The sequence below is a fragment of the Carcharodon carcharias genome, assembly GCF_017639515.1.
Source record: "Carcharodon carcharias isolate sCarCar2 chromosome 36 unlocalized genomic scaffold, sCarCar2.pri SUPER_36_unloc_1, whole genome shotgun sequence".
NCBI classification, from domain to species: domain Eukaryota; kingdom Metazoa; phylum Chordata; class Chondrichthyes; order Lamniformes; family Lamnidae; genus Carcharodon; species Carcharodon carcharias.
Genome location: NW_024470726.1, coordinates 400,337 through 471,542, shown reverse-complemented (window position 1 = coordinate 471,542; position 71,206 = coordinate 400,337). Strand labels below are relative to the sequence as shown.

Genomic DNA, 71,206 nt, shown 5'->3' with positions numbered 1-71,206 from the left:
TCCTCTTTGATCTTTTTACCGTCCCTCTCCAATTTTTTAGTTCCCTGATTTTCCTTTTCCTCCAGTTATCTGATTACACCCCTCTCTGATTCTTTTTTTCTACCCCACCTTTTCTCTCTGATTCTCTTTTCTTCCCCCCTCTCCCTTATTCTCTTTTCTCTCTCCGTCTTTGAATCTTTTTCCTTCTCTCTCCACTTTTTCATTCCTTATAATTTTTTTTCATCTTCTCTCCATCTCCTTTTCTCTCTTCGTTATCATTTTTTCCTCCCATTCTCTATTTTTTCTTTCATCCCCCCCCTCTGATTTTTGCTTTCTTTCTCTCTCCCTCTGATTTTTTTCCCTTCACCCCCACCCCTATTTTTTTATCACTCTTGATCTTTCTGTTCCCCTTTCTTTCAATCTTTTCCTTTCTCCCTCTTGCTCTGATTTGCTTTCCCCCCCTCTCAGAATTGCTGCCCCCAACCCCCCATTTGCTACCTCACCAGTCTTGTCTGATCCTCTTGCACCCTGACTGATGAGCAGAGAATTAATTGTTGCCTTGAAAGACCGGGACGGGGTGGGGGTAGAATATTATTTTTGTATGAAATTGTCATGGAATTCTGTTTTATTTAAACAAAAATGCTCAAGTTATAGCACGTTTCTGGCAACCGAAATCGAAGTAGGTTTACTGATTGTATGTTTGAGGGGGTGTGGGGAGAAGGTTTGCTGGGCTTTGCTGAAAGTGACACTCACTCATGGTGAACCACATGGCCGCCTCCTGTGCTGTATGTGGAAATAGTAGTACGTCTTTACAAGACTGTGAATGTTGACAGGCCCTTTGACTGTGGGTGGCATCGCAGGTGAGCCTGATGCCGTTCCCCCAATCCTCCTCGCGCTCTTGGAACTGGAGCTGAGGCATGCATATTTAAAATAACTAGCCTTTTGCTATTTTCCTTCTCGCTGTGAGGATTGTCCCCAGGTTACTAACCTGTTTTTTAAAAAAGAAACTGGAGTAGAATGGCAAGAGGCGGTCACTACTACTGCTGTGACTCAGATGAACTGATAGCTTGCAGACTGCTTATGAAACTTGGGGCCTTGCTAATTGTGATGGATCAGTGCAATATGGTGCGGAGGGAGGTACTGACTGTGTTCTTTAATCCGGGAGTGTTGCTGTTGTGAACAGTGCTTGCCTGTGCCACTTTCCTTTTTGTAAAAGTGAACTACTTTGGCATCTTTCATGCTGTCCTTATGGCTCTTTTGAAATATGAATGTCTTGAGGACATGAGCCAAGGTTTGGATCTGTGTGACTCAGCATACCACCAGACATTCGTGAGAAACCCCACCCCCTGCACGCATGCACACACCACACACACATTTTTGCTCATTTGATTGAATAAGCGCTATTCATTGGGAAGAAACCTGGTGCTGATTTCAAAGGCTCTGCAGTTTTAAACAGGAAGACCGAGTGGCGACTTTTGTTCCATTCGCAAAGGACCAGTGTGTTTCTGTATCTGGTGTGTTGCTGTACTGGAATCCTGAGCATTTTATATTTTTGGATTGCAGTGCCAAGAGACCTGAAAAAAGTTGTCCAGAAAGTGATGTTGCACTTGCAGGTTGGCACTGATCCTGCTGTTAGTGCTCCAAAGTTATGTTAACCTGCCCGCTCCTTCCGTCTTCCAGAAGGATCTTCAAACCGAGGCCCAGGCAGTCCTCTCAGGTGAATGCGAAGGATCCCACAGCCTTTTGGAAAGAGAGTTGCCGGGGGGTGGTGGGGGGGAGTTCTCCCCAGTGTCCCGAGGCTGACATTTATCCCTCAGTCGGTGCCCCAAAGGAAATGGATGATCTGGGCCATTATCGTGTGGCTGTGGGAGCTTGCTGTGCACTAATTGGCTTCAACGTTTGCTACAACAGTGACTACACTTCAAGAAGCTGTGGAGAGCTTGGAGATGTCCTGTGGTCATAAAAAGTTCCATACAAACAAATTTATTTTTGTTACTTCATTTTTAGAAGTAATCATATGTTGCTGTTCTTTATTTCACTGCAGTCAGGCAATGGCGGTTACTGACCGCTCACTAGTGGTTACCAAAAAGCCAATTCCTTTGAATAAAAGAAGTACCATTGCCCAGGGTTACATGATAGTATTCTAGTTCATGAGTGCAGGTGACCTGTTGAGTGCTGGGTGCCATTTCATGTGAAAAAATGTAAAACTGCTCAAGGTTGTACTTGTCCTTGCCAGATGGTGTGAATTTGGTAAAAATGGAGTAAGATTTGTATGCAAACGGCTGTGCTGTCTGAAGATATGGGGCAAAAGTTAAATGCCTTCATCCCAGTGAGATCAAATTGAATTAGAATCGGATAACAACTTGAAGGGGAAAGGTCAGGGAGTGGGGACGAATTGGATAGCCCTTTCAAAGACCCGTCCCAAGCACAATAGACCAAATAGCCGCCTCCTGTGCAGTGTCGTTCTACAAATTTAACAAGGTGGTTCTTGTCCAGGTAGCATCCTCGGTTATTCAAGGGTTGCCGAATCAAGGCCTATGTCACGATTTCACTATGGGGTAGGGTGAGGAGGCAGGCCCCGAGTCTACCTTGTGCCAGAACGTGGGTTGAACCCTGCGCTGTCGGCGTTTTCTGAACCACACGCTTAGCCGTCTAGCCAAATGAGCTTAGAGGCACTCTGAGCAAGATTAACCAAGTCTAATTGCATCTGAAAAGCATTTGATCATGTCGAAGGAGGAGAATTCATCGATTATAGAGGCATTGGTGGTTTGAATAGTATTCAAATAAAGCTGCTGTTGATGATCCCAGGACTCCTGAGAAATTGTAAGGATTGATTGCCTTCCTCCAACAAGACCAGCTTAGTCAGACTTCTTGGCAATTTTCTCCCGGGTGGGTGGGGGGGTGACTTTTGCTAGGTGCTACCCCCATAGGTGCCCCTTTATTCTCCTGCCAGGAAACAATTCCTAATGTGTGAACCAGTGGATGTTGCACACTCTTTGTTTGCAAGAGAATATCTTTTAAAGAGTTAGTTTAGTATTTTTTTTTGCTCTCGTCAAAGGGAAATCCAGTGTAGCTTGCGGACCTATGTTGTGTCGTGGTCAAGCAATGCCTTGATTTTAACATTCTCTTATCCTTGTTTTCAAATCCCTCCATAGCCTCACCCCTCTTTACCTCTGTCATCCCCTTCAGCCCCACAACCCTCTGAGATCTCTGCGCTCTTCAAATTCTGGCTTCTTGAACATCCCTGATTTTAGTCACTCCATCAGATAGCTTTCAGCTAAATCGCTGCCTAAATCTTTGCCTCCCCATTGTCCTCTCCATTAAAATGCTCCTTAAATCCGACCTGTTTGACCAAGTTTCTGGTCATTGCTCTAATAGTAGCTTGGTGTCTAATTCTGCTTTATGACGCTGCCGTGAAGTGTTTTGGCTGGTTTTGTACTGTTAAGGATATTATTGTTGGGTGAAAGTCTGAGACATCCAGGGCAGGATCAAAATCAGACGCTTCATACAGAACCAGAGAGGATTATTAAAATCTGAAAAACAGACATAAGAAGTGAAATTATGTGGGAGGCTTGCAGACAGAGAGAGATAGAGAGAGAAAAGGGGTGATGGAAAGAATTATATGAGCAGAATGGCACAAATTACAAATCTATTTGGTACTTATTTCCATTTTAATGAGGAAATGAACTCGTGCTAGTTACCCAAAACTATAACTACACGAGTACAGGATGTGAGTACAGAATTGACCTGGCTTAACCAAGGTAGATATTACGAGAACTCTGAAGCTTGTCTTTTGCTAGCTCCATATTGATCAGCTTCTTTAATCCATGCCAGCAGCTCCGGGTAGCTTTTACTACATTTTCAGCTCGCACATGGTGATGCTGGGAGAGACCATTTAAATTTTGGTTTTGCAGCCTTAAGAGAGCGAGAGCTGTTAGGGGATTTTATATTTAAGGCCGTCGTTGGTTATAGAAATGACAAATTCAGAACAGTGTTTCAAGTTGAAACTGAACAGTGCAGGTTCAACTGGGAGATATAAGAATGTACTTCCAGCTAGAATAGCGGAGGTTAATGGCTTATATTTCACCTCTCTTCTATTTTTACTTAGTTCTGTTGAAGAGTCATACGGACTCGAAACGTTAACTGTGTTCCTCTCCGCAGATGCTGCCAGACTTGCTGAGTTTTTCCAGGTATTTTTATTTTGGATTTCCAGCATCTGCAGTTTTTTGCTTTTATCTAGAGGTTAAAACCATTGGCTTACTTAAGACAGCAGGTTGAATTTTTTGAGTTCTGACTGCCTTCTGAAACTTTCCATGCTCACTAACTGCTAAAAATGATTTTTCTTTCTGTGACCAGGCCTTTGTGGATTGGGGACCTAAGATGAGCTGGAAAACCTTGCTGATTGTACAGAGTCCTGCCGTATAATACCAGTCCAACTGCAGTTGTTACTAAGGTTAAGGCCATTTGTTCAGCCTCTGCCACTCTCCACCCATCCCCTTAACCCACCCAGTCAAACTTCCTTTCAGGTTTTTGCCCCCTTTCCCAAGCTCTGAGCTTGCATCTCCCTCTCGCTTCTCTCCTCTCTCTCCCCTCATGCCCTCTCTGAGCGCACCTTGTCCATGAGACTCACCTCTTGCCTTGACCCTCTCCTCACTAAATCACTGACAACTCGCTGTTTGCTTCCTGCCTTTCATGTTAGCTGGTATTGTTAACAGTTCTCCTCAGGTTACTGCCCCTGCCCTCACACCCCTTGAAACCTACAGTCATCACCCTTCTCCTCAATACACCAATCCTTGACCCTCTCCACCCTTGCCAGCCTCACATTGCTCTCCAAAGTCTTTGAATATATTGAAGAGTCATACGGACTCGAAATGTCAACCCTGTTTCTCTCCCTGCAGATGCTTGTCAGACCTGCTGAGTTTTTCCAGCATTTTTCTGTTTTTGTGTCTTTGAATGTATTGGCACCTCCCGAATCTGTGCCCCTTTTTCCTGGGAAGCTGTGTTTGAATCCCCTAACTGGGTTTCTGTCCCCACCGCAGTACTGAAATGGTTCTTATTAATGTCGCAAAGGGCAACCTATGTGACAAAGGTAAACTATTGCTTCACACGTCATTCTCGGCCTGTCTGCAGGTCTTTGACGTGGTTAATCACATCAGTCTCTTCCACCATTGTTCAGCTCTTGGATTCCCTCCCTGAGCCCCTCTGACTCCCTCTTTTCATTTAAAACATTCCTTAAAACCAAGCTTTTGGTCACTTGCCCCTCATATAACCTATGTTTCTTGGTGTCAGGTTTTGTTTTATAACGCTCCTGTGAAGCACCTTTTAAGATGTTTTACTCTTTGAAAGGTGCTATATAAATGCACGTTGTTGTTGAGTAGTTTTATGACTTTAACGTGCAATTAAAACACCTGGAGAAATTTTATTGAAGAAAAGCAAACTTCTGGACTATTTCCCCCCAATTTTCCTCAAGTCTGCGGTTTCACGGTTTTTCCGATTTACCAGAATCTGTTGCTTTTTTTCGCTTTTAACTATACCATCACTTTTACACTGAACAACTTCACTGATGCGCTGAGGGCCCCACCATTCATTTTAGTGGTTGGCCCCTTGGTTTGCTGATTGGCTGAAAGCCAACCCTGAAAGATGAGTTTTCCAGCCAGCTGAGGACCAGAAATGTAGAGCTTTTTAGTGAAACGTTAGGGAGATGGTGTAGAGTCATCCTGGCTTTGGCCCAGGAGCCTGCTCGCATTCCCTCTGACAAGAGCTTGGTCCGTTCTCCTGTTTGCAATGGCCAGATAAGTAAAGAGGAGACGTGGCTGCCTAATCTTTTGAAAGAGCACTGCCCAAGATCTGGCGAAAATTGTGGGGATTAGCCTGCGTTGAATAATACGAGTTATTTAAGTTTGACCTCCTCAAGTATTTACCTCGGAGAAAAAAGTTACCAACTAGGTGCTAATGATGCTTCAGATTGTACACAGTCTGCTGGGAGGGGTCAGTTAAATGAGGCACGCCCTTGTGCTCTTAAACATCAATATCTGAATTCCTTAAAATATAAAAAAAATAGTTATAAACACTGGAATTGCACAGAAGTGAATTTGTATCCAGAGTAAAGACAGGCTGGTTGATTCTATCCCTTCCCTCTTATTCTCACTGAGTTTTATTGGTGACCTGACTAAAGTGCCTGTCCATCTTTCAAACCTTCAGTCCTGATGAAGGATAATTGACCTGCTGTGTAGTTCCAGCCTGTTCTGGTTTCATTCTGACACTATGCAGTCGCCTTGCAGTTGATTCCTGGGAATGTTGCTCAGTTTGTGTTGTGAAACCATTTGTTGAATGACTTCTGTATCCTGGATAGGCCAGATCCCTTCAGTGCTGTTTATTGACATTTGCAGCCTGGTTGCAAAAATGTTCCTTGCCTGCTGGGACCTGGCAGATGGTCTAAGATACTTCTTTCTGGCATGATGCCTTCTTAATATCTGCATATTGTTTTAAAACACTGACAGACTTGCATCTATATGGCTCCTTTCACAACTTGGGTTGTCCAGAAGCACTTCATACCTTGGAATCTTTGTCACTGTGTTGTAATGTAGGAAACTGGTAGCCAGTAATATGATAATGATGAGATCATCTGTTTGAGTGAATTTGATTGAGGGATAAATATTGGTCCCAGGGCACTGGGTAGAACTTTCCTGTTCTTCCAGCTGTGGCAAAGGATCTTTCACATCCAACCTGAAAGAGCAGACGGGCCTGCTGTTGAATGTTTCATCCATGATGGTGTTTCCAACAAGACTGCACTCCCTCATTATTGCACTGAAACATTGCCTAAGATCACAGGGCTTGGGTCTCTGGAGAGGGACTTGAGTCTAGATCCTCCTGACTCGGAAGTGAAAGTGCTACACACCCACCTACACACGGCTAGTACACCTAGTACATCTCTGGTGGGGACTGTAACCCCGCCTCACAAACACGCAAGCTGCACTCAGGATGTTGACAAAGACCCTCACTATAGAGTTTTTGAGATGGAGGGATAAAAACACACATGTTCCTCACAAGCTACTGAGTTTCATCGCTTTTCAGATCAGCAAACAATTTCCAACCAATCTGACGGGTGCACAAATACCAAAGATTACCAACTGGCAACCAGACACATTGGATGGATTTTAATTACTCCAACACTTGGTGGCTGTGACTTCAGCTGCTTCAGCCCTAAGCTCTGGAACCCATCCCGAAACCTGTCTGCCTCTCACTGCATACCTCTTAAAGCCTACTTCATCTTTCCTAATATCTCCTCCTGCGCCTTAGTGCCAAATTTCGTTAACGCTGCTGTGAAGTGCCACAGGATGTTTTGCTACATCAAAGACACTGTGGATATGCAAGTTGTCGTTGGTGACCGGTTGTAGTAAGTCTTGAGCGGAGTGTGATTGTGCCGTCAGAGCCCTGGTGCAGACCCTCCTCGTCTGGGACATTTCTGTTTCTCTCTGCTGAATTCTTGCCATGTTCCCCTGTTTCGCTTTGCCTGATTACTCTCTGTGCTTCTGCCCCATGTGTTTAAGCCGCCCCCCTCACCTCGCTTTCAGCTGCCACTTTGAAATGGCAAATCAATTGGCAGCCGTTCATGTTGCTGCAAGCTGGACGTATAAAAGCTGATAACACTTCCCCTGGAAGGAAGCGTTATCACTAGAATGTCACTAAAGGGTAAAATGTGGGTGTTCTTAGATACATCCAGCAGGGCAATTTCTGTGCTTCCAAATCTGGCTTGTGTTACAGGCCTATCACTGGTAGTGACAGGAGCATGTTGTGATGATTAAATCAGAGTACTGCGTCACATAAGAATAGAAAAGTATGATTTCCTCCCCCTTGTGAGTATACAGTAGATTTGGTTCATGACATTATTGACTTTAATATTTGTGGTCCAGTTGGACTACAGTTAAAAATTGTATTTAGCCCTTCACTAGGACTGGTCAAGGGTATTGAAGGTTTCAGAACTAAGGTGGGTAGATGGAGTTAAGATACACGTCAGCCTAATTGAAGGCTAATTGAATGAGAGAATGTACTTGAGGGACCCATGTTCCTATGGTCACTCATTAGCCAGCAGATCCCGAAACACATGTTGGAAATGATTAGTTTGCTAGGTTGAGACACGTTCCAGCATGTACTGATAACCCATGTGAAATTGGAACAGTAATCTGCTTTTAGTACAAGTGAAATTCAACATTTGTAGCTTTTTTATTTTGAATCTCTGATTTGAGCCTCTTGACATGTGGGTGAAATCAGTGATAACCAACTACCTGAATCCTTTCTCTGGAGTGTGCTACTTAAAAGGCGGGTCACAGCGTGAATTGCTGACAATGGCCACTCTTCCAGCCTCTGTAACATTACCTCTGATCCGCAATGATCAATCCTTAGCCCCAAAGCCACATCCACCTGCTGCCCTTGGTGATATTGTCTGAAAACGTGGGGGTCAACTTCCATACGTATGCTGACAGCACCCAGCTCCACTTCATCACGCAGTTTTGAGTCAGTTGTTTCACATCCTGTCTATGACAGAAGTAATGTCTTTGGCCCCATCACAAACTCTTTACCCATACCATCAGATCCGGCCCCTCTGCCGCCGCTAAACCAGATTGTTCTCAGCTTTGTGACACCCTGCTCGACAACGAACTGAGCTACCGCTTCCCTTGCGTAGTCTGTCTCTGTACCGCCTTGTCCTATCTGCTGCTGAAACTCTTACCTGTGCCTTTGTTACCTCCAGAGTTGACTATTTCGAAGCTCTTCTGGAGAGCGTCCTATTTCCCTGCTTCCCCCCACCGCCCCCCTTGTAGCTTGCAAGTTGTGAGGAGGACACAGGGTCTGCAAAGGGATATGGATAAGTTAAGTGAACGGTCAGAAATTTAGTCTTCCCACTTTGCCAAGAAGAATAGAAAAGCAGAATATTATTTAAATGGAGAGAGACTGCAGAATGATGTGCAGAGGGATCTGGGTGTCCTTGTACATGAATCACAAAAATATAGTGTGCAGATACAGCAAGTGATTAGGAAGGGAAATGAAATGTTGGCCCTTATCGCAAGAGGGATGGAGTATAAAAGTAGAGAAACCTTACTGAGACTGTTCAGGGCACCTAGAGTACTGTGTACAGTTTTGGTTTCCTTAATTAAGGAGGGACATTCTTGCATTGGAGACAGTTCAGAAAAGATTCCTGTGATGAAGGGGTTGTCTTATGAGGAAAGGTTGTACAGGTAGGGCCTGTATCCATTGGAGTTTAGAAGAATGAAGAGTAATCTTATTGAAACATAGATCCTGAGGGAGCTTGCCAGGGTACCTGCTGAGAGGATGTTTCCACATGTGGGTGAATCTAGAACAAGTGGGCACAACTTCAGAATAAGGGAACTCCATGTAAAACAAGATGAAGAGGATTTTCTTCTCTGTGAGCCATTAGTGTTGGAATTCTCTTCCCGGGAGCAATGGAGGCTGGATCATTGAATATATTCAAGGCTGAGTTGGACAGATTTTTGATTGACTAGGGAGTCCAGGATTATGGAGAGGAGGCAGGAAAGTGGAGTTATGGCCACAATCAGATCAGACATGGAGTGGGGGAGAAGGCTGGATGGGCAAAATGGACTATTCCTTTTATTTCTTACATTCTTATGTAGTTCGTACAGAATTCTGCTACCTGTATTCTAAGCCATATGGAGCCACTTTCACCCATTGCTCCTGCCCCTTCCTATCTCCGCAGCATTGCAAGAAATCTCTGTTCCTGCATTCGCTCCCTCCACCACTGATGCACAGTAGCAGCAGTGTGTACCATCTACAAGATGCACTGCAGCAACTCACCAAGGCTCCTTTGACAGCACCTTCCAAACCCGTGACCTCTGTCACCTAGAAGGACAAGGGCAGCAGACACATGGGGAACACCACTACCTGGAAGTTCCCCTCTGAGCCGCTCACCATCCTGACTTGGAAATATACCGGCCGTTCCTTCACTGTCGCTGGGTCAAAATCCTGGGACTCCCTCCCTAACAGCACCGTGGGTGTACCTGCTAGAGATGGGCAACCATTGCTGGCTTAGCCAGTGAAGCCCATGTCCCATGAAAAAAAAAATTAAAAAACGGAAGCTTTTTGACATATGAACTGCTCCTCATTGAAGGGGCTGGAAATTGGGGAGCTGTAGGTGGCTCATTAGAGAGTGGTGGAGAGAGAAAATAAACTGACGTCAGGCTTCACATCTTCCATCGCGCGCAGCAAGCAAATCGTGTTTATGTGAACCCACCTGCTGTACCTTATGATGGGCTTAGGGACTATTTGCTGTGCTATCCAATCTGCGAACGTGAAGCCTGACATCCTAACCAAAAAAATTTAAACCCAATCCCTTCACTTTTGACGATTGTTCTAATGAATGCTTGTAAACCTTTCGAAAGAATAAATCACTGTCGTGGGGTTTTTTTGGTGTGTTCTTTACAAAATAAGAAATCGTGTGCACTTTTTAAAAAAAAAAATTCTTAGACTTTCTGCCTTAATTTAATATATTGAGCAGTGGTCTTTTTATTATATCAGCCTTTTACAGCGGTTAAGAATTAACTCTGCCTGTTTCCTCTCTGTGAAGGGCCATCTGATGTTTTGTGTATTAAAGATCCTACATCAATGCACCTTGATGTTGGATTTCCAGCTGGGTCACTGCCTAATGATGAAGGCTTTCAGTGCTTCAAACCACAGTTGTACCTTTCTTGAAAATTCCCCCAAAGAAACATCGACTCTCTTTCGTTTTGGCCCTTTCCTCTGTGTGACTCATTGTTTTTGGGTGAGGAGGAAAGGAAGTCCCTGCTCTTGAAGAGCTCCAGTGTGCAGTTGCTGAAGGCTGTGATTTTTTTTTCAAATTTCCCAAGTGCATTCAAAATATCTGAAAAACAAGCCTGCGTTTTACGCAAACAGCATTTCATGATTCCAATTTTCTCATCACATCACAATTACTCTTGGCACAGTTTCCAAAACCACCCTTGACAGGAAATAGTGAGGACTGCTCCTGGTTCTAATTACATTTGCACTCTAGTTTAAAGGCAGCTGACTTAAAATTAACTAGTTTGAGAGTCAGGCACAGGTCCTGCCACAGCAGCAACCCTCTACAGGTGAAAACGAGGCATTTTCGTTTGTCTACTCGCACAGACACTATCATTGTCTTTTGTGTTGGTGTAATTTTCTTCAGTGGGATCTTCTGCAATGTTAATAGCCTCTGGCTGGAGGTAGGGTAGCTAATCTGATCCCACACTCACACCAAGAGCATAAGAAATCAAAACGGGCAGAAGCCACTCGGCCCCTTGAGCCTGTTCTGCCATTCAATGTGATTCTTTCATCTTCTACCTCAACTGCACTATCCTCATATCTCTGTCTTGAGCATACTCATCGACTGTGTGTCCATAGTCCTCTGCGTACAGAATTACAAAGATTCACTCCCCTTTGAGGGAAGAAATTTCTCCTCGTCAATCCTAAATGGCCAATTCCTTTTATATTTCTACTTAGTTCTGTTGAAGGGTCATGAGAACTCAAAACGTCAACTTTGTTCTTCTCCGCCGATGCTGCCAGACCTGCTGAGTTTTTCCAGGTATTTCTGTTTTTGTTTTGGATTTCCAGCATCCGCAGTTTTTTGTTTTTATCCTTTTATATTGAGACTGTGAGCCCCTAGTTATAGACTCTCCAGTCAGGGGAAACGTCCTCCCACCGTGGGTGCTTTTATATGACAGGAGTGAAACCAACAGCAGGCTTCTGGGTCTTCCTCTGTTGGCTAACCTGTCCAGCATAAATGATGCTTTCTTTAGATGGAATTCATGCCTGCAAGTATTGACCTCCTGAATCTTCTGTTGGTTAAAGAAAGAAAAACTTGCATTTATCTAAACACCTTTCATGATCTTGGGACACTTTCAAAGTGTCTCCACTGTTGTACAGTAGGGGACAACCAGTTTGTGCCCAGCGTGATCCCGGAATGATTAATGACCAGGACATGTTTTAGTCACTTTGACTTGACAGAGACCAGTATAACTCTCCTGCTCGTCTTTGAGTAGATTCATGAAGATCTTTTAGGCCTACCTGAGAGAACAGACAGGGCCTCGGTTTAATTGCCTTGTCCAAAAACTGGCATCTCAGCCAGTGCAGTTGTGCACTGAAGTGACAGCCTAGATTACATCTACAAGTCTCTAAAATGGAGCTGAACCTAAACCTTCTGACATTGAGGCAATAGTGCTGTCACTGAGCCAAGACTGAATGCTGTCTATTCCTGCCAACTCCATGTGCCAAGTGCCTCCCTCCTGTTTACATTTTACTAGGGTATCTGCCATGGCTTCCCCATTTTTAAAAAAAAAGTCAGGACAAATCCGATTTCCATCATTGATGTTGGGGGTTGTTATGGGATCTGCAGCTTGGGAACCTCCTCCTAGTGCTGGCGGTGTGCATCTCCATGGGGTGATGCGGAATCAGGAGCGCACGCCACACACTACACATTTTCTACATGCCAGACAATTTCTCATTGCACTTGGCAGTTTTAGTTGCACTTAGTTCGAGTAGGCCTGCATTTTGTCCTGTATTTTTTAATATTTTCATTACAAAATCATTTGTCAGCGTTTACAGTGGCAAGTAGTGCGTAAACTGACCTGTTGTTACCTCATGGCCCTCCACTTTGGTGCCTTCACTAGCTCGAGGGACAGTGTACACAGTTTCCATGCTAAGTATGGACATAATGAGCTTATATTGAAAACACTGTTTGTGCAGACTCGATGTTTAATATATATCAATAAAGTAACGGAGTTATACATTGTGTAGCACTGGTCCATTACCCTCCTGAATGTACACTCTGGGGAGTAGAATACAGAAATCAGCAGCCTTTAGGTATAAAAGCACAGTGAAGATTGAATGTGAATGGAATATGACTCTTGCTCTCTTTTTGCTCTCGTACTGCGCGCCCCCCGCCCACACCCCATGGTGCCTTGTTGAAAGTGTAAATGCAGTGTGGGTGGAGAATGGGAATGCAGCCAGTGTAAGATGGCTGCTCATTCCATTGAGCCAATTAAATCATATTGCAGACAGGGCTGGCTAAAGTTTTCCATACGACTGGAATCAAAAGCAACTCGATGTCTGTCCTTAATTTGGCACGGCTCTCCTTCCTGCACAGCCTTTTTAAAAACCCAGGCATGGAAGAGGCTCAGTAGACCGGGCTGGAGGCTGGTGGCCATGCCCAACATTCCCTCCCTCTCCACACATTTGCATGTTCCAACGTGATTCACTGGGTGAACCAGAAACGGTTCCTGAGCTGTTCTTCTAAATTACTTCTTTTTCTTTTTGCCCTTCCTAATGAAGTCAGATATGTCCCTGTTCTCCTAGCAACTCCCAGGCTCTGGAGTGGATCAGTGAACTCGGCAAAGCATACCAAATGGAAAATACTGATAGTTGTTATGAAGCTGGGGGAGCTTTTGAGGGTGGCTCCTTTTAACGGTACCTTCCTAGTGCTGTAGAACATTTAGATGAACTCACCTACAATATTGTGTTATTTATGAGCTAACTCTAGTCACTGTGAAAAGGTCGGTTGTCGCTGATCTCCACCGCCCCCCCCCCCCCACCCAACTCTCCCGAAGGCTCTTATCTGTGCTGGGGTTAAGGATCCCGAGATGCTGGAAGCTATGTGAGTACCTTACCCAGATGACTGTTCCTTACATGTTCGTTGTTGACATTTGAGTGTGGGGAACTATTTTTGGTTATGTGAAGAACATCATGGATGAACCCCATGCTGCTCTTGCCCTGTATCCTTGCACTTTCCAGGGCGGTGAGGTGGGTTTGGAATGGGTGTGGCTCCTTGGAAAGCTATTAGCGGGAAGCCTGACATATAATTTTCCCTTCCCTAGCCCAGAGGCAGAAAGACTAATTGTAGCACCCTATCTCCCACCCTAGTTCATCAAGGAAGTCAGAACGTGCCACAGCTCAAATCTGGGGACCCTCCTGAATTATGTGGCGCGTTGCACGTCAGCTGGTGCATTCCCCCACCTCCCCCCTGCTTTTCCCCCCCCCCCACAAAACCATTGGGGAAGCTGGTGATTTTTGAACCTCTGGGTAGAGTGCTGGAGACACAAACATGCTGAAAACTTTGAGTTTACAAGACTGAGACCACAATGTTTTGTGATTCATCCCTCGTTGAACCATGCAAACAGTTACTAGTGGATGGCCTGAGCTTCATTTATTGTCCTTGGTGGTACTTGGTAAGCAATAAGTTTTCATTCCCTCAGGCTCTGGCTGTTTTGTTACTGACTGACCTGTTTGCGTTTTTTTTTTTTCTTTTTTTGACCCTTCTGTACCCATCAGATGTCCCTGGTGGATTTGGGGAAGAGGCTGTTGGAGGCGGCTCGAAAAGGACAGGATGATGAGGTGCGAACACTAATGGCAAATGGCGCTCCCTTCACCACGGATTGGGTAAGTGGACTTTGTGGAGGGAATATGGGGGCAATTTTTTTTTTTTAAAAATCAGACAAACAAAAATTGATGTTTTTAAAACAGGAGTTCAGCATTAAAACGAGGTCCGCCCACAGGAAGTGCCAAAAGAGAAAGCGGTGCCTTAAAACCTCAGACCACAACAATCTGGCTGCGGACCAGGAATATTCGAGGACTCTGGGAATACAAGGATAGCAGTGGTGGGGCTTTGGGTGCTAGTAGTTAGGAAGGAGATGTGGATGCAACCAGGAAGACGGGGATATCAGGAGCATAAGAGAGAAATCCGGTTGAGTTAGATGTGATTGTGATCAGGGAGCAGGTGGATATCGAGGGGGTTACTGATAGCAGTGTGCTCCACTGTAGTGTTCTCAAGGGGAAGGTAAAGTGTCAGCGCTAAAGCCTCAGTTTAATCATAGAATCTTTACAGTGCAGAAGGAGGCCATTTCACATCTGTTTTCACACAAGAGAACGAGGATGAAGGTATCGAACTCGGGGAGAGAGACTGCGAGGTTCTAGAGCAAATTGATATAGAGAGTGACAAGGTATTGGAGCTGTTGGCAGGCTTAAAAGTGGACAAATCTCCAGGTCCAGATGATTTGTGTCCCAGACTGCTGAGGGAGGCAAGGGAGGAGATCGTAGGGGCTCTGACCCAAAATTTTAATTCCTCTCTGGCCATGGGGGAGGTGCCAGAGGACTGGAGAACAGCTAATGTAGTTCCGCTATTTAAGAAGAGTTATAGAGAGAAGCCAGGGAACTACAGGTCAGTGAGTCTCATGTCAGTGGTAGTGAAATTATTGGAGAAAATTCTGAAGGAGAGAATCTATCTCCACTTGGAGAGGCAAGGTTTGATCAGGGATAGTCTGCATAGCTTTGTAGGAGGGAGATCATGCCTAACAAATTTGATTGAATGTTTTGAGGGGGTGACCAGGTGTGTAGATGAGGGTAGTGTAGTTGATGTAGTTTATATGGATTTCAGCAAAGCTGTTGACAAGGTCCCACATGGGAGACTTATAAAGAAGGCAAATGCACATGGGATACAGGGTAATTTGATAAGGTGGATTCAAAATTGGCTTAGTTGTAAGAGACAGAGGGACAGAAGGATGCTTTAGTGACTGGAAGCCAGTGTCCAGTGGCGTACCACAGGGATCTGTGCTGGGTCCCCTATTATTTGTCATTTATATAAATGACATAGATGACTACGTGGGGGGTAGGATTAGTAAGTTTGCGGATGACACAAAGATTGGCCGGGTGGTTAAAGTGAGATTGAGTGTCTTGGGCTACAGAAAGATATGGACGGGATGGTCAAATGGGCAGTTAAGTGGCAGATGGAATTTAACCCTGAAAAGTGTGAGGTGATACACTTTGGAAGGAGTAATTTGACAAGGAAGTATTCAGTGAACGTTCTGAGGAACAAAGGGACCTTAGCGTGTATGTCCATAGATCTCTGAAGGCAGCGGGGCATGTTAGTGGGGTGGTGAAAAAGGCATATGGGACACTTGCCTTTATTAATTGAGGCATAGATTACAAAAGTAGGGAGATCACGTTAGAGTTGTATAGAACCTTGTTGAGGCCACAGCTGGAATACTGTGTGCAGTTTTGGTCGCCACATTATAGGAGGGATGTGATTGCACTGGAGGGGGTGCAGAGGAGATTCACCAGGATGTTGCCTGGGATGAAACATTTAAGTTATGAAGAGAGGTTGGATAGACTTGGGTTGTTTTCGCTGGAGCAGAGAAGATTGAGGGACGACCTGATCGAGGTGTACAAGATTGAGGGATATGGACAGGGTGGATAGGGAGCAGCTGTTCCCCTTAGTTGAAGGGTCAGTCACAAGGGGACATAAGTCCAAGGTGAGGGGCAGGAGGTTTAGTGGGGGATGTGAGGAAAAGCTTTTTTACCCAGAGGGTGGTGAGGGTCTGGAATGTGCTGCCTGGGAGGGTAGTGGAGGTAGGTTGCCTCACATCCTTTAAAAAGTACCTGGATGAACACTTGGTATGTCATAACATTCAAGGCTATGGGCCAAGTGCTGGTTAAATGGGATTAGCTAGGTAGGCCAGGTGTTTCTCACGTGTTCATGCAGACTCGATGGGCCTCTTCAGCACTCTGTGATTTGGCCCACTAAGTTTGCACTGGCTCTCTGAAAGAGCATTCTACCTAGTCCCACTCCCCTGCCTTATCCCCATAACCTTGTACATGCTCTCTCTTCAGATGGCAATTCAAATCCCTTTTCAATACCTCGCTTGAACCTGTCTCCACGACCCTCTCAGGAAGTTTGTTCCAGACTCCATCCACCCTCTGGATGAAAAGATTTTTCCTCATCACTTTTACTCATTTTGCCAATTATTTTGAATCTGTGCAGATTTGTAAAATCTGTTGTGTAACACATCCAGTTCTTGATGCTCCCTTGAATGGGAACAGTTTCTCACCATTTACCATGTCCATACCCCTCATGACCTTGAATATCTCTATTATGTCTCCTCTCAGCCTTTTTTCTCCATGAAAAACAGTCCCAGCCTCTCCAATCTATCCGCGTTGCTACAGTTGTTTAACCCTGGAATTGTTCTTCTGAATCTCCTGTGTACTGTCTCCAATGCCTTCACATCCTTCCTCAAGTATGGCACTCAGAACTGGACGCAGTACTCCACATGAGACCTAACTAGTGTCTTATGCAAGTTTAGCGTGACCTCCTTACTCTTATACTTGTAGTATAAAGCCTTAAATACTACAAGCTTTATTTGCTGCTCTCTCAACATGCCCAGCCATCTTCAGTGACTTATATACACATACACCCAGGTCCCTCTGTTCCTGCACCTCTTTTATTTTACATTGCCTCTCCATATTCTTCCTGCCAAAATGAATCACTTCACACTTCTCTGCATTGAACTTTGTCTGCCCAATCCACTAACATGTCTACGTCCTTTTGAAGTTGAAGACTATCCCCATCACGGTTGACAGCGTTTCTAATCTTTGTTTAATCTTCCTGACATAGGTTGGGTCTTAAAACTGGGGACAGTCTGAGTGAATTGTTCATCAAAAGTCTCCTCTTAAACAGTCTGCAAGGGAATCCTCAAGGACAAAGGCTATATTAAACTTGTTCCGAACTAACCACAAACCAGGTTCAAGCGAGGAAATATTTTGGGGGGGTGGGGGTGTGGTTCTGGTGATAAAGTTGTTCATTTTGAAGATCGAATGAAGGCAGAACAAACAGCCAAACTATATTTAAAAAAAAGTTAATTTTAGGAGAGCAGAGTAGATAAAATGCTGCATGAGAGGAATAAGATGGGAAGAATTGTATAAAGGGATGGATGCGGAGGGGAAGACAGGAGCACTCTAAAGATTTTTTATTGCAGAGTCAGTTTATCCCAAAAACACAACAGGGGTGGGGGGAATTTGGGGTAAATTTTAGGACAGAGATGAGGAGAAACTTCTTTACTTAAAGGGTTGTGAATCTTTGGAAAAGACCAATTAAATTTTTGAAGTGTGAGGGACGGAACAGAGTTGGGAGAAACGGAACCAGCCAAGAAACTGCTGAGGGGGACATAGTGGAAACACGGGGAAATTTAAAAAAAAAAGACAAGTAAATAAGGAGCAGACGAAGTATGTGGAAGGAAGCAGGACCATTAATTAGTGGCAACAGTGAAGTTTGAGGACTTAATTCTATGCTTTCTAATTCAGAGTTTGGACTTAGGTTATGTTTCACAACCCATGTTGCTGCTAGATTTTCCAAGTCCACATCTGGGCAGTCGGCAGCGTAGGTAGGGGGCCCAGTCTCGTATTTCTGAGATTTTCCTCGCTGCTGTTGTGGAAGCCCTTGGAGACTTCAGCCTCTTCACACTGCGCAGCCTAGAAGCGAAGGTAGAGGGGCGCTTTTCATTTTGAGGACAGTCGACAAGTCTGGTTTAGGTTGCGGGAGTTTCTGGGCTGCTCATTTCAAAGCTGTTCCATCCTAATTCTGAGCACTGGCTGAAGAGCTTGGATAAAAACCCCACTAGCTGGTATCACACGTCAACTTCACACACCACCACCCGTAAAAGATGGGTTGGTGCCTTTTAACAGTGTTCTTGCGAGTGCAGAAACTTTTTAAAGTGTTGACCAGGCACATCTTCACAAAGGTAAAGGGGGTGGGGCAAGAATTGGAGAGTGAGTAAACCATGCAGACATACTTCCTAGTGGGCACGTATTGGGGTGATAGAAGACTGAGCGTAAGTTGGCTGACAAAGGGTGCAAAATAAGTGGGAAGGTAAAATGTGCAAAGAGCTGACGGGATAGAGGGGCCACTCCTGGGGTAAAGTGGGGAAGAATATTCGGTGGTCCTGTTTCTGCTTTAAAGTGCATGCGCGAACATCGGGGCATGGTAGACTAGAGGTTACAGTGCTGGATTAGCAACCCAGAGGTCACGAGTTCAGAGCCCACCATGAATTCATTAAATCCACTGATTTGTATAAACCCCTAAGAGGGTCATTGATGTCCTGCAGGAAAAGGAATCTGCCACACCTGCACGCACTGGCCTACACCTGGCTCGAGTCTCCCACCTTGTGCTTGACCCATAAGAAATGGGAGCAGGAGTAGACCATTCGGCCTGTGGAGCTTGCCCTGCCATTCAACACCATTGTGGCTGTTTGTTACCTCACTCCACTTTCCTGTCTGCTTCCCATGTCCCTTAATTCCCTGAGAGACTAAAAATCTGCCTATCCCAGCCTTAAATATATTCAACAATGGAGCACCCACGACCTTCTGGGGTGGAGGATTCCAAAGATTGAGCAAAGAAGATTCTCCTCATCTCAGTCCTAAATGTTTTGACCCCTTACCCTGAGATTGTGCCCTCGTGTTCTAGATTACACATACACAGGAAACAACCTCGGTGTCTACCCTCCCAAGCCCCTTCAGCATCTTATGTGTTTCAATGAAATCGCCTCTGTCTTCTAAACTCCAGCGAATATAGGCCCAATTTACCCAGTGCCTCGTCATAGGATAGCCCTCTCATCCCAGGGATCAATCTGGTGAACTTTGACTGAACCATCTCTGATGCGAGTATATCCTTTCTTAACTATAGAGACCAAAACTACACACCTTACCAAAGCCAAGTACAATTGTAGCAAAACTTCCTTATTCTTATACTCCAATCCCCTTGCAATAAAGGCCAACATACCAATTGCTTGCTGTATCTGCTTGCTACCTCCCTGTGCTCCTTGCATTACTACACCCAAGTCTCTCTGAACATCGTTTACAAATTTCATGCCTTTTAATAAATATTCTGCTTTCCTGTTCTTACGACCAAAGTGGATAACCTCACACTTCCCCCTCATTATACTCCATCTGTCACTTTCTTGCCCATTCACTTAATTTGCCTATATCTCTTTGCAGCCTCTGTGTGTCCCCCTCCATAGCTCACCTTCCCACCTCATTTTGTATCATCAGCAAAGTTAGCTACATTACTCTTGGTTCCTTTCTCCAAGTCATTAATGCAGATTGTAATTAGCTGAAGCCCCATCACTGATCCCTACGGCTCTTCACTAGTCACAGCCTGCCAATGTGAACATGCTCTCTTTATCCGTACTCTACTCTTAATGCCTTCAGCGCAAACACAGCTGGGAAATAAATGAGGTCTTGCCAGCATTGTCCATGTCCTAACACACTTCGGTCAGGTGAGGATGAGGGTCACGCATTGCTGTGGTTCCCTCCTTGGGCGAACAGCCTGTTTATGTTCACCTGGGACGGTCACTGTCTGGGTTTATGCATGAAGAATGGACAGTTAGCTGGTTCCCTGCTTCCCAGCAAGAGCTGACAGAGCGGAAGGGAGAAAGTGGGCCTTTTTTTTATAACTTAGCAATTCTCATGTGGCAAAGTATTCTCATCGATCCATTCTAATAACTACTGTTTGAGGCATACCCCACCAGATTGCACCATTTATCTCTGGGCGCGCCTCACTGTAATAGAATTTGATGTATCATTCTCCTTTTCCCCAGCTCGGCACATCTCCTCTTCATCTTGCAGCCCAGTACGGCCACTACTCTACCGCAGAAGTCCTCCTCCGAGCCGGAGTTAGCCGGGACGCCAGAACCAAAGTCGACAGGACACCGCTACACATGGCAGCAGCTGAGGGCCACGCAAACATCGTAGAACTGTTGATCAGGGTAATCTCTTGGTAGAAATCTGTTCATCGAGAGGCCCGTCCTTGCTTTTTTTTCTTAAAAAAAAAACCCCTCAAAACCAGGACCACTGTGTTCCTTAACTAAGAACCAGAGCTGTTGGCATTGCATGGCAGGTCAGTCAGCATCTGGAGGATCCGTTCGCTCCTCCGCAGCTCCTAATTCTCAGTATTAAGCGTGCCAGAACCGAAAGGTTATGCCTATCGGGAAAGATTAACGGACTAGGCTCTTTTCTCTTTATATTAAAAAGACCGAGGAATGACTTAATCGAGGTCTTTAAAACTATTGATCAGGTAGGCGTAGAGAAAATGTTTTCACTAGTTGGGGAAACGAAACCAAGGGCCATCTATATAAGACGGTCACTAATAAATCCAACGGGGAATTCAGGAGAAATTTCTTTACCCAGAGAGGGGGGAGAATGTGGAAGTTGGTCCCATGGGGAGGGGTCGAGGTGAATCGCAGAGATGCATTTAAGGGGGAAGCTGGATAAACACATAAGGGAGAAAGGAATAGGAGGATAAGGCGATAGGAAGAGATGAAGAGGGGGTCGGAGGAGGCTCGTGTGGAGCGTAAACACCATGGAGCAGAGAGGCCAAACAGCCGGTTTCTACGCTGTAAATGCTATGTAGTTTTGAAATGCTGGAAAGCAGCATAGATTGAGAACTGGTTAACAGACCAAAAACAAGAGTATAGAAATAAATAGGTAATTTTCAGGTTGGCAGGCTGTGCCTAGTGGGATGCTGCAAGGAACAGTGCTTGGGCCCCAGCTGTCCACAATCTATATCAATGATTTGGATGTGGGGATTAAATGTCATATTTCCAAATTTGCAGATGAGACAAAATGAAGTGGAAGTTTGGGATGTGAGGAGGGTGCGAAGATGCTTTAAGGGGACTTGGAGAGGCTAAGTGAGTGTGGAAAAATTTGGCAGATGAAATACGACATGAGGTTATCTACTTTGGTAGGAAAAACAGGAATACAGCGTGTTTCTTAAATGGTGAGAGGCTGGGAAGTGTTGAACTTCAAAGGGACTTGGGTGTCTTTGTTTGTGAGTCACTGAAAGCTAACATGCAGGAACAGCAAGCACATGGTATGTTGGCCTTGATTACAAGAGGATTTGAGTAAAGATGTCTTACTGCAATTAAATAGAGCCTTGGTGAGACCACACCTGGAGTATTGTGTGCAGTTTTGGCTTCCTTACCTAAGGAAAGATATACTTGCCATAGAGGGAGTGCCACGAAGATTCACTAAATTAATTCCTGGGATGGCGGGATTGTGCTATGAGGAAAGGTTAAATAGACTGGGACTTTATACTCTGGAGTTTTTGAGAGGTGATCTCATTCAAACAGACAAAACTCTTACAGGGCTTGACAGGGTAGAGATGCAAGAAAGATGTTTCCCTTGGCCGGGTAGTCTCGAACCAAGGGACACAGTCTCAGAATAAGGGGCAGGCTATTTAGGACTGAGATTAGGAGGAATTTCTTCACTCAGAGGATGGTGAATCTGTGGAAATCTCTGCCCCACAGGGCTGTGGAGGCTCAGTTGTTGAGTATATTCAAGACTGAGATTGATCGATTTCTACATATTTAAAAACGTCAAGGGACATGGGGATAATGCAGGAAAATGGTGCTGAAGTAGATCAGCCATGATCTCATTGAATGTTGGAGCAGGCTTGAAGGGCTGAATGGCCTAGTCGTGCTTCTATTTCTTTAGCATCAGAGGAGCTGATAAATGTCTTATTGGTTAGATACATGGAAAGGGAGTAGTGTCAGTTGATTGGGTACCCCATCCTTTCCCACAGCCCGTGTCTGAAACTGTGTTGTACTGCAGTGTGGTTCCATCCGAAAGGAACTATTATGTTTGTGAGGTGGAATTCCAATGTGGGACAGTGTGGGGGTCATGCACTTTAGATCTGAGAAAGGTAAATGTGTGTATGTGCTTACAGGTGAGAGAGTAGGAGCAGGGGAGGAGCAAATGGATTTAGGTGTCCATGTTCACAAAACGCGAAAAGCCAATGCATACGTATAAAAATAAATTTAAAAAGCTAATAGGTTTGTTGCCTTTCACAGCATTAGAAGCTTGGAATTCAAAAGTGATGAAGTTGGTCAGGCACCAGTTGGAGCACTGTGTTCAGTTTTGGGCATTGAATCTGAGGAAAAGTGTATTGTGTGCACTGCAGGTTCACCATGATATACCAGGGCTCAAAAGATTATATTGTGAAAACTGGTTCCATAAACTTGGTTCGTATACCCTTGAGTTTAGAAGGTTGCAGTGTGAACTCATTGAGGTGTTTAAAACAGTAAAATGATTTTGATAGGGTAGACGCAGAGAAACTGTCTCCTCTAGCGGGCGGAATCCAGAACATGTGAGCACAGTCTTAAAATTAGAGCCAATCTGTGCAGAAGTGAAGTTGGGAGGCACTGTTGTACTCAAAGGGTAATGGTGTAAATTTGAAACTGGCTTTCTCAAAAGGCTGTGGATGCTGAGGGAATTAAAATTTTCAAGACTGAGATGGATGGATTTTTGTTGGGTAAGCCAATCGAGGGATGTTGAACAAAGGCATGATGTAAATGAATGGCGGAATAGGCTCAAGGGCCACCTCCCAGTCCCTCTGTCACTAGTTGTCACTTCATTGTGTCTCAGAGATGTTTCCGAATGCAGGCTGCCTCATTGATTGGACTCTTCATTTTTTTTCCTCCTGACCCAGAACAATGCAGATATAAATGCTAAGGACATGCTGAAGATGACTGCTCTGCACTGGGCGGTGGAGCACGACCATCGTGAGGTGGTGGAGATATTGTTAAAATATGGGGCGGACGTTCACGCTTTAAGCAAATTTGATAAAAACGCCTTTGACATCGCCCTTGACAAGCACAACCCTGAACTGGTGGGAATATTGCAGGTATGTCGAGTAGTTTTAATGACTTAAGTTCCAGCATGGTCGTGAGCAATGAGTTGGTGTGTTCTCGTTATTTAGGAAAGCTTTGTTCCAATTTACTGGAAGGGTTCGGAGGGAAAAAAGAGTAAGACTGTGTGAAATTTGGGTGCAGTACGCTCACCATATAATTGTTGGGTCAGAGTAGAAAGAAATAAATTGCGTTTTTATAGTGCCTTTTGATCCTCAAGATGCTCGGAAGCACTTCATAACTTTAGAGGGCATCCCTAAAACACCAGCCGTTGCTCTGTAAGGGTGGGGGTTGGAGCACCATAATGGCCTCCCTGTCCCATGTTGGCGAGGAAGAAAATCAGCCGCGCCTCTTGCTCCTAATTTCTGATGTAGCTGAGCTGGGAGACCACACTAGCTGAGGAATCAAGGTCAGCTTTGATATCCTTGTGGACAGACAGCCTGGTCACTCTCACTGATTAACCTATTCAGGAAGAGTGGATTAGGCACTTTAAGTTATGGGGGCGGGTGGGGGAGCTGCATGTGCCCACAGCACTCTACCCTAGAAAGAAGCAGCTCCTGCGGGAGAAAAGAGAATAAACTGGGGAGAAAACTGGAGGGGAACTAAATGGCGACTTGGGGTGCAAGTCCATTCTTCAGTGGTGAATTCTTTATAATAGGTATCAGCATGTTCTATACTTACTAACTCTTGGTGTTACTCGTGGTCAGTTGATTAACATGTTGTAATCCAGGCAAAAGATGGTGATGTAATGAGACTTCCAAAACTCATTCCACCTGGTGAACTCAGCCTGCAGTTAAATTGTGACAGGCAATTGTTTACACGCAAGGTCTCCTTTTCATGAGCAGGCTGTGCTGTTGTTCAATGTTGGCTTAAAAGCATGACCAGACATTTTGACAACAAGAGGTTGGACAAGCACTGTGCACATTTGCAAGATTTTTAATAGTATAGCTGGGTGAGTGCAATGTCCAAAACAGAAACAAAAATAGCTGGAAAAACTCAGCAGGTCTGACAGCATCGACGGAGAGGAACACAGTTAAGGTTTCCAGTCCATATGACTCTTCACCAGAACTAAGGAAAAGTAGAAATGAGGTGAAATATAAACTGGTTGAGAGGTGGGGGGCAGGTGGGACAGGTAGAGCTGGATAGAGGGTCAGTGATAGGTGGAGATTGCCAAAGATGTCATAGACAAAAGGACAAAGGGGTGTTGACCTTGGTGATATTATCTAAAGGATGTGCTAATGGTTACATTTAAGGGTAGAAAGCAGGATGAGCAAGTGGCAGGTGGCCCGGGTGGGGTGGTGGGGGGAAGGGATTGAAATAGGTGGAGATAAAACAATGAATGGAAATAAATTTAAAAATAATAGAAATAGGTGGGAAGAGAAAAAAAATATAAAAAAAACCTTTAAGAAATTATAAATTTTTGGAAAAGGGGGGATTGGAAAGGGGGTGGGGATGGTGGAGATTTCCAGCTGTTTTTGTTTTTGTTTCAGATTTCCAGCATCCACAGTATTTTGCTTTTATCTAGGTGCAATGTCCACTTTTCCTTCCTTAACGTAACAGTTTCTTACTGGATCAATAATAGAGATATACCTTGCTGCAAGTTTGCCCACTGTCTGTCACAGTGCAACCTTGACCGTCCCATCGTACACGCGTCCTCCATTATCCACCAGGACCCTGGCGGGAATTGGGTCTGTCAGAATTTGTTAAAGAAGTAACCTTATTTAAAATGAATCTGGGAAGTTAATCAAGTTTGTTAAAAAAGGCTGTCTGGTGCGGAGGGAGGGAGGTGGGTGGCGGGGAGGGAGGAGGGCCTCCTCGTGAACCAGCTCCTGGGTCTGGCCATGTTGGCCATCAACAGGGCCAGGCAGTGGGTGATCGAGGGGGTTGTCCGGCCCGACTGCCTGTCCCTCCTCCGCGGCTACTTTCCTGGCCGGATGTCCCTGGAGAGGGAGCATGCGGTGTCCGCTGGCACCGTCGAGGCCTTCCATGCCCAGTGCTGGGGTACTTCATTGATCCTTCTAATCACATTTTGATTTGATGTTGTAAGTTTCCTTTGCGCTTTTGGTTTTCTTTTGCAGTATCATTTTAAGGGGCTGCCCCCTACTTTGCCTGTCGTTTTCTTAATTTAGTTTAATTGGTTGCTCAGAAGAGTAAGAAAGGCTGTGACTTGCGGACTCTCCATTATCTTAAAACAGTTTCCATTATCCACCAGGACCCCCTTCCTAACGCCAGTAACTGAGATGTTACAGTAAGTGTATTTTCAAAAATAATTCCAAGTGAATTCTGTGGCCTCCCATTGCATCTCAACAATTAGACATAATAATTGAGGCAATATTTTAACATCTGCAGCCCAGCTGTGCACTCACTAACGTCACTACCCATATTTCTGTGCCAAGCCAGTAAACTTTGGTAAGCCTGTTAATGACTGTATGGATTTAATGAAATATTGCCACACATGCTCAGTTCAATAATAAAGCGTCTTGAAGTTCAGTTGTCACAAATAATCCTTACCTATCAAGAAAATTGGACTGGGCTGGGGCTCTTCTCTCTAGAAAAGAGATGACTGAGGTGGTGATCTGATTGAGGCCTTTAAAATTCTGATAGGGTTTGTTGGTTAGACAGAGAGATGATGTTTCCACTTGTGGGGAGGGGTGTGGGTGCAGGGAAAGACCAGAACTAGGGGCCATAAATATAAGATGGTCACTGATAAATGCAACAAGAAACTCAGGATGAATTGCCTGCCAATACTCACCGCTTATATTTAAGGTGCCAGAGATGCCTGCCCATGTCTCTGGAACTTAACCCCAGCAAGTGCAAATACATTGAACAGGTTGCCTGGAATAGGGTTAAGGCCAGGGTACAAAATTAGTTCAAACAATATTGGAATTCTGTACTAGGAAGAGGGCTGGGGTTTTTCGCTCTGGGTGAGCGAGATAAAATGGTTGAAGGGCTTTGACAGCAGATTACTGGAGGCAACCAAGGATACGTCCTTTAGAAAGCTGAGGGGCAACCTGGCTGAGGGCTTCAATCAGGTAGGCATAACAAAGACGTTTCCACTTGTGGGGAGACCAAAACTAGGCGGTCATAAATATAAGATAGTCAGTCATTAATAAATCCAATAAGGAACTCTAGGAAAAGCTTCTTTACCCAGATTGCAGTGAGAACATTGCAGTCGCTACCACATGGTGAGGTTGGGGCATATAGCATAGATGCACTTAAGGAAAAGCTAGATAAGCACGTGGGGGAGAAAGGAATATAAGGATATGCAGGTAGGGTGAGATGAAGAAAGACAGGAGGCAGCCCATGCGGAGAATAAATGGTGCAATGGACTGAATGGCCTGTTTCTGTGCTGCAAATACTGTATAATATTTTGTATTAGAAGCTTTGCTTTTAGCTTTTGTTCTTGAGAAGGTGAAAGACGTTGGTGCTAAGGTGGATAATTTCTGTGTCAGTGTTCAGCATTTCAGGAGCTTGGCATGTTTCAGTGTAGAATCACAGAATTGTTACAGTGCTGAAGGAGGCCATTTGGCCCATTGTGCCTGCACCAGCTCTCTAAATGAGCAAATCCTTTAGTTCCATTCTCTTGCCTTCTCCCCGTCACCCTGCACATTCCTCCTTTTCAGATAACAGTCTGATTCCCTTTTGAATGCTTCGATTGAACCTGCCTCCACTCCACTCTCGGGCACTGCATTCCAGACCCTAACCACTCGCTGCATCAAAAGGTTTTTCCTCGCGTTGCTTTTGTTTCTTTTGCCAATTGTTTTAAATCTGGGCCCTCTCGTTGTCGATCTTTCCACCAGTGGGAACAATTTCTCCTTCTCTACTCTGCCCAGACCCCTCATGATTTTGAATTCCTCTATAAACCTCCTCTCAACCTTCTCTTTCTCCAAGGAGAACAGGTTTCAACTACTCCAATTTGTCTTCATCACTGAAGTTCCTCATCCAGGAACTTAACTCACTTAACATAAAATCATACAGTGTGTAAAATAATAACCCATTAATGTAATATTGATCTTAAATAAAGCAACATCAAAATCATTAAAATGATATAAAATAACACCAGAATGATATAATATTTTACGTCTCCGTATTCGCTGTCCTATTAAATGCGGCTGGCGGGCTCTCTACGCTGTCAACTCTATCAAAGAACTGTAGGGTAAAGCCGTCTCTGATCTGGTACTGTGAAAGTCCTTAGATGTGTCAAAGGATCCTCACCAGAGCTGCCCTATGATATGCTGTAATTCCAGGTCCCAGACGAGCATTGCTTACTGTCTCAGTGTGAATTTTTTGAAACATTCCCCGCGTCCCCTGACCCCTCTGTGTGAGATTGTCTGTGGGATGCTGTTTTTGACATTGAAGCACCATGTGGTCCAGCCTCGTAACGTGCTGTTTGTTACTCAAAACCTGGATCTCTAACATGCTGGCTTGTGACCCTGAAGGCATTGATTCTGCCTGAGCAGGCTGCAGGGAGCCTCGTGTAAATGGTTTGCTTTGTGCCCTTCACAGGAAGCCATGCAGAATCAAGTGAACACAAATCCAGAGAGGACGAACTCAGTCGCTGTCGCCACACCTCAGTTCATCATTGCGCCTGCAGGGGTAATGAACCTTACAGGGCTGGTTTCTTCAACGTCTACCAAAACAACCTCAGGTGTGTACGGGGCAAGCCATGGGCTTTTCTTAAAAGGGCTGATGAGAAAAGGTGGTGTCACTAAATTTCATAACGGCATAGTCACGGGTTATTAGCGCTCCACAGTGGGTGAACTGTTCTTGTAACCTTTTCTTGTAATGGCTACAGCTTGGTAGATTTGTTGTGACTGTGCTGAATTAGCCAATATCAGTTTTTCACATTAGTGGTGGTACTTGGTGCTGCTTGCTAGGTAGCCTCTAGGGTCTAACCTTTGTACCACTCACCACCATCCACCACTACCCCCTCTTGGACTTCGCCAGCAGATGCATTCCCACCTTTCCCCGCATCCAGGTCGCCTGCTCATTTTCGAAAGATGTTCTTACAAACGCTTCCAGGGCGGGTACAGCACTGGCTAAATGCAGAATAAACCCCGCTGCCCACCCGACGTTGTTTCATCATGCAGTCCGATGCTGGGTGCGGATCGTTAATAGGATCCAAGCCAATTGGTGAAGCCGAAACCAAGACACAAGGGTTTTCTTTAGTGGGAGAGTTTCTTGACTTGTTCAGTCTCACAGCTCTCTTCCAACACTGCCCAGTGTCCCAGCTATCCCTTATTTATATGGTCTTCTGAAAACCAATAAACAAATATAAACTAATTAACTGATTAAAGGAGCACTGCAATATCCTCTTTATATGTGCTCACCAAGACAATTAATACCACCATCTCTTTCTCTTAAACTTAACAGTGTAATTGACAAGACATTAGCGCAGATGGATTATCTATAGAGTAAAGCTGCTTCAATACTGCCCCAACCACCATACCAAGAAACGTAACTTGTGTGTTGCAATGCTGTGCTCATTACCAAAGCGTGTCCACCCTAGATTAGCAGCTGGCCCACTCAAACTGCCATGGTGGTTGTGTAGCTCATACCAGCAGTTCAATTTGATCTCCTAGCATCTAAAATATTTGGCTGTGGTGCCCTCCCATACAGTCAAGGGACCATTGTTTGCACATGAAGCCAGACAGTAGGCATTGGCAGACTCCTGGGGTGCTAATGGGCAACACTAGCTGAGCCTAATACCACCCAAACACAGTGACTTTCCAGGAATCCTGCGGTGAGTTCTCACCTCCTGACTCCCAAAAGCCTGTCCACCATCTACAAGGCACAAGTCAGGAGTGTGATGGAACACTCTTCACTTGCCTGGTTGAGTGCAGCTCCCACAACACTCAAGAAGCTCGACACCATCCAGGACAAAGCAGCCCCTCTTGATTGGCACCCCATCCACAAACATTCACACTTTCCACCACCGACGCACAGTAGCAGCAGTGTGTGTACCATCTACAAGATGCACTGCAGCAACTCACCAAGGCTCCTTAGACAGCACCTTCCAAACCCACAACCGCTACCACCTAGAAGGACAAGGGCAGCAGAAACATGGGAACACCACCACCTGCAAGTTCCCCTCCAAGATTCCCGGCCCCGCTCTCTCTGATGGAGTCTCTCCGGCCTCAGTCGTCCTCACCTGGCGGCAATTTACGTGGCCTCCTGCCCGGGGCCTCGGGCTCAGCGCTCGGGCCTGTCGCAGGCCCGGTCCCCGGTGCCGGAGCGGCTGATGAGCGGAGCTGGGCAGTGCTGAGGGAGGCGGTGGAGGCCATGGTGAAGAGTTTCGTCAAACACACCCAGGGATATGGCCGAGGTTAGAGGGAGAGCAGCGGGAATGGGGACTGGAATCTGGGATCCAGGGACCGGGAGTGGGATCTGGGATCAGGGGACTGGGAATGGGAACCGAGAGTGGGATCTGGGTAGTGGGAATAGGATCTGGGATCAGGGAATGGGAGCTGGGAGTGGGATCTGGGATCAGGAATGGGGATGGGAACCGGTAGTGGGAATGGGATCTGGGATCAGGAGACTGAGAATAGGAACCGGGAACTAGGAATGAGATGGGGATCCTGAGAATGGGATCAGGGATCAAGAGACTGGGATCCGGGGACTGGGAATAGAAACTGGGATCTGGGGACTGGGAGTGGAAACCGCGAATGGGATCAGGGTTCAGGGGACTGGGAATGGGAACCGGGGACAGGGATCTAGGAACCGGGGACTGGGATCTGGCGGCTAGGAATGGAATCCAGGGAATGGGAACTGGGAATGGGATCTGAGGGTTGGGGACCAGGGAGTGGGAGCCGGCAATGAGATGTGAGGACTGGGGACCAGCAACTGGGAAGCAGGGACCGGGATCTGGAAACTGGGACTAGAGATTTGGAGCCGGGGAACAGGAGCTGGGGACTGGGATCTGGAAGCCTGGACTGGGAACCAGGGACTGGAGACTGGGAACTGGGGAACAGGAGCCGGGTACTGGGATTTGGGGAATAGGAAACCGTGGGACAGGGATCTGGTGATTGGGAACCGGGGACCTGGGAAACCGGGGAATGGGATCTGAGGACTGAGACTGGAGACTGGGGATCAGCAACTGGGTTCTGGGATCTGGAAACCAGGAGTGGGATCTGAGGACTGGAAACTGGGACTGCAGACTGGAAACCGGGACTGGAGACTGGGAGTCGGGGAGCAGGACCCAGGTACTGGGATCCAGAACCGGGGTCTAGATTCTGGGAAATGGGATCCGGGGACTGGGAAACCGGGGGATTGAATCTGAGGATTGGGAACTGGGGACTGAGATCTGCTGAATGGGATCTGAGGACTGGGACTGGGATCTGGGTCTTGGACTGGGAAACTGGGGAATGGGACTGGAATCTGGGGAATGGGATCCAGGGACTTGGACTTGTAAACGGGGACTGTGATCCAGGGACTGGGAAACCAGAGACTGGGACTGAAGAATGGGACCAGACCTTGGGAACCAAGGAAAGGGAAGCGGGGATTGGAATCAGTGACCTGGATTGCGAACCGATGACTAGAACTGGGAACTGGGGCCAGGAAACTGCCTTTTCCCCCACCGTCCCAATTCCCCACTCCACATTTCCCTATCCCCCACCGCTCTCCCACACTCTCCCTGCCACACCGTCTCTCTTTCTCTCCAAAACCTCACCACTCTTTCTCCCCCCCCCCCCCCCCCCCAACCCTTAATGGTGCACTTTCTGATACTGTCAGTGGTGAATGTTGAGACATTAGCCATGGTTGTTAATGGAGATGCTTTGGACATCTTGACCCATGCACTAACACTATAGTTGCCCGGGAATTTTAATCTTCCAATGGGCTGACTTGTGTTGACTGAGCCTCTCCAAGAAAGGCACAAATAACTTCCCAGAAGTACTGAGGAACCGAGGGTCTGTTGAGAAGGAGGAATTGAAGGAAACTAGTATTACTAAAAAAAAAAAGTGCTGGAGAAATTAATGGGACTGAAAGCCGATAAATCCCCAGGGCCCGATAATCTACATCCCAGGGGACTAAAGGAGATAGCCATAGAAATAATTGATGTGTTGGTTGCCATCTTCCTAAATTCTGTAGATTCTGGAACAGTCCTGGCAGATTGGAGGGTGGCAAATGTAACCCCGCTATTTAAAAAAGGAGGGAGGGAGAAAACAGCGAAGTACAGACCAGTTAGCCTAACCTCAGTGGTAGGGAAAATGCTGGAGTCTATTATAAAGGATGTGACAACAGGACACTTAGAAAATATCAACAGGATTAGACAAAGTCAACATGGATTTATGAAAGGGAAATCATGTCTGACAAACCTACTGGAGTTTTTTGAGGATGTAACTGGCAGAATAGATAAGGGAGAACCAGTAGATGTGTCTTTGGGTTTTCAGAAAGCTTTTGATAAAGTCCCACATAAGAGGTTAGTGTGAAAAATTAAAGCACATGGGATTGGGGGCAATATATTTGCATGACTTGAGAATTGGCTAGCAGACAGGAAACAGAGTAGGAATAAATGGGTCTTTTTCGGAGTGGCAGGTGGTGACTAGACGGGATCAGTGCCTTGGGCCCCAGCTATTCACAATATATATCAATGATTTGGATGAGGGAACCAAATGTAATATTTCCAAGTTTGCTGACAACACAAAACTAGGTGGGAATGTGAGTGGTGAGGAGGATGTTAAGAGGCTTCAAGGCGATTTAGACAAGTTGAGTGAGTGGGCAAATGCATGGCAGACACAGTATAACGTGGATAAATGTGAAGTTATCCACTTTGGTAGGAAAAACAGAATGGCAGAATATTATTTAAATGGTGATAGACTGGGAAATGTTGATGTGCAAAGGGACCTGGGTGTCCTTCTACACCAATCACTGAAAGCAAGCATGCTGGTGCAGCAAGCAGTTAAGAAGCAAATGGTGTGTTGGCCTTCATTGCGAGAGGACTTGAGTATAGGAGCAAGGATGTCTTACTGCAGCTGTACAGGGCCTTGGTGAGACCACACCTGGCGTATCGTGTGTAGTTTTGGTCTCCTTACCTAAGAAAGGAAATACTTGTCAAAGAGGGAGAGCAGCGAAGGTTCACCAGACTGATTCCTGGGGATGGCAGGATTGTCGTATGAGGAGAGGTTGGGCTGACTAGGCCTGTATTCACTGGAGTTTAGAAGAATGAGAGGGGATCTCATTGAAACGTATACAATTCAGGCTGGGATGGACAGACGGGATTCGGGATGATGTTTCCTCTGTGGTGTTCTAGAACAAGGGGTCACAGTCTCAGGATACAGGGTAGACCATTTAGGACTGGGATGTGAAGAAACTTCTTCACTCAGAGGGTGGTGAACCTGTGGAATTCTGTACCACAGAGGACTGTGGAGGCCAAGTCACTGAATATATTTAAGGAGGAAGTAGATAGACTTCTAGACTCTAAAGGCGTCCAGGGGTATGGGGAGAGAGCGGAAGTACGGCATTGAATTAAGAGGATCAGCCATGATCATGTTGAATGGCAGAGCAGGCTAGAAGGGCCGAATGGCCTACTCCTGCTCCTATTTTCTATGTTCTATGTTTTAAGCCACTCACCATTCTGACTTGGAAATATACCGGCCGTTCCTTCACTGTCGCTGGCTCAAAATCCTGGAACTCCCTCCCCAACAGCACGGTGGGTGTACCTACACCACAGGGACTGCAGCGGTTCAAGAAGGCAGCTCACCACCACCTTCTCAACAGGCAGTTAGGGATGGGCAATAAATGCTGGCCCAGCCCAGTGACACCCACATCCCGTAAATCAATAAAACAAAAAATTGGAGTCAGTCCGTGTTTCTGTTCTTGTCTTCACCCTTCCATTCTCATTGCCGCGGACCGTTTGCCAATGGGGGCATCTCCATTGAACCCATGATGAGATCACTTAGCTGGGCAGAGATTAGGGCACCTGAGACTCTACTATAACCCTGTAACCCATTGCAGTGCTCCAGAGAGAGAGAGAGGGAGTGAAGTGGGAACTTTGGAAAGCCATAACCAAGGGTGCAGCAGCAATTCCTTTAATGGAAGTGTTTAGATTCTTCTCACTTGCAGTAATTATTAATTCTCTTTCATGAGACGTTACTCTAAAGACCTGGCAGTATTGACAGGATGGAAGAAGGACATTTGCCTGTTTGGAATCCGGGTCACTGCACTGTGCTTTCCACTGCAACGTGGTCTTGATTTCCAAAGATTTTAGTGGCCTTGCATAATAATGTTATTGAGTCGCTACATGAGCCTCCTACTGAATTTTAAGTGAGGATTTGCGTGTGTGCCTGTGTTGGTATTTGGAGAAGCATCTGGAGCTCCCCTGCGATGTTTGAGGTCAAATCACTGCCTCTGAGCCATACAAACCAGCACGGTCCCAGAAATAAAAGCACTCCGCAGGCCAGGCAGTATCTGTAGCGGGAGAGAGAGTTGGTTTCGGATCCCATCAGGACTGGTCATCAGATTTCAGGTGAGGTCAATGGCGGGGCGTTACCTCTCATCCTCTGTGTCCTTGGGTTAAAAACGGAAAGGTGCAAGCTCGTTGCTGGTGTCCTTTACGCTTTCTGCACCATGAGAAATAGCTGCTCGTGTTATATTTGACATTTCTTTTGATCATTTTGTAAGGGAGTTTTTTGGGGGAAGGGTAGAGAGTGCCGATAAATAACTTACAGCATGTCGTAAGGTAGCTTAAAGTGCTGCTCACAATGGATTGCTTTAGGATTGCAGTGTTTCTCATTATGTAGGTAGAGGCTGGACTGTTGTTTCAAATGTGAAACAGTTCATAATGTTGAAAACTAGACGGACCTTGGGGTGTAGGTGAGAATGTTTTAACGGTCGGATGGTAAAGCAACCTTTGATCATTTTGGAACTGTGTTCCAGCAGAGTTAAAGTGCCAGGCAGCTGCACGATCTTTGAAAGACGAGCACAGGCCTGTGGTCTTGTTTTAAATTAAAAAATCTTTCTCCCCTCTTCTCCTTGTTGTGACGGATGCCGGTGCTGGCTGGGGTAAGAGTGCCTCACCTAAGTTGCCATTCTCTGCGTGGAAGATGAGAAGGGTGAGCATTGAGCTAATTGCCCATGGGCTGCCTGGCAGCCTAGCCTGATAGACTTGTGGTGGCAGAGTGGAGGAGTTGGTGCCAAGAGTAGGATCATGTTTAGAAGAGACAGAGCAAGTCATTTGGTTTCTTTTTCTTTTAGCCATAATATACACACCTACCTGCTCCACCCCAACCCTCAGCCTCGACAGCTACAGCAATTCCATCCCTGCTGCTGCTCCACCTGAGGTGCTAGCTCAATTCAGAGCAGCGATCAAATCTGTGGCCATCCATATCTGTGTGCTTCAGCACCATGCATTTTCAAAAAAAAAAAAATTCCTGATGAACATATGGAGCCTGAATAACATTCATTCCAAAGACTGAAAAAAGATCTGTCACCAGAATTAGAAATAACTGGCATTGAATAGGGATTTGTGGCTTTTTAAAAATTGTCTATTCACTGTGACATCACTTTGAAACGTGGCAATCACTGGCAGTCAAATGAATCTGTCCAGTGCCCTGTGCTGTATTTTTTATTTATTTATTCATTCACCAGATGTGGGCTTCGCTGGCTGGGCCAGCATTAATTTCTCATTCCTAGTTGCCCTTGAGAAGGTGGAGATGAGCTGCTTTCTTGAACCGCTGCAGTCCCTGTGGTGTAGGTACACCCACAATGCTGTTAGGAAGGGTGTTCCAGGATTTTGACCCAGCGACAGTGAAGGGTGACGCTTTATTTCCAAGTCAGGATGGTGAGTGGTTTGGAGGGGAACTTGCAGGTGATGGTGTTCCCATCTATTTGCTATCCTTGTCCTTCTAGATGGTAGTGGTCGTGGTTTGGAAGGTGCTGTCGAAGGAGCCTTGGTGAATTCCTGCAGTGCATCTTGTAGATGGTACACTCTGCTGCTACTGTACACCGATGGTGGAGGGAGTGAATGTTTGTGGATGTGGTGCCAATCAAGCGGGCTGATTTGTCTTGGACAGTGTCAAGCTTTTTGAGTGCTGTGGGAGCTGCACTTAATCGAGGCAAGTGGGGAGTATTCCATCACACTCCTGACTTGTAGATGGTGGACAGGCTTTGGGAATTCAGGAGGTGAGTTACTTATCCCATTATTCCTAGCCTCTGACCTGCTCTTGTAGCCACGGTATTTATATGGCTAGTCCAGTTCAGTTTCTGGGCAGTGGTAACCCCAGGTTGTTGATAGTGGGGGATTCAGTGTTAGTAATGCCATTGAACATCAAGGGGCAATGGTTGGATTCTCTCTTGTTGGAGTTGGTCATTGCCTGACACTTGCGTGGCGCAAATATTACTTGCCACTTGTCAGCCCAAGCATGGATATTGTCCAGGTCTTGCTGCATTTGGACATTGACCGCTTCAAATCTGAGGAGTCACGAATGGTGCTGAACGTTGTGCAATCATCAGCCCCATTTCTGCCCTTATGATGGAAGGAAGGTCATTGATGAAGTAACTGAAGATGATCGGGCCTAGGACACTACCCTGAGGAACTCCTGCAGTGATGTCCTAAGCTGAGAAGACTGACTCCCAACAACCACAGCCATCTCCCTTTGTGCTAAGTATGAGTCCAACCAGTGGAAAGTTTTCCCCCGATTCCCATTGACTCCAGTTTTGCTGGGGTTCCTTGATGCCACGCTCAGTCAAATGCAGCCTTGATGTCAAGGGCAGTCACTCTCACCTCACCTTGGGAATTCAGCTCTTTTGTCCATGTTTGAACCAAGGCTTAATGAGGTCAGGAGCTGAGTGGCCCTGGTGGAACCCAAACTGGGCATCAGTGAGTAGGTTATTGCTAAGCAAGCGTTGCTTGACATCTCTGTTGATCACCCCTTCCACTACTTTACTGATGGGGCGGTAATTGGCCAGGTTGGATTTGTCCTGTTTTTTGTGGACAGGACATATCTGAACAATTTTCCACATAATTGGGTAGATGCCAATGTTGTAGCTGTTCTGGAGCAGCTAGGCTAGGGGCATGGCAAGTTCTGGAGCACAAGTCTTCAGTACTATTGCTGGAATATTGTCAGGGCCCATAGCCTTTGCAGTATCCAGTGCCTTCAGCTGTTTCTTGATATCACGTGGAGTGAATCGAATTGGCTGAAGCTGGCACCTGTGAATGCTGGGGACCTCCAAAGGAGGCCAAGATGGGTCATCCACTCGGCGCTTCTGGCTGAAGATTGTAGCAAATACTTCAGCCTTATCTTTTGCACTGTTGTGCTGGGCTCCTCCATCATTGAGGATGGGGATATTTGTGGAGCCTCCTCTTCTGGTGAGCTGTTTAATTGTCCACCACCATTGACGACTGGATGTGGCAGCACCGCAGAGCTTAGATCTGATCCATTGGTTGTGGAATCGCTTAACTCTGTCTATCACTTGCTGCTTATGCTGTTTGGCACACAAGCTGACCTGTGTTTATAGCTTCACCAGGTTAACATCTCATTTTTAGTTATGCCTGATGCTGCTCCTGGCATGCCCTCCTCCACTCTTCTTTGAACCAGGGTTGACCCCCTGGCTTGGTGGTAATGGTAGAGTGGGGGATATGCCGGGCCATGAGGTTACAGATTGTGTTCGAGTACAATTCTGCTGCTTCTGATGGCCCACAGTGCCTTTAGGGTGCCCAGTCTTGAGTTCCTAGATCTGTTCAAAATCTGTCCCATTTAGCACAGTGGTAGAGATGCACAACATGATGGAGGGTATCCTCAATGTGAAGGTGGGATTTCGCCTCCATGATTCTGCGGTGTTCACTCCTACAGATATTGTCTTGGACAGATGCATCTGTGGCAGGCAGGTTGGTGAGGATGAGGTCAAGTATGTATTCCCCTCTTGTTGGTTCCCTCACCATCTGCTGCAGACCCAGTCTAACAACCTTGTCCTTTAGGTCAGTAGTGCTGCTACCAAGTAACTCTTGGACATGGAAATCCCCCACCCAGAGTACATTCTGTGCCCTTGCCACACTCAGTGCTTCCTGCAAGTGGTGTTCAACATGGAGGAGCACTGATTCATCAGCTGAGGGAGGGCAGTGTATGAATCTATGAATCTGTCCAGTGCCTTTTGATGTATTAGTAACGCAGCACTGTCTATGAATCTGTCCTGTGCCCTGTGCTGTATTACTAACATAGCATGAGACCAATGGGAGAATGGGACCAACAACCTTGAGGAGAGGTTTGCTAGTGCTGTTGGGGAGGGTTTAAATTAACTTGGCAGGGGAATGGGATTCTGAGAGGAGGTTCAGTAGGGGGAGATGCACAGCCAAAATTAGAAGAGAGAGCAAGTGAGTCTGTAAGGCATAGAAATTATAGACCAGTTAAGGTACAAGGGAGTTTGGCAAGGTTGGATGGTATTTATTTTAATGAAAGGAGTCTGATGATTAAGGCAGATGAGTTGAGGGCACAAATTAACACACAGAAGTATGATGTCATTGCTGTCACAGAGACATGGCTGAGAGAGGGGCAGGATAGGCAGCTCATTATTCCAGGTTATAGGGTCTTCAGGCGAGACAGGGAAGGAGGTAAAAGAGGAGGGAGTATCGCAATATTGATCAAGGAATCAATTACAGCAGTAAGGAGGGATGACATCTTAGAAGGCTCCTCAAATGAAGCCATATGGGTAGAACTGAAAAACAAAAAAAGAGCAATCACATTGCTGGGAGTGTACTATAGGCCCCCAAACAGTCAGAGAGAAATAGAAGAGCAGATATGTAGGCAAATTTCAGGGAAATATAAAAATAATAGGGTAGTAATAGTGGGGGATTTCAACTTCCCCAACATTAACTAGTCATAGTGTAATAGGTTTAGAGGGAGTGGAATTCTTAACATGCATCCAGGAGAGCTTTTTAAGCCAATACGTAGAAGGTCCAACAAGAGGGGGGACTTAATTTTAGGGAATGAAGCCGGTCAAGTAGTAGAGGTATCAGTGGGGGAGCGTTTTGTAGACAGTGCTCATAACTCAAGGTTGTTGTGGAAAAGGACAAGGATGGGCCAGAAATTGGCAGAAGGCCGATTTTAATAAGATCAGATATGATTTGGCCAGAGCAGCTACTTTTTTAGCTAAGTCTGTGTCAGATTCATTCAAGAAGGAAAATGGGAGAGTACAGGGCCAGCATATTCCAGTAAAGATAAAGGTGGGACCAACAAGTCCAGGGAACCCTGGATGTCGAGGGATTTACAGGATTGGATAAAGAGAAAAAGGGAGACTTATGGCAGATACCGAGGGCTCAAAACAGCAGAAGCCCTAGAGGAGTATAGAATGTAGGTGGAAACTTAAATAGGAAGTTAGGAGAGCAAAAAGGGGGCATGAAAAAACATTGGCAGGTAAAATAAGGATTATTTTATAAGTACTTTAAGAGTAAGAGGATAACTAGGGAAAGAGTAAGGCCCAGTAGAGACCATAGTGGTAATTTGTGTGTGGAGCCAGAAGACGTAGGTAGGGTTCTAAATGAATACTTTGTGTCGGTGTTCACAAGTGAGAGAGATGACGTGGGTATGGAAATCGAGCAGAAGGACTGTGATATAATTAAAGAAATTAGCATAGAAAGGGAGGAGGTTCTAAGTGGTCTGGCAGGCTTAAAAGTAGATAACTCTCCCGGCCCGGATGAAATGTATCCCAGGGTGTTGAGTGAGGCAAGGGAGGAGATAGCAGGGGCGCTGGCAATAATTTTCAATACCTCTCTGGCCACAAGAGAGATGCCAGAGGAGTGAAGGACAGCCAATGTGGTACCGTTATTCCAGAAGGGAGGAAGGGATAAACCAGGGAACTACAGGCCAGTCAGTCTGCCTCAGTGGTGCGGAAACTATTGGAAGAAATTCTGAGAAACAGAATTAATCTATATTTAGAGAGGCAGCGATTAATCAAGGACAGTCAGCATGGTTTTGTTAAGGGGAGGTCATGTCTGACCAATTTGATTAAATTTTTCGAAGAGGTGACCATGTGTGTAGATGAGGGCAATGCATTTGACGTAGTCTACTTGGACTTCAGCAAGGCTTTTGATAAGGTCCCGCAAGGGAGACTGATAACGAAGGTAAGAGCCCATGGGATCCAAGGCAATTTGGCAAATTGGATCCAGAATTGGCTGAGTGGCAGGAAGCAGAGAGTGATGGTTGAGGGGTGTTTTTGTGACTGGATGCCTGTGTCCAGTGGGGTTCCACAGGGATTTGTGTTGGGTCCCTTGCTGTGTTTGTGATATATATAAACAATTTAGATTTGAATTTAGGAGGGTTGATCAGTAAGTTCGCGGATGACAAGAAAATTGATGGGATGGTAAATAGTGAGGAGGATAGCCTTAGATTACAGGAGGGTATAGACGGGCTGATCAGTGGCAAATGGAATTTAATCCGGATAAGTGTGAGGTGATGCACTTGGGCAGGACAAACAAGACACAGGAATACATGATGAATGGTAGGATCCTGGGTAGTATCAAGGATCAGAGGGACCTTGGTGTGCAAGTCCGCCGGTCCCTTAAGGTAGCCGGACAGGTAGATAAGGTGGTTAAGAAGGCATATGGGATACTTGCCTTTATTAGCCGAGGCGTAGAATATAAGAGCAGGGAGGTTATGTTGGAACTTTATAAAACGCTGGTTAGGCCACAGCTAGAGTATTGTGTGCAGTTCTGGAATCCGCATTATAGGAAGGATGTGATTGCACTAGCGAGAGTGCAGAGGAGATTTACCAGGATGTTGCCTGGGCTGGAGAGTTTTAGCTATGAGGAGAAATTAGATAGACTAGGGTTATTTTCCTTGGAGCAGAGGAGATTGAGGGCGGACATGATTAGGGTGTATAAAATTGAGGGACGTAGGGTAGACAGGAAGGAACTTTTCCCCTTCGTGGAGGGATCAATAACCAAGGAGCATAGATTTAAGGTAAGGGGCAGGAAGTTTAGAGGGGATGTGAGGAAGAATTTTTTCACCCAGAGGGTGGTGGGAATCTGGAACTCACTGCCTAAAAGGGTGGTAGAGGCTGAAACCTTCATAACATTTAAGAAGTATTTAGATGGCACTTGCAATGCCTTGGCATACAAGGTTATGGGCCTAGTGCTGGAAAATGGGATTAGAGTAGTTAGGTACTTGTTGGCTGGTGCAGACTTGATAGGCCAAAGGGCCTTTTTCTGCACTGTATACCTCTGACTCTATGACACTGCCTATGAATCTGTCCAGTGTCCTGTGCTGTACTAGTACCACAGCACTGTCTATGAATCTGTCCAGTGCTTTGTGCTGTATTAGTAATGCAACACTGTCTATGAATCTGACCATTGTCTTGTGCTGTATTAATAACGTAGCACTGTCTATGAATCTGTCCAGTGCCCTGTGCTGTATTAGTAATGCAGCACTGTCTATGAATCTGTCCAGTGCCCTGTGCTGTATTAGTAATGCAGCACTGTCAATGAATCTGTCCAGTTCCCTGTGCTGTATTAGTAACGTAGCACTGTCTATGAATCTGTCCAGTGCCCTGTGCTGTATTAGTACCGCAGCACTGTCTATGAATCTGTCCAGTGCTTTGTGCTGTATTGGTAACGCAGCACTGTCTATGAATCTGTCCAGTGCTTTGTGCTGTATTAGTAATGTAGCACTGTCGATGAATCTGTCCAGTGCACTGCTGTATTAGTAACGCAACACTGTCTATGAATCTGTCCAGTGCCCTGTGCTGTATTAGTAATGCAACACTGTCTATGAATCTGTCCAGTTCCCTGTGCTGTATTAGTAACGTAGCACTGTCTATGAATCTGTCCAGTGCCCTGTGCTGTATTAGTAATGCAACACTGTCTATGAATCTGTCCAGTGCCCTGTGCTGTATTAATAATGCAGCACTGTCAATGAATCTGTCCAGTTCCCTGTGCTGTATTAGTAACGCAGCACTGTCTATGAATCTGTCCAGTGCTTTGTGCTGTATTAGTAATGTAGCACTGTCGATGAATCTGTCCAGTGCACTGCTGTATTAGTAACGCAACACTGTCTATGAATCTGTCCAGTTCCCTGTGCTGTATTAGTAACGTAGCACTGTCTATGAATCTGTCCAGTTCCCTGTGCTGTATTAGTAATGCAACACTGTCTATGAATCTATCCAGTGCCCTGTGCTGTATTAATAATGCAGCACTGTCAATGAATCTGTCCAGTTCCCTGTGCTGTATTAGTAATGTAGCACTGTCTATGAATCTGTCCAGTGCCCTGTGCTGTATTAGTACCGCAGCACTGTCAATGAATCTGTCCAGTGCCCTGTGCTGTATTAGTAACATAGCACTGTCAATGAATCTGTCCAGTTCCCTGTGCTGTATTAGTAACATAGCACTGTCAATGAATCTGTCCAGTTCCCTGTGCTGTATTAGTAACGCAGCACTGTCTATGAATCTGTCCAGTGCCCTGTGTTGTATTTATAATGCAGCACTGTCTATGAATCCGTCCAGTGCCCTGTGTTGTATTTATAATGCAGCACTGTCTATGAATCTGTCCAGTGCCCTGTGTTGTATTTATAATGCAGCACTGTCTATTTGCCACGCATGGTCAAAATGCCTATTTAGTTTTTTAAAATCTCAGTCTCCTTGATTTCCATCCTTGGATGCTCGTGTCTGTTTCTTTGGTGCTGAGTCTAATCCCTCGTTGCCTCTGCAGGTGAATCTGGTGTATCCACAGTGCAGTTTGGTAACTCCACAACCTCAGTACTGGCTACGCTGGCTGCTTTAGCTGAAGCTTCAGGGCCACTATCAAATTCACCCCGAACTGCAGGTAATTTCCACAAATGTATCATAAGGTATGCCAATTTCAAGGCACCCTTTTTAAACCATATATTTACAAATAATCTCTGCCCCAGCTTGGCTCCCTTTAATGGGTGCGAAGTGTGTAGTTCAAATGTGGACGTGGCACTGGAAGAGTTAAACTGTCGAGCTAACGCCTGCTTTACATCCAAGACAAAAACACACCCATAGAAGCAACTATGCTATACTAACAGTCTGGAATGAGTACAACTGGAGGCGCTCGTAACACAAATTGCAAAGTTCAGAGAGAGTTCAGATGCAACTTGCCTGATTTGCAAGAAATGCTCTGTCCCCCTGGCTCTGTGCCTGCAACCCACCCCCAACCTGCTTCCCTTGTTCCCCAACCCCCCCGCCCCCGCCTTACACTCCCCCGCTGTGCTACTTTATTTTTAACTCTAGTGGCGTGATCTGATAACCGAGTTGGAGGCTGTCTCAGTGTCCAGATACCGAGACTAAACGGGGCTGAACGCACCCGACGTGCAGTGTAAAATACAGGGTCGTGGCGATACCTGGGGCTGGGGAGTTCAGCAGACACCGCAGCCTGTGTCAACGTAGTTCCATCGCGGCAGGGAGGAAGAATGATTTCCTCTGCGGCATGACAGGAAAAAATTATAAACCTATGATTTAAAGAAAAACAAGGGCCACCTCAAAAGGCCAAAGTAACCAGAACTTTCCGCAGCCTTTTTTGGCTTGTTTGTCCATAAGCTAATATCCTAGAGATGAAGTTACCCTTGATGTTTGGGTCGATGTTATTACTGCATTATAGGTATTTTTCTTGTCCTTGCATTGCGTGACCTGAGGGCTCTGGTTAGCCCAGAGAGTTGAGAGTTTCCCTGACCCTGCTTGAAGTCTTAAGGGTTAATGAGGTAGCTCTCCACTTCAGATATTAAGAGTGCACTTCGCAATGTTTTTGTCCCTGCCTGACAAAACTTTTACCCATTGCAGATGCTATGCTGATTTCAAAATTTGCTGCAGTTTGTGAGCTTTTAAGTTCACACTTCCCGTGAATGCGATTGGTCCTCAGTGGCAGGCCCTGGGTTTAATTTGTGGTTCTATCCCCCACCCCCCCCCTTCCCCCCCCCCCCTCCTCCTCCTGGCTCATCTCCAGAGTGGAAGTTCGAGCAGCTGCAGTTTCCCTCCGCAGGTCCTGGGGTTGGATGGGGAACGTAGGACGTGGACCCTGCGTGAAGAGTGTGTACGTGCGGTCGTCGTCAGGTGAGGACAGGACCGTGGGTTGCTGTGATGCCCGCTATTGCTGATCCCCAGAGCCAAACTTAACCCACAGAAGGCAGCCTAGCAGATGAGGAACTCGAGGGTGGTTGGTGCCTAGCGGATGAGGAACTCGAGGGTGGTTGGTGCCTAGCGGATGAGGAACTCGAGGGTGGTTGGTGCCTAGCGGATGAGGAACTCGAGGGTGGTTGGTGCCTAGCGGATGAGGAACTCGAGGGTGGTTGGTGCCTAGCGGATGAGGAACCTGGAAGGTGGTTGGTACCTAGCGGATGAGGAACCTGGAGGGTGGCTGGTACCTTGGGAGCTGCTTCCCTTCAAGAGAGGAGAGGAAAAAAATTTAAGGTGGCAGGATGGGAGGTGGGGGAGAAAGGGGAAAAGCAGCTGAGCTGTATGGAATGCCGCTGGTTATATCTAAGAATTTATTTATGAATCAAACTGCATCCCTGGTTGCTGATGTAACTTTCAACTTTAGACCAGAACAATCCCTGATCACCATGTGGGAGTTGGGTGAGGACATTTTTATTCTTTCATGGGATGTGGGTGTCGCTGGCCTTGCTCAGCCACTCCAGTTAAGAGCTAACCATATTGATGTGGGTCTGGAGTCACGTGTAGGCCAGACCAGGTAAGGACGGCAGATTTCCTTCCCTAAAGGGACATTAGTGACCCAGATGGGTTTTTAGGACAATTGATGATGGTTGCCATGGTCACCATCACTGAGACTAGCTTCAATTCCAGGTTTATTAATTGAACTTAAATTCCGCCAGCTGCTGTGGTGAGATTTGAAGCTGTGTCCGCAGAGCATTAGCCTGGGCCTCTGGATTACTAGCCCAGTGACATTACTGCTACACCACTATGGTTATGATTTCCCCAGACACACCCCCACCCCACCCTTTGCATGCCTAGCCCTGTTTGTTCCCGCTGCCCACATCCATTCTGCTTCCAGCAGGGCTCACTGATCTCTGACTGTCAGCAGGCATCCCCTGTGTGCCTGTCCTCTTGCCCAGGGGATCCTGAGGCTGATGATAACATCCTGGCTGCTGCTGTGGCTGCACTCAGCACAGAAGAGATTTTAAACCTTCATTTCACTTCCACGTTGACTTAAACGAAGCTTGGTGGGGATCTCCTTGCTCCAGTTTTTCCCACAATGAACTTGTGTCTGTGACTCACCAGAACGATCCTGAGGCTGAAAGAGTTCAATTAAGAGGACAAGTCTCACAGACTAGACTTGTATTCCCTTGAATAGCAAAGTTTAAGGAGTGATCTAATCGAGGTGTTTAAGATGATTGAAGGATTCGACAGTGTCAATAGAAACAACTTCCTTGGACGGTGGGGAGTCCAGAGCAAGGGGGCAGAACCTTAAAATGAGAGCCAGGCCGTTCAGGGGTGATGTCAGGAAGCATCTTCTTCACACGCAGGGGAGTGGAAATCTGGAACATTCTCCCCCAAAACCCTGAAGAGGCTATAGTGGGAGGGAGGGGTGCGTGAATTGAAAATGTGAAAACTAAGATTTGGAAGGCGGGGGCTGTGCTATTTAGGGTCACAAGACCAAGATGAATTTCAGATAGAGATCAGCCGTGATCACACTGGATGGCGCAGAACAGGCCCTCAAGGGGCTGAATGGCCTCTTCCCGTTAATGTATTTCTCTGATGTGATGATAGAACTTGGGGAATGAAGCCAGATAGTCTGCTCTTGCTCATATTGACTATTTATAGCCACTTGCGTGTGGGGGGGTGCTGTGTGCGTGCATGTGGGGGGTCTGTGTGCGTGCAGGGTGGTGGGTGCGTGTGCACACCTTGTGGGGGGGGGGGGGGGGGTGCAGGCGCATCTGGGGGAGGTGGGGGCAGCTGGTGTGTGTGGGTGGGGGGGGATGATAAAGACGGGGAGGATGTGGCACTGGTGTAGTGATTATGTTTGGTGTCGTGGTTTTGTTTGTAATGCAGCTTGGCCTAAACCTGTCCTTGAGCTGCTCCTTGTATACTTGCTGATTGAATCTATTAATTAAAGAGTACATTAGAGACACCTAGTGGCAGCGGAGAGAGTACAGCTTACAGCTTTTTCAATCAGGAAAATCCAGGTAATTCTGTTTTTGTTTTGGATTTCCAGCATCCGCAGTTTTTTTGTTTTTATCTTTAAATCTTTGCCCAAGTTTGGTGAGAGTCTTGTTTGCAATATGACTGGATGTGGTTGTGAAAATGGGATCGTGTGTACGTGCGTCTAAGTAAATAGAATAATTGAATCAGAGAGTCGTTGAATTTTAATGGCACAGAAGGAGGCCGATCGGCCTGTTGTGTCTATACCAGCTCTCCAAATGGACATTATGACCGAGTGCCTTTGCCCTGCCTTTCCCCCATACCCCTGGACATTGTTTATATTCAAATAATCATTTAATGCCCTCCTGAATGCCCAAGTAGGATATTTGGCCCTCCTCTTCCACCATTTTGTAAGCTTATGGCTGATCTTTTTCATCGACTCCAATTTCCCCCCTCTATCCCAATATTTCCCTAATTCCCTTGGTGTCCAAATATCTATCAAACTTAGCCTTGAATGTACTCAACATTGGAGTAGAGAATGCCAAAGATTCACGACCCTCTGAGTGAAGAAATGCCTCCTCCTCTCAGCCCAAAAGGACCAATCCCTTATTCTGAGGCTTCTCGGCTCTGTAACCAGGTGGAAACGGCCACTCAGCACCTACCCTGTCGGGCCTCTCAGGATTTTCTCCGTTCCAATGCGACCACACCTCCTTCTTCCAAACTGAATAGAGTGTACGCCATTCCACTCAATTACTCTCCATTGGATAACCCTCATCCCCAGAATGAGCCCAGTGAGTTTTCTTGGGTCAGTTCTGGGTAATCATTGGCAGTTTTTCTCGTTTTACTTTTAATATTAGGAAGGTATCCTGTGGCACCTTTTGCACTAAAGGCAGAATGTTGGAAACAGCCAGTGACACCTGAGAGAGAGAGAGATTGGTTAAGGATTCAGCTGGAACCCCTTTTCATTAGGGCACCCCTTCTCTTTCAGATCCCAACCAACCATCTGCACAAACTGACCATTTCCAGCAGTCTCTTTTTTTTTTTTTTAAATTCTGGGTCTTGCTGTACTTTCCGTATTTTCTTTCGCTTTATAAACAAGCTTTACCACCTCGTGTCTTAACCCAAGAGAGGAGCCCTCAACCTGCTCTGGTCAACAGGCACTGTGCTGTGCCGAATCCTCCAGGATTGTGCTTCTAAGCGTACGGCTCTCTTCTGAATGGACTCTTAACTTTTTTGTTCTCGTTTCTAGCTACAACGGAGGAAATGGTAACGGCAGACTCGGTGGACTCGGCAATCCAGCAGGTTGTAGGGAGTGGAGGTCAGAGGGTCATCACCATAGTGACAGACGGTGGTGTGCAGCTGGGTAACCTACCGGCAGGCATTAACACTGGCCAACCATTCATCGTGACCATGCAAGATGGCCAACAAGGTGGGTCCCCCTCGAACAAGGAGTCATCATGTGTGTTCCGGAATTGGGTTTCGCGGGGTACCCGCAGATGCTGAAAAATAAACTTGTTCTCCTCCCGCTCTCTCTTCTCAGTTCACCCCCCCCCCCATCCCAGTTCTCTCCCCCTCCATCTGAAGACACCAGCTTTCCACAATGTTCTCTTTCCATCAGGAGCCAGCCCGCCCCTGGATCGTAATCAGGAAGGTAGATCCCGGACTTTTTTCCACCCCCCCCCCCCCCCCCCACCCCCCCCACCCCCCACCCCCACTCCTCATCCTTTTCTGCAGAGCTGAAGACACCTGTTTCCCCAGTTGGGATCTTCCCGCTCAGCACAGATTGAACATTCAAACTTCCAACTCTTCCTGGTAGCACTCGGGTATCACAGCACGTGGGCCATGTGCTTGCTGAGCCACCAGGAGCTGAAATGAAAGGAGCGCTGCTCCTGCCGTGTGGCTGCACAGAGAGAGAGAGAGAGAGTCACAGTACAATTCTGTGCAAGGCCTATCCCTGCCCTGTGAACCAATTTAATAAGGGAGTCAGAAGGCTGAAAACATGCCCCGTTTCTAACATTAACCTTGTGCATACCACCTGGTTTCTGCTTTACGTGGGAGAAATAGCTAGTGTCCACGTGTCACAGTCCTGTTCCACAACTCCCCTTTTGATTAGCACGCTATGGGTTACAGCTTTGCCATCAGAGCATTAAATAAACCCGAGTTTCCCTGAGTTAGGACATCTTCCGAAGATACTCTTGAATGAGTCGTCCAGTGAGCCTTGCCGGAAGCGGCACATGTTTGCGTATTAGATGAGGGGTTGGGGGTGCAAGGGTTTAAACTCGGCTGTGATGCCTCTGCAGTTGAATAGTGGCCACTGCTCGCTGTCAAGAGCTCAAGCACGAAGGAAAAACACTGGTTTCAGACGTTGGAGGTACCCCTGCCCCCACCACCACCACCACCACGCTCCAGCAAGATTTTAAGGGGAGGAAGGAAAAAATTGAGGGGGCAAATATGGGGTTGAGAAGAGGTGTCTGATGCAGCACAGGCTGAATAACAAGGCAGAATATGGTTACTGTCTGATTAATCAGAGAGTTCTGCTCGCGGAGGCAATATTACTGAGTGCAATCCTGTTCTTGCTTTTAGTTCTGACAGTCCCAGCTACCCATGTTGAAGAAGAGACCATCATCACAGAAGAAATGCCAACAAAGAGACAGTGTTTGGAGGAAGTCCTTAACCATACAGAATCAACAGAAAAGGTAGAGTGGAGTTCCCTGTCTCTATTCTTTTTTTTTAAAAAAAAGTCAACTTTTTGATGTTCCTTTGAGAATCTTATCAAATGCAAGTGAAAGTTAAGGATCCACAGAAACAATCAGAGGTTATGTTGTTGGACCTGTGAAATAAACTGAAACAATGGTTCTGTTTGCTAAACATAGCACAGATTAATAAGGCAATTTTATTTTAAAATCAGCAAAGCACTGTGGTTCATTTCTAGAGGGAGAGAATCGAAAAGGCCCGGAGAGGTTATGTTAAACTTGGTTTTGCCACACTAGCACAGGCCTGGTCTCATTATCGTGATAAATGAACGTAAAATCAAATAAAAAGGATATAGAAGCACCAGAGAAGGGGAAAATCAAAATAGCGAGAAGACACCAGAACCATGATGTCACACGAGATTGAACGGGTTGGGGCCTCCTGTCTCTAGAAGAGTCGAGGCTGAAGGGCGACCTGATGGAAGTCTTTAAAATTGAGTTCACGCGATTGGTCCTTGGGATGAGAGAGCTTTCCAATGATGAGAGACTGAGTAAACTGGGCCTTTATCCTCTGGAGGTTGGAAGAATGTGAGGCAATCTCATTGAAGCATTCAAGATTCTGAGGTAGCTTGACAGGGTAGGCACTGAGAGATTATTTCCTGTGGCTGGGGAGCGCAGGTGCACTGTCAATGGATAAGGCATTGCTCATTTAGGACTGAGATGAAGAGAAATTTCATCACCCGAAAGCATTGTCAGTCTTTGAAATTCTCTACCTCAGCCACTGAGAATATCCCAGGCTAAGATTGATAGATAAACATTGAATGGTGGAGCAGGCCAGAAGGGCTGTGTGACGTACTCTTGCTCCTAGCTCTTGTGTTCTTGTATGAAAGGGCTGGATAGTGTAGTCCATAGAGATGATGTTTCTACTTGCAGGCAAGACCAGAACTAGGGACCATCAATCCAAATAGTCCCTAATGAATCCAATTCGGGAGAGAGTTTGCCCAGAGAGAGAGGAGAATGTGGAACTCTCTCCCACAGAGATTGGTCAAGGTGAATAGCAGAGATTAATTTAAGGGGGAAGCTGGATAAACACATGAGGGAGAAAAGAAGGATGTATTGATGGGGTGAGATGAAGAGCGGGTGGGAGGAGACTCGATTGGAGCACCAGCACTGACACAGAGCAGCTATGATATTCCAGGAAACCAGAAATGGATGCTTCTAACTGATTTGCTAATAAGGGCCTCTAGTGGGTACACAGTAGAAGTGTCCTGCTGCATTACAGTGCTGGCTGGAGCATTATGACATGTATGAGACTGAGTTTCCTGACTGAAATCCCATCGGCTCCTGGCCAAGTTTATCTACAGGAATATCTACCGCTGTGGACATGTTTGTTGTCTGTGGCCCTTTTGCTTGCCTTCAGAACACATTGCAAAAAAGGGTAAAGGGTGGGGAAGTAATGACTGAGTGGTGATGCGCAAAAATTCTGAAGTACCTTCTCCCCAGCAAAGCAGTTGTCATGATGCTTCTATCAAGTGCTGCAAAATGATTGTGAGATCTCCAGCCCCCTCCCTTCTTCGCCTTACCCTCTCCTTCAACACCCCCTTCACATTGCATTTAACACTGCGAGTGCAGTTCAGGATAAAACAATATGCCGTGAGTAAGTAAAGACAGAAATTTCTGGAAAAACTCAGCAGGCCTGGCAGTATCTGTGGAGAGAGAAATAGTTAACATTTTGAGTGTGTATGACTCTTCTTCAGAGCTCTGAATCTTGAATTGCACACTCTGGTGCTCTTGTCAAGGGTACAACAACTTTTTTTAAACCCTGTCGCAGGATCGCTAGCTAAAGCCAGCATTTATTGCCCATCCCTAATTGCCCCTTGAGAAGGTGGTGAGTGAGCTGCCTTCTTGAGCCGCTGCAGTCCCTGTGGTGTAGGTACACCCACTGTGCTGTTAGGGAGGGAGTTCCAGGATTTTGACCCAGCGACAGTGAAGGAACGGCCGATATATTTCCAAGTCAGGGTGGTGAGGGGCTTGAAGGGGAACTTGCAGCTGGTGGTGTCCTCATGTGTCTGCTGCCCTTGTCCTTCTAGCTGGTAGGGATTACGGGTTTGGAAGGTGCTGTTGAGAAAGGCTGGGCGAATTGCTACAGTGCATCTTGTAGATGGCGCACACGACTGCCATAGTGTGCTGTCGGTGGAGAGAGTGAACGTTTCGGGTGATGTTAAGGGTTTGTTGTTTCAGGAGACGAATGACTGCATGGAGAGGGAACTACTTCAGAAGCAGCTCCACGAGGCGAACCGAAAAGCCCAGGAGTACCGGCAGCAGCTGATGAAGAAGGAGCAGGAAGCTGAGGAGTACCGCATGAGACTGGAGGCCATCGCACGGCTCCACACCACAGCCGAGGAGATCACCGTCGTGGAGGAGGTCACGGATGATGGCAGTGGCACGGTAATCACCATGGCGGCAGAGCTGGAGGGCCCTGAGACCACAGTGGAAACGATGGAGCAGCCCACCGACATGGCGACGGAGACAGTGACTTCGTAAAGGTCCCTCGGCTGGCTAAACTTTTCCTGATGCATTCTGTTTATCAAATTCTGTGCCCCCCGCGCACGGAAACCAAAAACAGCTCGGGACCGAGCTGTTGGTCACTGCCACACCCACACACACAGACGTTTCATTTTCTGATTGCACAAGAACTCCTGTTGGAACTCGACACCAGGAAACCTCTGAACACTAGCAGGTACAATTTTTTTCCCCAGACCTTCAAACAAAAAAAAGTGGTTGGGGTGGGGAGGGGGTGGTCAGCCTTTCGTTAAACTCTGGAAGCTACAGTTCGTTTTCGTGTGGACAAAAGAAAAAAGGAAATCCAGGAGCTGGAACTCAGTTGGGGTTATGGTTTTTGTGGGGGAGGGGGACGGGAGGGTGGAGATTAAACTGCTTTCACTGTCGACGCTATATTGTTTTTCTGCGAAAGCTCGAGGAAGGGAAGGCTGACAAATCGGCACTGACCCTGAAGCTATCGCGTCCACATGCCTGGACACCATAAACTGTCAGCGCCTATCTTCCCCGGGCCATTGATGTTACGTGTGCATTTTTAACCGGTTTCTTTTTAAAGCAAAGACTGCTTTTCCCTCGATTTACGGAGAAGAAACGAACAGCACAGAATCTTCCGGTGGATGCTTTAAAATTATTTTGAAATGCTAGAATCTTCCATTCTGTAATATGCAATCAGTTATTTATCTGATAAAGGGAATATTTTAGGTTTGCGGGCAGAGAGTCCAATGATAAGGACTTTTTAAAAAATGGTTTTTGGTAATAGTATTTGGTATTCTGATGTACCAATTTCTTTGTCCGTATTCTGGCAGGTGGTCTGTCTGACAGGTGTAATTTCCCCTCTGAACTTTTGCTAATAGGTGGACGGAGTAAAAGGCCCATTTCCATTCTCATTTAGAGTCTGTAAAGACTTGCATTTGTATAGCACCTTCTCGCATTGCGTAGAAATGTCTCAAAAGCACTCCACCTGCAGCGAATTGCTCTGAAGCGTGGTGACTTCTTGTTATGGAGGCAACGTTTTAAACGAACGAGATAGCGGCGCTGATTGCTACCCCTCTGTGAGAGCGCTGTCATTAACCATGGTGACCTCAGGTAGGAGGAGCCCCCATCAGTTTCAGAGAGATCACATTGAAAAGAGAGTTTGGGATGCAGGCAAAAGCCAAGAGTCGAAATATCGTCTCTGCACTCACAGTCCCCATTCTCTTTTCAGTGCTTGAGTTTATTTTGAAACTCCAGTTAGCTCCCATCCCGGTTGCAGAGGAACCCATCCACCTAAAGGGTGAATAACCTGGGCCATTTGTTGGCTTTGGGGTTGTCAACTCTGCCCAGATGTATTCCTGAAGGATCTTTTTTCTCCCCCAGCTTTTAACACCCTTTAGATCACCCCCCCCCCCCCCAAACACACACACACACATCTCCAAGATATTTTGTTACTAATAAACAATGGCATTCAAAGAAAACCAATTTTTCACATCGCTGTGATTTTTCTCCCAGGTGTTGCTTGTGACAGTGTTCAGGAGATTAATCCTTCATTCCTGGAGACTGCAGGGCAGTCCTGAAGGGTTGGCAAACCCTAGTTGGGCTGAGACAACAGCTGATTTTCGCTGACTTGGGCGTCTTGTCTTCCTTGATCGCAATTTAAAACAAGATCTCTCATGTCTATGGAGAAACTCTGTTGTCCATATTTTTCCAGCTATTTTTGTTTTTGTTTCAGATTTCCAGCATCCGCAGTATTTTGCTTTTATCTCTTGTATCTATAGTTGATGCAAGGGAAAAATAACTGGTGCATCAGCGTGTCCAAGGAATCTAAAATCCAGGTTCGAAGGCCTGAAGTTTGGAATCCTCTTGCCAGTGTCCCTTGTGCTTTATAAAAATCAAGTTGCTTTGTTGCTAATATGTGTTCCCTCACTGGATGGACGTCGGAATTCATAAGTAGCCTTACCCTTTTGAATCGTAGACTTTAGTTACCCGCTGATTTGGAGGTAAATGTCAAGACTGATATGGGACTGAAGCCACAGAGATATCTGGAGGTTGGACAGAGACCGGATCCACCTTCACTGTGACGCCCCACTTGGTGGAACAACCTGCCAGCGATTCACGGCCATGGGCTTGCACAGGAATGGCTTCCTAGTCATGAAGTACCTGCAGGGGCAGTTCCCCCTGGCATTCATAAACGGCAGAGGGAGCACCTTCTGACTGAGAGAGAGAGAGAGATATCACTTTGCCCCCTGTACCCCAGGATCTGCTCTTAACTGAAGCTGGTCTGCAAAATGAAATCCAAAGAGCAGAAGATGAGTTGAGATGGTCAAGTGATAGAACTCGGTGAGGAAAAGACCAGCATTTATACAGCGCTTTATCGTGTCTGGGACATGGCCCAAAGCACTTCCTATAGAATAAGTTACCTTGCCTCCATAACAACTGCACTTCAAACACCTTGTGTGGTTTGGTATCCTTTCATTTAAATCGTAGAAGGTGATTACGTTTTTAATAGATTTTTTTTTTCTAAATAAACCTTCCTGTGGACAGGTATGCTTTTCTCATTTACAGCGCTGCATTGTACACCCAGGGTCTTGCATAATTTCCTTGGCCCTTTTTTTATATTTAAAAAAGAAATTTGTATTTTTTAAATCATTTTTACTGTCGTATAAGGTTGTGCCCCTGTTATTTTACAACTGAATACTCAGTTTGCGCAATTGGTTACATTAAAGCACCATTTAAGGGGGGTGCTTTTTCTTCAGATGTGCATTTTTGGGGTCGTCTTGTGATTTAATTTTTGGCAAGGTTGGGGAATCTTGTCACGTGAGGGGAGTTTGTAAAAATTCTGTTGAGGAGCACATTCTGAATTGGCCACCGGGTTTTCCACAATGGCTGTTTAGCCCATCCGACATCAGTAAACTCCATGAAATGGCTGCTGTGTCGCTCAGATTGGCTGTGACATTGCTCAAAATGGCTGCCTGCGCAAGTCACTGGTGGAAGTGAAAATGCCAGTGCAGGACTTCATCCTCTGTGTTGCTGCTGCTTCAGTGTTGACCCAGTATTTGAATCTACAGACGGGCACCTCCATTTGGCCACGAACCAGATGAGAAGCTGGCCATAACAATGAGTATTTTTGTTTCTTGTTTTTTTACATAGCACCAAAGGCTGGACTTTTTCTACACAATTGTCAAATTGTGGAGGGGCTAGCCCTTCCCAAGCCAGGCTCTCGGGTTTAAATCTGGGTTGTGGTCGCCCGATTTCCCCTCTTGTTCAATTCTGCCAGCCTCCTTCCCTATAATGAAATGTCATTGAGCAGAAGTTTGTCACACTAACACCTTCTGCACTTCCCAATCTCCTCCTCCCCTTGAACAGTAGGACTAAGTAACTTGAAGTTAAGTTAGGGTTCCTACTTGGTAACTCATGTAATTATGCTTTCCAGTGTTTGGCTTATTGTATTTTACCAATCAGTGATGCTACAAGAATTGTGTAAACGTTTTGAGGAAGATGAGCTCTATTTGGCTTTCTGTTATGTTATGTCCAGAGAGAAAAAAAAAGTGACTGATTCTAAAATTCCTTCACTTCCCACTTGAGGAAAACGGAACAAAGACTAGCTTTTAAATATAAACAGGCCCTGGGAAGTAGACTCCCTGAAATGAGTCAGTCTGCGTAAAAGTATGAATAATGGACCAGTGTGATGGGCCTCAATCTGGCTGTTGAGTATAGGGTTGCCTGCTTTTGCCCAGCTCGGACTGGATGAAGGTAAGATGTGGGGGGTGGAGGGAGGGAGGAAGGAAGGAAGAAAGAAAGAATGCAGCCTCCTGGTCAAGAGAGGGGTGGGTGAAGGGAGATGAGGCTGCGTTCATGTGACTGTTTTGCGGCTTCAGAGAATTTAAATAGTTGCTCCCGCATCATGTGACCTGGAAGCACTGAGGTTATGAGTTAAAAGTGGGGTTGGTGGGCGGGGTGGAGAGATGAACAATTGTAGAGTAGATTTTGGGCATTTAAGAGAAATTTTGCTGGCCGCCTACTCAAAAATCAGAGGGGTGTGTTTGAGAAGGGAACAAGCGGGCGCCTCAGTACAATTGAGACCAAATTATTATTTGCTGTTGTTTGCTGCCTCCACTAATTCATTGGAGAGCTATTCTGAGGTAGTGGGAGGTACAGGCAGATTTTTGATCTACAAGGGAGTCCAGGGTTATGGGGGCAGGCAGGAAAGTGAAGTTCAGATCAGCCATGATCTTATTGAATGGCGGAGCAGATGCCTGCCTATTCCTATCTCTTATTTTCCAAATATTTTTCTGCGTTGTTGAGGCCCTATAGGTGAAGCTCAACTTTGCCTCCAACCCATCTATGGCTGTGTTGGCTTAGACCCAGCCTAGTTTGTGCGGGTACTGGTACAGCTGGTATCCTATTACTGTCAGCAGGAAGAGGCAGTATTACGGGTGGTCATGTGGACTGCTTCCTCGTGCTCTCCCTTTCACGCTCTTACTCTATCTGTTTTTGCCCATCTATTTCTCTCTCTCTCTCTCGAGCTTGTTCAGGTCTGTCTCTGAACTCCATCTACCTGACCGACAAAAAAAAAGCAAATCTGTGGGCGGGCAGCATTTGGGATCGGGTGTGACGCTACCGCAGTAGAATTGCTTGCCAATACTCAGTAGCCCCTCCATCACAGCAAGAAACTAGCAGCTGCAGCAACCAAAAAAAGGAGGTAAGAAAACTGGTATGGGAGGCAAAAACAGCAAAGATGGTGTACCTCAGTACACTAACAGTCATGCTGCCCTTTATAGGATGCCAGTGTTGTCCTATATTTATTCACTGTCTTGGTATCAAGAGAGATTAGGAAAACTCAAGGCAGCACACATTGAGTTTGAATTGTACCACGAGGCTTTTAGCTCATAACCTCAGGCTGCCCTTACTGTTGCTGAGTGCACGTACTCCACTTGAGAATGGTTTAGTGCTCCACTCCAGATCAATCCGTGTGTGCATCGAGACAATCAACAGCTGTTCCACTGCTTCAGGAGCATGCGAAACTCCCGGAGCTGCTGAAGTCCCAGCTCCTGAGATTCTGGTGCAGCTCGTAACGTTTCCACAGCAATTCTGCTGGCTTCCCCACGCTGGTTTGGAGGCTGGGAGGTTGCAGGCTGGGAGGGGAGGAGGCAGTAAGCCGGGGCATAGGCCTCTGAGGATGGGAAGGTTGAGGGAAAGGGGCCAAAGCTGCTAAAACCAGGTCTGACACTTGTAGAGCCGTGTTGAAAGCGGGCAGTCAGCGGACAATGAAGGGATATTCAGAAAACTGGGCTTAAGCTGATAACCAGGATGAAGAGAGCATGGCGAGGGCAGGAAGCCTAACTGGCAATCCCTACACAACCTAACCACGATCATCTTTGACACTTGGAAGATCAGTTTTTAATTGGAGTACAGTCGGTGGGGTAGAGGAGAGAGAGAGAGAGAGAGAGAGAGAGAGAAGGGGGGGTGGGGGGGTGGTTGGTGGTTGAGTTTCAATGCAGACGCAAGGTTCTGTTTCCTTTAGTGAGTGCTTTATGTCTCAGTAAAGGGATGACTAATCCAGAGTGGGCGGCAGAGAGCTTTTTGGAAGCGGGTGTGTGAGGGGGCCAGAACCTCTCCAGGGGACACCCTCTGCGTCCTTCCTGGGATTGTGGATAGTTTGTGTTCATCTCCTCTCTCTCTCTCTCTCTCTCTCTCTCTCTCTCTCTCTCTCTCTTCCCCCCCCCCCCCCCCCCCCCCCCCCCCCCAATCCTCCTCTGATAAAATTTAGCTTTTTCTCCTTTTCTTCCCCCCACAAAGATCATCTTTGGACGTTCTGCAAGCACCTGTGTTGAGCAGAAGTGACTGCTGGTTTATTTATTAAATCTGCTGACTGTTCAGTGAGGTGAAGCCCAATTACCCTCGTCCTGGAGGTGGTGGTGTGGAGAGGACGATGCTAAAAAGCATTCTCTCAGCTGCTTTCCTCTTTTTTTTTTACCCATATCACTACACTCCATGCCCCCCACCCCACTCCACATACACTTAACAGCAGCCAGCGTTATATCAGCTCACGTAATGGACTTGCCCTGTGACTAACATCCCTGGTGTGTCTAAATGATTTGCCTCGCCTAATTCGTCCTGCTTTACTGAACACTGTTGTCCCAGAAAAAGTTTGTGTGTGTGTGTATATGTGTGTTTTTGATGATTATTATTATTATGGTCCCAGTCTTCATCTTGGCTCTTGTGTTTACGAATTGGAAAATTTACCGTTAGTGTTGGTGACCTTTTTTTTTTTAAAAGAAAGATCATCGATGACCCATTTGGGAAATGAATTCTCGTTGCCCTCGGCTATGGGGAAGCCTCCAATTGTACCTGGTGCGCCTTTAGTACAATGTACTGTAACAGACTTTAATTATCTTGTGTACAGGATTCCTTTAGAACTAGCCGTGTTCTTTTTAGAACCTCTACAAAATGATACAGATTGTTAAATAAATCTTGTATATACATTTTTGTACCATTATTAAGGGCAGACCTTTCCTAATAAAATACAGAAAATGAATTGCTTGGTTGGGCATATGTGTGCTGTTTTTATTTTAAAATAATTTGGATGTAATGTCGCTGAGTTACACTCCTGCAGGTGCCCTCCAGTATCGGGCTTCTTGCCGTGACACCACTACCTCCGGCCAGGATGGAGGTGGCCAGGTAGTCGTCCTGTCAGTCTCGCCTGGAGGTCGCGCTACAGTAAGTGACCGTGATTGATTTAATTTTTAGTCACACAATTTGTGTTATGGAACTGCCGCCCTCTGAAGGAATCACCCAGCTTTTACTGGGAGAAGTTATTGCTATTTGTCCTGTTGCTATAGTTGGTAGAAACCCTTTTTTTTAAAAAAAAATGTAGACTCTGTAGACTGTTTGCTGTTGTCCACTATTTAAACGGACTTTGTTAGCTGAGTAAGTAGACTTGGTTTGAGTCCTACTGTGAGCACTGTGCTGCCTTCAGATCATTGGCTGACTGCTCCCAACCTTGACCAAGAACTCGGCCCAGAGTTGTCAACTCTGGTTGGAGGTATTCCTCCACATTTTGCCACCTGACATCTGATCGTTTGACACTTGCCTGTGATTGCAAATGTTACTGTAGCTACTTTATCCAGCTTGGAATCCTTGTAGTTGTAATGGAGGAAATGCTGCACCCAATTTGTTCACAGCAAGCTCCCACAAGCATTAATTTGATAATGACCAGATAATTTTTTTTTATTTTAGTGATGGCGGTTGAGAGATAGTAATTGACTAGGATACCGAGGAGAACTCCCACTCCAATTCTTCTTAAGAGTGCCATGGGATTTTATTACATCCACTTGATGAGAGGGACATTTGGGGCCTCGATTTAATGTCTCATCTGAAAGATGGCACCTCCAGCAGCGCAGGACTGGGGTGTGTCAGCCTAGAAATTGTGCCCAAGTCTCCGGGATGGGGTTTAAGCCCATCTGACTTGGAAGCAAAAGTATGATGGATGAGCCAAGGTAACATATTGAATGAGAATGAGACATCTACGGTGGTTAGATACTCTATTGACAATCAGCATGGAAGCTTATACCCTTTAGGGAATGTCCCACAGCAGTGCTGAGGCGAGCGGGAGAGGGAACAGAAAAGTAGCTCGTTATTTAGCTTCTTTAATAAAGCAACAAATCTTTCTGACATTGTGGGGGTAAGATTAGTTTCAGAAATATTGGAAAAAAGAAAATAGTTGCTCGGGTCAGAATGTGATTTATTCACACGACTGCTAAGAAAGAGGTAATCTGTGGTTGTCATTCATATGTCCGGCGATTTATTGCCATGCCACACCTGATTGGTATTCACAGCTATCAGGTTGCAAATTCCACTTTAGCTTGCTAGCGATGAGTCTCGGTCTTGGATCTCAGTTTGTTTGAGCGAGAGGCCGAGGAAGTGATCGATGGCACCCTTAATTTACCCCTCCCGCCACCACTTCCACATCTCTCTTCAACCCATTTATAACATCCGCCCTGATTTGTTTGCATTGACCAATTGTTCCTGTTACCCACTGTTTGAGGAGGGGCCTTCAATTGCCCTCCACCTCCTACCTGTTTAAAGTCACTTTCAAAATGAGAAGTTCCTCCGTATGTTACACTGCTCTCTTGGGCAGAGTCACAGTGGATCTGTGACTTTACCCGTGGGATAAGTGGAAAGCGAGGAGGAATTTGATTGACTCCGCAAGTCAATAGAAGAGCCCCAGTGGAAACTGGTAACGAAAGGCGCTCCTCCATGAAGAGCTCTCTTCCTCGGCCCTGTCCGTTTCACGCCATCCTATAGTCCAGGGCGTCTTTCTCCATGTAGTCTGTCCACGCCGAGGAAGACATGCTCCGGTACGGGTCCAGTAAGATGCGGAAGCATCGGATGATGAGGAGGCCCAGGAAGGCGAAGAGGAAGAAGACTAAGACGAAGGTGGCCTTTTGCTCCAGGGTGACGGTGGCAATGGACGAGCCAGCAGCTGGCACCAGAGGGCTGGTGCTCAGAAGATCTTGGGTCATGTTGACCCTTTGGTTTATTCCCTGACAACCATCTGTATCTTCCTTCCAGTAAGCTTCGGAAAGCCTGTGAAGAAAATCAAGAGTATTTTATAATATAATAAAAATCTTGTATCTGCGTGTAATTCCTATCTACAAGACCGTATTTCTTTCTGCCACTCTTGGTTAGGGCCAGGATTACTGCTGATTAATTGCAATCCAGACTCTCTGCTTGCACCCCAGAGAAATATGCGCAGGTGTGGTCGGGCAAGGGCATAGTATGATAGAATTTTACAGCACGTAAGGCGGCTGTCGTGCCTGTGCCAGCTCTTTGGAAGAGCTCTCCAGTTAGCCCCACTTCCCTGCTCTTTCCTCAGAACCTTGCACCTTTTCCTTTCAGAATATACTGTATGTCCAATTCCCTTTTTGAACCAGGCTCTACTGCAATGTGCCTCAGTTGGTTAAGCCCAGCAACAGTAACTGTCTGCATTCACACTTGAATTCTGGCCTGTTGGACAAGGTACTGGGTGAAACCTGACACCAGTGACCGGTACAACATAGGAAAAAATTATGAAGGCAAACCCATAAAATGACTTCAATCTGAATGATGAGGCCAGGTGCAAACTAGTTAAGAAAAACCGAAGAGTGTAAGAAATAGGAGCAGAAGTAGACCACACGGCCCATCGAGCCTGCTCCACTATTCGTGGCTGATCTCAGGCTTCAACTCCACCTTCCTGCCCGTTCCCCATATCCCTTTATTCCCTGAGAAACCAAAAACCTGTCTATTCCAGCCTTAAATGTATTTCAACTACAGAATGTCCATGGAATTATTTCGCTGTTCCTTCACTGTCACTGGGTCAAAACCCTGAAACTCCCTCCCTGACAGCACTGTGGGTGTACCTACACTGCACAGACTGCAGCGGTTCGAGAAGCAGCTCACCACTGCCTTCTCAAGGGCAATTAAGGATGGGCAATACATGCTGGGCTAGCCAGTCAATGCCCACATCCCATGAAAGAATTTTTAAAAATTCTTCCCCAATAGAGAATTCCAATGATTCACAACCCTTTGAGCAAAGTAATTTCTCATCTCGGTCTGAAACGATCGGACCCTTACCCTGAGACTGGGCCCCCCCTCCCCCCTGTGTTTTAGGTTCCCGACCAGCAGAAGCAATCTCTCAGCGTCCACCCTGTCAAACCCCTTCAGAATCTTGTAGATTTTAATGAGATTGCCTCTCATTCTTCTAAACTCCAGAGAATATAAGCCCAATTTACTCAGCCTCTCGCCATAGGACAGCCCCCTCATACCAGGGACCAACTTAGTGAGCCTTCGCTGTACTACCTCCAATGGAACTGTATCCTTCCTTTAAATATGGAGACCAAAACTACACACACTACTCCGGATGTGGTCTCACTAAAGCCCTGTATAATTGTAGCAAGGGCGTCTTTAGTCCTGTATCCCGATCCCCTTGGAGCAAAGGCAAGAACATAAGAAGTAAGAGGAGGGGTAGACTGTACAGCCCATTGAAACTGCATTTATGTGGCACCTTTCCCAACCCCAGGGCATCCCAAAGCATTTTACTGCCAATGTCGTACTTTGGAGGTGCAGCCTCTGTTGCAATGTAGGAAACACAGAAGCCAATTTTTTGCACACTTGTTGTCAGTAAAGTGAATGACTGAGATCAGAAAGATCTCCCTTTCTCACACACGCACACGTCAACAGTTGAACAATGGAGGCAAAAAAACCCTTGGAGTCATTTCTACAGTGCCTTTTGCGACATTAAGGCTTCACAGCCAATGAAGTACTTTGTGAAGTGTACTAATGTAATGCAGCCAACTAATGCACCCACTAATGTAAGGCAGCCAACGCACAGTCAGTTTGCGCACAGCAAGCTCCCATAAGCAGCAACGTGATCAAGGACCAGGTCATGTTTTTTTGGTGATGCTGGTTGAAGAATAGATATTGGGTCCAGGACACTGGGAAAACTCTTTCTCCCCTGCCCCGCCCCACCTCCCCCAACTCCACTCCTGCTCCAGTTGTAGCTGCGGAGTCCTTTACGGTCACTGGAGAGGGCAGACTGAGCCTCAGTTTGTCTCCCCCCGAAAGATGGCACCTCCAACACTGCAGCATTCCCTTCAATACTCCTGGGAGTATCAGCGTAGAGTGAAGGTGCTGATACATACTTGTCACATGGAGGCAAAAAAACCCTTGGAGTCATATACGAAATAATTGAACACCAGGATGTTGGCACCACACTTCAGGAAGGATGTCAAAAGCTTGGACAGAGAGAAGCTGGGAATTGTCGTCCTTGGAGCACAGAGGTTAAGGGGAGTTTTAAAGTATTCAAGCTTGAGTGACTTTGATAGGAGTAGATAGGGAGGAGCTGTTTCCACTGTCACATAAACCATTAGAGTCAGATTTAAGATATTTGATAAAAGAGCCAGAGGGGGAGATGAGGAGAATTTTTTTTTTTTAAATGCAGCGAGTTGTTGTGGTCTGGAACGCGCTGCCTGACAGGGCGGTGGAAGCAGAACAGAATAGGAGCTTTCAAAAGGGAGAATTGCAAAATTTTCCCATTTCCAAGGCTGTGGGGAAAGGGCAGCGGGGGAGTGGGACTAATTAGGTAGCTCGTTCAAAGAGCTAGCACAGGCACGATGGACCGAATGGCCCCCTCCCTGTGCTGTGCAATTCTGTGATGTCACAACAACAAAAGGGAGCCGTTGGTCTCTAGCAAGCGCTGGGTGGCTGCTGCTGCTCTCAGGATAATATCCCCTTTGAAATTGTTTCTTTCCAGTTGTAGCTGAAATAGCTGAGATGAATCATTACACAGACTCGAAGAGCAGGAGAAGGAGCCCTTTCTGTGTGTGCACGCGCACGTCTGCCTGTGTGCGTGGGTGTGTGTGTTAAACAGACAGTCTGCTGGAGTCAGGATTCCCTCGAACCTGACTCTCAGTTCCTTTCATTTCCCTCTGTTCCCTCGCCAATTTTTCGGGCTTTCCTTATGGGACCTAGTGATGATCACCAGGGAAATGGAAAATAAATACAGCCTAATATATAAACAAGGGCCAGGCTGCATCTTGATGATTTGTAGCCTGCTTCCAGTGCTTGTCTAAAGTAACAAATGGGTTCCATTTCTTTGCTGCTCCACTCTGCCTTGACGTCACTTGCCCAACTGCCTGTTTGTGCCTGTGGGGAGTACTTCATGTCTTTAACACATTTCTACCGCCTTCCCACTTTGTTCCATCATGGTCTTCCCCCAGTGTGGGAGCTTGGTGGGCGCCCGCCAGGTGTCTCAGGCACACACTCCTCCACGTCAGAGAAGCTGCAGGTTCAGGCCCCTCTCCAGAGATTCATCCAGGCCGACAGTCCCAGCGCCAGTCAGGAAGGAGCGCTGCGCTTGTCAGGGGGGTGGTTGGGGGGCCTCCTTTCAGACGAGACATTAAACCAAGGTTCCACCTGCCCTCACCGGCAGACGTAAGAGATCCCACAGCCACTGTTGGACAAAGAGCAGTCCCCTGGGGCAATTCTTTTCTCGTATCCAACATCGCTAAAACATCATACGGCTGTTTGTGGGAGCTTGCAGTGTGCAAATTGGCTGCTGCATTTCCTACATGATTATCAGTGAGCGCACTCCAGAAGGATCGGATTGGCTGTAAAAAGTGAGTGCCTTTTTTGACGTTCTGAGGTGTTGTGAACACAGGTCTTTTCTTGCATTTCGTTTCTAACCAGAGGAGAGATGTAAGAACGTAACTGAAGTTTACCCTGTTGGAAAAAAGAGAGAAAGAGAGAGAAAGAAATTGACTGACCGGGTGGACAGGAAACCAATTTAGTAACCGGATTCAAAATGTGTCAGGTACATGGATAGAAATGATTGCCTCTGAATGTGTAGGGTACCCCGAGGATTCAAGTTATTAAAGAAAAAGTGTGGTAAGGAGCTGATCTGGGCCTTTCACTCTGTGCGGAGTCGGTTGATTTCGGCAGCTCGGTGAGCTGCAATCTCCCCTTGGGCTCGGCAAGGCGCGCGGGAACGATCACCCAGGCTTAGCCTTGTGATTTCTCCGCCCCCCCCCAACCCCCTTCCATTCTGTCCTCATCCCCTCCCCTCCCCTCCCCCACCACCACCACCACCACCACCACCAGTAGACCGCTGTCCAGGTAGGGGTAGGGCTCGGACGTGACTCCTCCCACGGCCCATCAGCAAGTTGCTGCGGCAGTGGCCAGAACGGAAGGTGGTGCAGGGACGGCTGGAACGCCGTGACCACCGGGAAGTTGGGGGGAACAGAAGACATTATTTACACAACCCCCCCCCCCCCCCCCCCCCCACCCCCCGGCCCTGGCCTTCTCTACCAGCCTAAAAACAAAGGGAGTCCTAATTCCTAAACACTTGTTTACCCGAACCCCCTTCCGCCTGGGAGCAGGTTGAATTCCACCAGCACCTCACCCGGAAAACTAATGAAGTGGGACCGAGAGAGAGAGAGAGAGAGAGAGAGGGGGGTTAGGACACTCATTTGGTTCTAAGAGGGAGACAATACAATTAAACCAAGAAATTCGACCAACCAGAATCTGTTTGCATTTATTTCTCTCGCTATAACGGGTAGGTCAGAAGTTGGGGTGGGGGAGAGGTGGTGGGAGGGAGAGAGATCAAATAACAAGGGGCAAAATTTTTTATGACATTTTTGCATCACCCTCTGGTCAGTTGAACGATTCGAGGGCACACCCCATCAGGAATATATTTGAGGAGGATTGACTAAAAGGCATGACCAACTCTAAAACTGATTTACTCAACACTTGAGCCCTGCCGTCTGTAAGGTGCGACATGAGCGTTTTTTAAAATACATACCCGGCTGATTTTTGTTCGCAGCAATGTAGTCCAGATCCTTGTGTCGACCAAAGCAGCACTTTGCTTACCCGTTGCCGTGGTAGCAGTGGCTGTGATTTATTCCCATCTGTGGTCGTATTAAAGTCAATGGAAAAGCAGCCTCGACTTTCCACCACACACACACACACACACACACACACACACACAGAGAGAGACACACAGGCAGCATTTTGGCTCCACCTCCCCCTTTTTGCATTAGCCGCTGTGTCAGCATTAGGTTGGATTGCAGGCTTGCCATTGGCTGACTGTGCTGTCCGTCTAGGAATAGTCTGGGAGAGGAGTTGGGTTGGGTTGGGTTGGGGGTGGGGAGGTGGGTGGCCAGGGAAAGTCGAAGGCACTCCTGAACGGCTATGCTAAAGCAGAGAGAAAAAAACCCCCTGCATTTCTATAGCGCCTTTTCGTGCTTCGGGGCCAATGAAGTACTTTGTGAAGCGCAGTCACTAATGTAAGGCAGCAAACGCACAGTCGGTTTGCGCACAGCAAGCTCCCACAAACAGCAACGTGATCAAGGGCCAGGTCATTTTTTTTTTTGGGTGATGTTGGTGGGCTGAGGAATAAATATTTGGCCCAGGACACTGGGAAAACTCCCCCTCCCCCTCCCCCACCACTCCTGCTCTTCTTCCAGCTGTGGCCGTGTGGTCCTTTACAGCCGCTGGAGAGGGCAGACTAAGCCTCAGTTTGTCTCCCTTGAAAGAGGGCACCTCCAACATTGCAGCACTCCCTCCAACACTGCTGGGAGTATCAGCCTAGGGTGATGGTGCTGATACATACTTGTCACAGCTGCAGTTTGACCACTGCTATGATGTAAGTTTCCTACATTACAGACACTACGTAAATGCAAATTGTTCTTGTAATGTAGTCAAGCATTCCTGATGATTCACAGGAGTATTACCAGGCAATATTTGACCTCGTGCTAAAAAAGGTGATATTGTATTTAACATACGTATGTTTTGTATAACCAAACACTTTGTCAGAGAGGTAGGTTTTAAGGAGCATCTTAAGGGAGGAGAGCGAGAGAGAGAGAGAGAGAGGTTTCAGGAGGGAATTCTGGAGCTTGGAGCTGAGGCAGCCAAAGGCACAGTTGCCAAAGCTGGAGCGATGGTAATCGGGGGATGCACAAGAGGTCAGAATTGAAGGAGTGCAGAGATCTCCAGTGGTTGTAGGGCTGAAGGAGGTATAGAGGTAAGGAGGGATATGGATTGATGATAGCGTGACTACATTTCAGAAGCTAATATCACCACCGTCAACACCTCTTTGTCCTTTTGTCTATGACATCTTTTGGCAATCTCCACCTATCCTGACCCTCCATCCAGCTCTACCTGTCCCACCCCCCCCCCTTAAACCAGCTTATATTTCACCTCTTTTCTATTTTTCCTCAGTTCTGATGCAGAGTCATACGGACTCGAAACGTTAACTGTGTTCCTCCCCGCAGATGCTGTCAGACCCGCTGAGTTTTTCCAGATAGTTTTGTTTTTGTTTCAGAATTACTTAATTGGCTGTAAAGTGCTCAGCGACAACCTCAGGCTGTGAAAACTCAAGTCTTTCTTTTTTCACTCAGTTGTGATGATTTGCTGGAAATTTTAAATTGGCTCACCATCCCTCAAAAGCTCCAGTGTAGGCCAGCGAGCACCAGGGTGGGAGGGGGGCGTTGCGGTGGTGGGTGGTGGTGGTGGTGGTGGTGGTGGACAAGCGGGACCCGGTGCAAGTTAGGATACGGGGCAGCAGAGTTTCGGATGAGCTGAGGTTAGCAGAGGGTGGGTGGTAAGGGGGCGGCATTGGAATAGTCCGAATCTGGAGCCGACGAAAGCAAGGCCTCAGCGGTGCTGGCGATGGCGACCTCAGCACTCCAGCAGGGAAGGGTGAAAACCATAGGGAGTGCCTCAGGCGGCGGTTGCCTCTCCGCTCAAACGTTCCTGCTGCAAATCGATATCTGGCTTCAGGCTTTCTAATTTCCAGGTTTCCCTAAGGCGCAGGCACACATGACTGAGAGCGAACTGCCCTCATTGATTTTTGCTGCATTGCCTGATGTGTTAAGAGCCTGGCTGCACGAAGTCCGCTCGCTGCACTCAATGGACCGTCGTCCTCACCTAGAACAGAACCTGAGCCTCAGGGCTGTCAACTCTCCAGCACTGTCATGCTTGACAGGCCATTGAAGGTTAATCTCCAGGCCATTGCTGTGAGCGACAGCCATCTTTAACTCCTGGTAACAATGCTGGAGAGGGGAGGGAGAGAAGTCGGTGTTTGACCGAGATTCCAAGGGGCATTGGAGTACAGGAATAAGGAAGCCTTGGCTCGTGGTCTCAGAATGAGCGGCAAGCAACTTAGAACTGGGTTGAGGAAGAATTCCTTCACTCAGAGGGTGGCGAATCTTTGGAACTGTCTACCCCAGAGGGCCGTAGAGGCCCAGTCATTCAGTATGTTCAAGACTAAGATGGATAGACTTCTCGGCACTAATGACATCAAGGGACAAGGGAATAGTGCAGGAAAATGATGCTTAGGTAGATGATCAGCCATGATCAATTGATTAGCAGAGCAGGGGAGCATTGGAGTAGTCTGAAGCTGACAGGCTGAATGGCCTATTGCTGTTCCTGTTGTACATGTGAACACAGTTGGACAAATGAATGAGGAGCAGGAGTAGGCACTTGGCCCCTCGAACCTGCTCTGCTACTTAATAAGATCAAGGCTGATTTCATTGTAACCACAACTTCACATTCCCGTCTGCCCCCGGTAGCCTTTAACCCCCTTATTTATTGCGAATCTCTCCACCTCTGCCTTAAAAATATTCAAAGACTCTGATTCGATTGCCTTTTGCGGAAGAGAGTCCCAAAGACCCACGACGCTCTGAGAGAAAAAAATTCTCCTCATCTCTGTCTTAAATGGGTGACCCCCTTATTTTTAAACAGTGACCCCCTAGTTCTAGATTCTCCAAGAGGAAACATCCACCCTGTAAAGACCCCTCAGGATCTTATATTGGGGCTCTATTGAGATGACATCGGGATTATGGCGTGCAGTTTTGGTCTCCATACTTATGGAAGGATATACTTGCACTGGAGGCAGTATATATAGTGAAGGTTCACTAAGTTGGTCCATGGGTTCCTGGTCCCATTGGTTGCCCCTTGATGAGAGGCTTAATAAGTGGGACCTCTTTCCTCTGGAGTTTAGAAGAATGGGACACAATGTCATTGAAACATAGATGACTCTGAAGGGGCTTGACAGAATAGACGTTGAACGATTGTTTCCTCTGGTCTGGGAATCTAAAACACAGGGGGACACAGTCTCAGGATAAGGGGGCCGATCATTTAGGACCGAGATGAGGAGAAATTACTTCACTCAAAGGGTTGTGCATCTTTGGAATTCTCTACCCCAGAGGGGTGTGGATCCTCCATCGTTGAATACATTTAAGGCTGGGACAGACAGATTTTTCATCCCTCAGGGAATCAAGGGATATGGGGGCTTGGTGGGAAAGTGGAGTTGAAGATCAAGATCAGCCATGATTGTATTGAATGGCAGGGCAGGCTCAATGGGCCGAATGGCCTACTCCTGCCCTATTTCTTACGTTCTTGGCCATGAGAGGGTGTGGTGCCACCAGGATGAACGTGTCAGATGACCAATGAAGGGAGTTTGAAAGTTGGGGTTCAGTTAGAGATGGGAGATCATGTGACAAAACCTCAAGGAACACATCCAACCAGATTTGGCAACCCTGCATCAGCCCTGGTGGGGACAGGAATATGGATCACACCAAACAAGAGCCAAGCAATGACCATCTCCAACAAGAGAGAATCTAACCATCGCCCCTTGACATTCAATGGCATTCGCATTGCTGAATCCTCCACTATCAATATCCTGGGGGTTACCATGGACCAGAAACTGAACTGGACCAGCCATGTAAATACTGTGGCTATAAGAACAGGTCAGAGGTTGGGAATTCTGTAGTGAATAACTCACCTCCTGACTCCCCAAAGCCTGTCCACCATCTACATGGCACAGATCAGGAGTGTGATGGAATACTCTCCACTTGCCTGGATGAGTGCAGCTCCAATAACACTCAAGAAGCTTGACACCATTCAGGACAAAGCAGCCTGCTTAATTGGCATGCCATTCACCACCATAAACATTCACTCCCTCCACCACTGACACACAGTGGCAGCAGTGTACCATCTTGTACTGTCTACAAGATGCACTGCAGCAAATCACCAAGGCTCCTTTGACAGCACCTTCCAAACCTACGACCACCACCATCTAGAAGAACAAGGGCAGCAGACACATGGGGAACACCACCACCTGGAAGTTTCCCTCCAAGCCAAACACCATCCTGACTTCGAAATATATCACCGTTCCTTCACTGTCACTGGGTCAAAATCCTGGAACTCCCTCCCTAACAGCACTGTGGGTGTACCTACACCACAGGGACTGCAGCGGTTCAAGAAGGCAGTTCACCCACCACCTTCTCAAGGGGCAAACAGGGATGGGCAATAAATGCTGTCCCAGCCAGTGACGCTCACATCCCATGAAAGAGTAAAGAAACTGGCTGCTTGTTCCTGTAGTATTGTCATGAAAATGTAATTTTCATAATATTATTGTATTTTATTGTAAAGGTAGGTTAATAGTGAGGGTCTACCCTTAATGTCACCATTAGCACATATCTTAGCTAATATCACCACCATCAACACCTCTTTGTCCTTTTGTCTATGACATCTTTTGGCTATCTCCACCTATCACTGGCCCTATTTCCAGCTCTACTTGTCCCACCCCCCCTTAAACCAGCTTATATTTCACCTCTTTTCTATTTTTCCTTAGTTCTGATGAAGAGTCATTCAGACTCAAAACATTAACTGTGTTCCTCTCCGCAGATGCTGTCAGACCTGCTGAGTTTTTCCAGGTATTTTTGTTTTTGTTTTGGATTTCCAGCATCCGCAGTTTTTTGCTTTTATGTTAATAGTGAGGGGGTTGGATTAGTTTCTCTGTGGGTTTCAATTGAATCACACTTGGTCGGGGTGCTTTGATGCATCAGAAAAGAAACTGGGTTTGAAATGCTAAATACGCAAAATTAGAAGCTTTAGAATGTGAGGTGTGAAGAGTATTTGCATTTTTAGATAAACCAGAGATATGAATTTGAAAGAGATGGTAAGGTGTTACACCTAGCCCACAGAGGTTAAGCCAAACAGTGTGTTTATTTTTCCCAAAGATTGCTGATAATATGAGTGCTATGAAAGATTTATGTTATGGAAAAATGAAGTTGCAAAGACATATTGGAACAATGGGATTTGCGTTAAAAAGGGAGAAACATGTATAAAGGAGATGAGGTGTGTGTAAGGAAGAAGGTATTATAAGATCCAACAAGTATGAAAAGCCTTCAGCTTCTATGTACCAAGCTGCTGTATCCAGGAACCTAAGGTAAGAGAATTCATTTTAAATATCACCACCCAGGATATTATGTGCTTTGCCTGGGTCTATTGAAATCTATGTTACTTTACTGTTGCCTTTATGGAGGTGTAACTGGGAGTTAGATAATTAAGGGAGTTATTGTAGTAGTAATTTGTAGACCTATGTATGTGCTTAAGATCATTTCTTTTATTAATAAGTATTTAATTTAGTTTTGTAAAAAAACCTCTAAGACTTGGTGGTCTTATTACTACTGAATTCATCTCAAAATAAAAATACAAATTGCAAAACAGTGTGGCAGCTGTTACAAGTTTCCCTCTGGGATATGAGCAGTTCAGCATTTACCATCCACTGTGCCATAACAAGCAATTAAGTGCGATTTGATTCCACCCCTCCTCACCTGGGTTCAAATGATCACTTGGATAATTGGATGCGTATTACCTGCAAAACTTGAGCCGCTGACAGCGTTCTGAATCACCAAGATCATAGGTTCAAACCCACTTCCACCTTTAAATCTATCATCCAGGATGATCTGTTGGTACAACATATAGGGGGTTCTGTACTGTTGGAGGTGCTGTCTCTTGGATAAGATGTTGAACTGAGGCCCAGCCTGCCTGTTGGACATTGTAAAAGCACATGGCTTTATTTGAACAGTAGGTGTTGGCTATCGTTTTGTCCCACAACCAACATTCCCAGAACTGAGTAGCTTGCCTGTTATCCCAGAGCCCTCCAACCTTTTAGACATAAGACGTAGGAGCAGAAATTAGGCCATTCGGCCCATCAACTCAGCTCCGCCATTCAATCATGGCTGATAAGTTTCTCAACCCCATTCTCCCGCCTTCTCCCCGTAACCTTTGATCCCCTTACCAATCAAGAACCTATCTATCTCAGTCTTAAATACACTCAATGACCTGGCCTTCACAGCCTTCTGTGGCAATGAATTCCATAGATTCACCACTCTCTGGCTAAAGAAGTTTCTCCTCATCTCTGTTCTAAAAGGTCTTCCCTTTACTCTGAGGCTGTGCCCTCAGGTCCTAGTCTCTCCTACTAATGGAAACATCTTCCCCACGTCCACTCTATCCAGGCCTTTCAGTATTCTGTAAGTTTCAATCAGATCCCCCCTCATCCCTCTAAACTCCATTTTTCCAATGTGTTTCTGGCCTTCTCCTCTGCCAGATTTTCCCTGCCTCTGTAGGTCTTTATTCTTTCATGGAACGTGGGCATCGCTGGCAAGGCCAGGATTTGTTGCCCATCCCTAATTGCCCCTTGAACTGAGTAGCCTTGCTGGGCCATTTCAGAGGGCGGTTAAGAATCAACCACATTGCTGTGGGTCTGGAGTCATATATAGGCCAGACCGGGTAAGGACAGTAGATTTCCCTCCCCTAAAGGGGCATTAGTGAACCAGATGGGTTTTTACAACAATCGATGATAGTTTCATGGAGATCATTACTGAGACTAGCTTTCAATTCCAGATTTAATTAATTGAATTTAACTCCCACCAGCTGCCATGGTGGAATCTGAATTTGAACCCGTGACCCCAGAGCATTAGGCTGTGCCTTTGGATTATTAGTCCAGTGATATTTTCTCTCTCTCTTGCTCTCTCTCTCCTCTTTCTCACTCACTGTCCCTCTCTCACACAGACACACATCTAACTCTCTCTCTCTCTCTCCTCTCTCATCTCTCTCCACCGATG

General features: G+C 46.4%; 2 protein-coding genes across 4 annotated transcripts; one reads left to right on the top strand and one right to left on the bottom strand.

Annotated features, from left to right (window-relative positions):
* The first annotated feature begins 13,616 nt into the window (after positions 1-13,616).
* Positions 13,617-52,158, top strand: LOC121274344 (GA-binding protein subunit beta-1-like). Of its 3 annotated transcripts, none has more exons than XM_041181607.1 (9): positions 13,617-13,636; positions 14,311-14,418; positions 20,403-20,570; positions 23,291-23,485; positions 27,996-28,137; positions 42,125-42,238; positions 46,778-46,957; positions 48,112-48,224; positions 50,460-52,158. In XM_041181607.1, the coding sequence occupies exons 2-9, from the start codon at positions 14,311-14,313 to the stop codon at positions 50,760-50,762; spliced, it is 1,323 nt and encodes a 440-aa protein (XP_041037541.1). In that variant the 5' UTR covers positions 13,617-13,636; the 3' UTR covers positions 50,763-52,158. The 3 variants fall into 3 exon arrangements, with proteins under 3 accessions (XP_041037541.1, XP_041037540.1, XP_041037542.1); XM_041181606.1 differs by lacking the exon at positions 13,617-13,636 and adding an exon at positions 14,188-14,207; XM_041181608.1 differs by lacking the exons at positions 13,617-13,636; positions 42,125-42,238.
* A 6,886-nt stretch (positions 52,159-59,044) lies between these two features.
* LOC121274389 (cortexin-3) lies at positions 59,045-59,278 on the bottom strand. Its single transcript, XM_041181684.1, has one exon. The coding sequence runs from the start codon at positions 59,276-59,278 to the stop codon at positions 59,045-59,047; it is 234 nt and encodes a 77-aa protein (XP_041037618.1).
* Between the last annotated feature and the right edge of the window lie 11,928 nt (positions 59,279-71,206).

Bases quoted from the DNA above. Each gene is read 5' to 3' on its own strand.
- LOC121274344 (XM_041181607.1), top strand. From the start codon at position 14,311: ATGTCCCTGGTGGATTTGGGGAAGAGGCTGTTGGAGGCGGCTCGAAAA. The intron at 14,419-20,402 runs GTAAGTGGACTT...CCTTTTCCCCAG, and splicing joins CTCCCTTCACCACGGATTGG to CTCGGCACATCTCCTCTTCA. The intron at 28,138-42,124 runs GTGTGTACGGGG...TTGCCTCTGCAG, and splicing joins GTCTACCAAAACAACCTCAG to GTGAATCTGGTGTATCCACA.
- LOC121274389 (XM_041181684.1), bottom strand. From the start codon at position 59,278: ATGACCCAAGATCTTCTGAGCACCAGCCCTCTGGTGCCAGCTGCTGGC.